This window comes from Solanum lycopersicum, chromosome 2 (assembly GCF_036512215.1).
Source record: "Solanum lycopersicum chromosome 2, SLM_r2.1".
Lineage (NCBI taxonomy): Eukaryota > Viridiplantae > Streptophyta > Magnoliopsida > Solanales > Solanaceae > Solanum > Solanum lycopersicum.
This window is the reverse complement of record NC_090801.1, coordinates 48,671,088-48,743,176: the sequence shown is the minus strand read 5'-3', so window position 1 is coordinate 48,743,176 and position 72,089 is coordinate 48,671,088. Positions and strand designations below refer to the sequence as shown.

Below are 72,089 nucleotides of genomic sequence, written 5' to 3'. Positions count from 1 at the left end.
GATTGATTAAAGTTTGATAATCAGTGTCTGGCGATCTGGGGATCATTACATTCCCCTTATCCTTGTATATATATGTGTGCGCACGGATTTGTATGTACGTATATGTTTCCAAATAACTAGGATTTCAGGACCTTAGCATCGAAAGCCAACAAAAGGAGCTGGGTAAATATAAATAATGTGTGTGAGTTTGTTTGTGCGTGTAATTCTTGCTTGTTTCCGGCATCAAAAAGTTTGCTAGAACACAGAAACTATATGCTAAGAGGAAATTTTATTGGGAACCAAGATGATGGGGCATCCATTTGTGGTTCATGTACAATCTATCAATCAACTATATCTCGGTCACAAGTTAGTTGGTTTCCCATCTGTGAGTTCTGAATCATTTTGGGACAATTTTATTAAATCTGGTAAAGAGATTTTCTTCCAACGCAAATTTTAGGCTCTCTTGAAACTAAAGGTTTTCTGAATCACCCTTACCCCTGCCAGGACATAATGTTAAGTGTAATAAGAGCAACTAAATCTTAATCTTAATTTGTTGTTATTGCTTATACAGATCCATTACTATGTTCTTATTTGTTAAGTTCAAACTGGTCGTACAGATTGTAGGTCATTTGGAGACAACTTCACTCCATGTAGTTCTAGGTATACCTTGTCCTTCTTAGCACCTTCAAGCAACATAGTGTCACACCTATGGACAAGTGCATTTTGAGGTTGACGTAAGACATGCCTAAACTATCTCAAACAATATTCTTTCGTTTTATACTATATTTGTGCATTTGTGGTCTGTTTGTAATCATTTCTGGCTTTATCTTATATGGCCCCACATCTATCTAGAAATCGTTATTTCCACCATGACTATTCTAGTGGATATGTTTGGCCTTGCTGCCCAATATATCACCCCAATGTCACATTGCTGGTCTCATAGTTTTTTACAAAACTTGCCTTTTACTTTGTAGGAATATTCATATCACGTTGTATTTCATGTACCATACCTTCTTAAGTCTTAACTCCACAGAAGTATCAAACTAACGATGGTCACTTAAGATAATTCTCAAATATTTTGTGGATGCTTTATTGATTTAGCTTCTTCCCTTATAAAAGATAGTATAATGAATACGCTAGTATCATTTGGTTCTGGGATGTATTCACCAACTTATATTTCATTCTGTATCTTGTGTTTGCTTATGACAGAGTCTATTCTAATTCTGCCAGCTTTTGGAGTTCAACTTGAGACTCAGTATGGAAGGTACTTACTGCTCCTGTGTAGAGGTGAATGTTTTGCTATTTGCTTAAAGTGAATTGTAAAATAATTTTCAACACTGTGATGCTTTTAAAAACCCTTTGGGGTGGCCCAATGGTTTGAGCTTGGGACTTTCATGTTGGAGGTCTCAACTTCAAAACCCCTTGCTAGCGAAAGCAAGGGGTTTGCCTTCTGGGTCGAGCTCGTCGCAATAGGCTTGGCTAGTGCGGGTTACCTCTCCTACGTGGTTTGCGAGCTATTGCATAGGAGCGGGGGTTTTGTTTATGTTTCCTTAAAGATTGCTGTGCATACGGCAACTTGTTTCTTAGTCTCTTTTCTGAGATGTTTAACTATGTTACATAAACAAGTAGAAGTGTTTAGTGTATTACTTTTGTTCTGTGCCTAGATTCTCTGTGTGCACTGCTCAAGTTATTTTCCTATATGAAATTGGACAGATGAAGTTCTTATTGGATCCAAGTTGAAAATGATTAATTTCTTAGAATCACTTGAATATATTTTGATGATACCGTTTACATGGAACCATGAGGGTACCATTTTACAATTCTTGTATCTGATCTGAGAAACTCCTACCTGTTGTTTTCAGTTTTATGTTTATCAAAATAAAATTCTAATTCAGCCCTTTGTATTTAGTGGGAAAACAGTTCGCCAGTTTGTCCCCATCAGCAGGATTTTGAAACCAGTGCTGACAGAATGTGTCACACCAATCACCTGTTATTGGAGTCTGTCTTTGATTATTCGAGGAGAGGAAGAACTTATGCTAGTATTCAAGGTGAAATTTCTATCCCTGCTATATTTATCTAGCAAATCCTTAGCAATCTTCATACTCGTATCTTTGTAGTTGAAAAATAGCCCTTCAAAATGAGATGTCCAGTTTCTAGCTTCGAATTTTGTTTGCTTTTTGGTTGGAATTTAAGATAGAACAAACAAAGGAAAGGACTTTTAATCAACACAAAGGACTTGGTAGAGAATATAACTCCAGTTTTTTTTTTCTCTTACTTACACAATTTAATATCCAGGAATTACGTCCACCAGTGAAGATGTTAGCGCCCATCTGGAAGGCTTTATGTGCTGCCATTGAATGTGGAGAATGCACGGAGACGATTACATAGATTGTAATAGTATAATCTCAACCAATTCAATTCTAGTATAAATTTTTTTTCCAGCATTTGTATTCTTTACATTTGAAGTTGTAAATGGCATTGATATAGTCCTCCATATTATCATCACACATGCTTCCTGCAAAATGGCTAAATCATATGAGCCCTGTTACTGCACTGAAACCACTTCTCATACAGGATACTTTCTTTCTAGAAATTTTAGTTATGCTTTTCGATTACCTTGTAATTAAACCAGGTGCAGGTACCACAAAGCTCTAGTTCCATTTCTTTTTCAGATCTAACATGAATGTGAATTTATAGGAAGATGTTATTAATTTCATCAGTATGTTGTCAACCATAAACAACAGCACAACAGGAAATTACTAACAAACCTTATCTAGTATACATAGTTGCCAAAAATAGTACAGAGTATGGTTCTGCAGAGGTAATTTCTATTGACTGAGGAGTAAGCTGACCAAATATTTGCATCTTTCAACTGCTTCAACAATTGTTCAAAGTATAGTTATGACAAGTGTAATTTATGTTAACAATCCCCAAGCTTTGGTTCAGTGATAAGATTATCCAATGTGAGTTAGAACCTGCTGAGAAAAACCCTCTAATATTTGATTAAGACAAATGAATCTATTATTCATCGAGCAACGAATCATCGGAAGCTGGTCCTGTGAGATTTCTTAGTTATAGAACAAATTTATGTTTACCAATAGATTATAAAATTATTCCTACTTTTAGGCAGTTTTGATTTTGCAGAAGAGCAGCTGGAGCCATAATGTGTGGTAGGTGTAAGGAGTAATAAAATAGTTAATGTGTGTTGTATCATGTATGTAGGTTGACATGTAAATTGTTGAGGAATAAATAGGAGACATATATTTTGTTTCACCGTAGAAAATTACTTGATGGTCTAATGAAATGAATTAAGAATCAGGGAAAGAATATGCTTGTGTTGTAGAAGATAACAAATATAAAAGTAAGACAAACAATTCACAAATGATTTTGAGTTGAATGAGTTAAGTTTTACTAATTGACCTAAACTAGTTCAACTATCTTAATTTAAATAAACTGAGGTTAGAATTATAGCTCAGTTCATTTATAATTCAACACATTTGAATTGTCACCCAATATTTTGCATTTATTTTAGGATCCCAACTAATAAAGTCAATTAAAGAGGCAATTTTTTCATTTACGAAATTTTTTATTTCACTATTGAATGTCAATTATCATGATGTATAAAGTTAAACTACACAAGTAATTTGTGGCACCAGCGGATACGATTGTAGTTGAATATAACTGGGAAATCTGAGTAGCTCATTTGATTAATTACCTAAACTTTCATCCTATTAATCTCTTCCTCATTTTTCCATACCCGACCCTCATTATTTGTAAAAGAAAAAAAAAAGTTGGTTGCAGCTTGCGAAGCTTGTACCTTAAAGCTTAAAGAGGGAAAACATAAGGTAATTTAGTTGAAGTTGATAATAATTTGGGTGATAGTGTCACTTAAGTCTACATTTAGTGTGTGGTTGGTATATGAAGGGAACATTTTCTCGGAAATGTATTTTAATTTTCTCATGTTTGATTGGTTTATATGTTTTGTTTCAAATAAATTTATTTTCTCCAATTTTTAGAAAATGACTTTTCTATGATAAAATAAGAAAAATACTTTTAAAAGCCCCTCTTTCAACCTTGCCACCGAACTCCAACAAGGGTTCTTACTCTGACCAAGAGCCTGACTTCTGACCCTCACCACGATTTGGGACCGAACTCTCGATTCCCGGCCTGGATCCTAATTTGGGACTAGACTCACGACTCTAACATGAGTTCCAAATCCTGATCCTGATTCGAGATCAAACTCCTAACATGGGATCCAACTCTTGACCCCAATCTAAGAGACGACTCTTGATCCCAATCCAAAACCAGTCCCCGATTCTGGACCTGAGATTCGACTCCCAATTTTATGTTTCAAATTTAAAATTATATGATAAAATAAATTTTGATATTGAATTATAAAAAATTCACGAATAAATTAAATTCAGCCACACATGATTGAAAGCTAATGTTTATTCACTTCATACATGTGCTAAAAGCCCAGAAGTCTTGCAACAAAATTGGGTCGGCATGTGGTCCCTGTAGCGGTATTTGGTGACATTGGGTCTCTTTCACGTTAGATCCCATCAATTTCTATTATTCCTTAAGGCCAGGTAGGTGCATCTTCTTCTCCATCACTTTCACCAATTGTACATTTTGCATTTCTTTTTTGTTCTTGCACAAAATTAAAGAGTTCAGGTCACTAGGATTTGAACTGGTGACAGTGTAATTGACAATATCACCATTCACCTCTTAGCAACAAAAATTGTCCCTTATAGAGACAGACACCTTATAATATAACAGTGGTTGAATATGTAGACAAAAAGAAAGAACCAATACAATCCATTAAGACACAACAAGACAAAAAGGGAACGGCGTTCTCTGTAAAAAAATAAGTGGCAACTAATATACTTCAGAGTGATGTATACAAAAAAAATTATATATCAGTTGTTACAAAGACTTCAACCTGAGTTAAAATCAAAAAAGAAAAGAATTCTTTCCTACCTGCGGAAATGGAGAATAAACTTCCTCCACAGAATCCAAATCTTTTGATGTTTAAATGTACATAACACACTCCATAAATCAAGAGGCTCCCATTAATGTAATGTTCTCTACAGGCTGCTAAAGATCCTTTCCTAGATTGATAATGTTGAGTCCAGATGAAGCCATAGACTACTAACGCTGTAGAGCTTGCTTTGTTCCTCCAGGCCTTCAATAGAACACAGGCCAACTTATTTGTTAGCGGAATGAAGGATAGTTTCTTTTGTAAATGTCAACATCATTAAATCAAGTGGAAGCTTCACCTAGGGATATTTCAGGGACTAATGCCAATTTCTCCTTTTGGAGGTCGTTTCCTCGTGATAATCAATCAAAATAATACATCTAAGTCTACCAATGACTTGAATCTAATTAAATCTTAAACACAATCCAAAATTAATTCACAAGTAATCTGATACGGGGGAGAGAGGGCAATGGAGCGGTGCTGCAGTGAGAAGACCAACCATTCATTCATACATCACTTACCGGCCTTCACTTGTAGGTTTCTCATCCCAACATTAACCTTTTCCATACCAGATTCACTCTTCACCTCTGTTTGGTTTTGACCTTTAATGTTGAGCCATGGGTGTTGCAAGCACTGCTGTGCAGTTGGTCGATTCTCAGGCTCAAAATCAAGAAGGGGACAAAGAAATTTGGCAAATTCAAGAGCATCAATTTCAGAAAACCTGAACTTGTCGATAAGTAATTTTTCTAAAGACCCATACTTCAGCCTCCGGATCCTCTTCAAATCTCCATATCTGTCAAAGTAATCTTTAGATCGAGCCCCACCATTGGCTATCTGCTTCACATCATTTTTTATAAGATATAATGTAAAGAATTACTTCTAAATAATTTCTTAAAGGCTCAGGCAAGTCAAAAAAAGCTGCTCACCTTCCGAGGTATCTTTCCTAGAAGCTCCATCATCATAGCAAGGTGATCCTGGAACAAAAAAAGACATTAAGAAATGCATTCAAGTGCAGTTTTTAAGAATCTTCTGATGGTGCAATAAGATCCATCTGATAGAAAACTTTTAATGGCTAATTTGGACAACTCCACTTCACATGTGCAAAAATAGCTGATTGCAAATCAGCAAAATGAAATTCCAAAACATCTCTAGACATAAATGAGAACCTTCCCCACACTGCGAACATCCAGTGGCCCCCAGAGTGTAAGTTGCAAGAAAAAGGATGATATTCAAATGAAAGGCACTGAGCACAACAGTTACGTAGTGCATATCAAAAGAACTGGATCAAAAAGCATAGATGAAATTATTTACCTCATCTTCACTGAAACCTTGTCCACCTTTGGGTGTGAACATCATCTCACCAGTGGCAAGCTCAAACGCAATACAAGCAAAAGACCACATGTCAGCAGAGAATGAATATCCAGACTGAAGTATAACTTCTGGAGATCTATACTGTCGTGTCTGAATTTCTTGTGCAAACTGCTTGTCAGCCCAGCATGCACTTCCAAAATCCACAACCTTGCACTTCAAGTCAATACCATCGAGACTTCTATTTGTTTTCGCACCTCCTCCTACCCCACCCATTGAAGACCGTCTACCGGATATCCTGGCTGCTGCCCTCCTTGCCCTTTGTTTTAGCTTTTTCTCAATAATATTCATAGTTGCTCCTCCATTTGGGATCCCTTCAGGCCTTTCAAGTATGGGCGGTGTTCCCGATCTAATTGGATCCTTTGTGGCATTTATCGTGGAAAGTAAAAGAACATTTTCCAGTTTTAGGTCTGTATGAATAATTCCAAGTTCCCTGTGCAAATAATCTAGACCAATTAGAATGCACTTGCATATTTCCCTAACTTTGTCCAGCTCAAGGCCTTTATAACGATTATATTTGACGAGACGCAATAAGCTGTCACCAAGAAATTCAAGGACCATGCATGAATGCTGTCCATTTGGTCCTGTATGCTTAAAATGGTCAATAAGTCTAACAACATATTTACTATTAGAGGTATCACCGTCGGCAATAGCAGAAAGGACTTCAATTTCGTGAAGAGCAGCTTGAGCAAATTGTGGTGCACTTTTCTGGATCTTCAAAGCTACAAATTCCTACCCAAACAAAGTTAAGCACAATAAGCTCTAGAGTCCAAGAAAACAATTCAAAAAATTCTATAAATTTCAAAACCATCCACAATGAGAATACAGAACAAGAAATCTAATGTGCATGCTTGTTGGAAATTGGAATTAGTTTTGAACCAAGATCTTATTGAATCTTTTCAGTGCTAGGTGACTTACAACCAGTTACATATTTAATAAACATTCTCCAAAGAGGAGCAATTCCATGTGCTTATTCTTTTTTGAGAATTGGTAAACAATTCCATGTGCTTATTCTGCATAACAAGAAAGTATCCTTGAATTTCCTGATGATGCGAGCTAATTAATGCATTGATATTTTAATCATTCTAGTATCACCAGTTGACTCCAAACCAGGTCAAATTTCCCCCTAGATAAATGCTTTGACATGGAAACTTTCAAATCCTAATTCTCTATGGAGCTTAGAATTTATCCTAAGGCATTTGGAGATGAAAGGCATCCCAAACATTTTTTACACTTTGTGATGGCTCATGGGTCTTCAAACAATGTTTCAACAGCATACATAAAGTTATCCTCAGCACCAAGGACTTAAAACTGTTTTTTGGGTCACGGATCTCACAATTTGACCTCGTATATGCATATTATTCATAACAAACATAAGCAATATATGTCAAGTCTAAAACCATAAAGAAATGGTTCGAATGGTAATGACTAAAACTAAATGGAGATTATTTCAGTCTGTAAGCAGTAAGAAACATATTTTACTTGCTCGAGATGGTCGGATATAGACAAGAAGAGTGAACTAAAAAAGAAGAAAAGAAAAGGAACCCTCACTTCAGATTGTGTTAGGGAAGTTTTTGGAAGGGTGTGAACTATCAAGCAAAATCAGTTTATAACTGCCATCAAACATATAGATATGAAGAAACATAAAGTATCATTCAGATACAGAAGGAGATAGGTAAGGCTGAACCTCATCAGTGGGAGAAAAAACAAAAATAGATGTCCCAATATGTTCAAGTGCAGCATAAGGTATCAGAGAAGAATCTATTTCCATTATTAGACAAGTCTATAAGATTTCTCTTAAGTGTCATTTTTAATGGGGAAATATTGCCCTCAGAGATCCTGACAAAAAGTGGTGCAACAACTTAGTAGCCAGAATGCTACAAATTCAATCTGAACCGTCCAACTTCAAAATCCCTGGCTGCTACCGATAAATCAATAGATCAATGAACTATTTTGGGATTTTCTATACGAAACCCGTACATCCACTCCACTCTATTTCAGGATCCTAAATCAGTATTCATCATATTTAGACTAATTTAACCTGGCTATCAATCTACACGACACTCCTTTATATAGGTCTAAGACTAAGCTGAGTTTCCCTCAATATTAACAACATACTCATTCAACTTAGTCAAATAGAATCCTCCGTGACAGAAAAAAATAAAGTTGATTAGTATCCACCAATTGGACAGTATAGTTACTTGATGAAGGTGTGATCTAATCTAAACAATCACCGACAAGTTAGCCACAAACAAAGATGATATTCATCAATTAAGTCTAAACTTTTCACAAATCGTGAAAATAACGATCTCAAATAAGCATCAACAACAAAATGAAAAGGAAATGAAGGAAGTTATTGATGAATAAAGAGAAAAGTTACGGATGATCGAGTATCATAAGCGAGCCAAACGGTAGAGAATTCTCCCCAGCCAAGTTTTCTCTGAGCGATATATCGTCCACCGGAAAATGAATCACCGATTCTGACGGCATGATATCCTCCTTTTCTGTACGAATCGATTCCTTCATCTTCATCTTCGGATGCCGACGATGAGGACGGTGAACCTGACATGATCGATCAGAGGTGATTCGCAGAGTGTGATCTACAAAAGAAATTGGATTAGAGAAGAAGCAAAGTGGAAAATGTCGAGGAAAAAGCTTTATGGAAGCAAAGAATGAATGAGACAGTGCGTTATTGCGGGGTTATATGTGGCCTTGTATACCATGTTTTCTCCACTTTTTCCTCTTTTCCTCTTTTTTCCCATGCCTATAATTTTCCCCTGCTTATTTCCTTTCCCATTTTATTCAATCAAATTATTCTTTTTTCAATTGACTTACAAAATCATTTCAAGCTATTCATTCACTTAAGGTTAGGTCCTTTTTTAGCAACAATAAATTAGGATATAGTAGTTAGTAATTTACTTCATGGATCCATTTTTATTTATTCATTATCTTAAAAAAAACAATTCAATTTTACTTAATTAGTTTTTAAGAAATTATAGATAATTTTTAATTTAAACTATAGTTATTTTTCAATACATTTTTTCCTTAATAAATTATTATTAACGATAATTTATTAAAGGAGATTTTTTTTCCCTTCTACTTTTTGATTTACCTTATTTTTCTTTTAACATTTTCAATTATCATGATTTTATACGTACAAGTCTCTTCTTCTTAGAGATTTTACGTAACTAGACCATCTAAGATAATCTTGTTTTATTTATTATAAATGGAATATTTTTGGCTTCCTTGTAATGGTTCTGTCTATGAATTTTGAATCATCATCCATTTTGCTTATTGAATTCTAAATAGATTATTTATTTATATTAAGCAATTTATTTATATTTACATAAATAGAAAATTGAAGTCAAGAGTAAAAAAAATTCAATTCTATTGCATTTAGGAATTAAAATAGTAATTTCGTCTTGAGGTGAAATTCGTACATGATAAATTTTCGCTTTGTTTTTATTTTTCTAGTTCTATTTGTGAATTAGATATTTGGGTTAAAATTAGTTGAGTTAGAGTTGTCATTTGTTTGGTGGGGAAGTTTAGATTTGAGAACTAAGCCAACTACCAAATTGGGCATTAATATAATGTGAGGAAAATGATGTTCATCATCTCAGTAATCCCATGCGAGACTTGGTACACTTTATAATTTGCTCCACGCAACATCCAAAACCATATGAATTGATTATTGTTTATATGTATTAGTGCCCTTACTTTTTGTTTTATCATATCATTTACAGTTGCGTTGACACTTTTATAATGTCATCATTTTATAAAAAAAACATAACCTTCTTTATATTGAAGAAAAAATAAAATTCAATTGCAACTTTTTAAATCACTTTATATATATATATATATGATGTGTCAATTCTTGTCTTGATACACTAATAAAATATTAGGGATTAAAAATTGATAATGAGAAAATTCTTTATTGGCTTTTATTTTTGAATGTTAATTTATTATATCGATTAACAACACATATTTGTTGTGAATTTATTAGTTAAGACTATTAAATCTATTCTATCGTCAAATATAGTTTAAATTTCAAAGACACTTCTAAATATATTTTAAATACTAATTTGTTTGTTCAATTATCCTATTATTGTTTTTTTAATAAAAAAAAACACTAATTTCACTTGAGGGCTGAGTATAGGATTGCGTATCGGTCGGTTTGATTCGGTTCAATTTTGAAGTTTATTGGGTTGTCTTATTGGTTATGGGTTTGTAGAGATGCTAAATCGTTATAGAACCATTAAGATATTGACTTATCGATTTTTCATTGTTATTGGTTCGGTTATCGGTTTAACCGTTAAGATTTGACACACACACAATAAAAACATTGAAAATCACTTAGAAACAAGGTGACAAACCAAATTAACCATGCACTTGAGTTCACATGTTACATCTTGGTCAAAAGCAAACACTTTTACATTGTTGAATAACCAAGTGTTTGAGACAACCAAAAATAAAAATACGGATCAAACTCTAAGTTGAGGACTTTCTATACAAAATGGTATAAATATAATTATTTAATTTAGTATCGGGTTATCGGTTAATCCGTTAAGAAAAAACTTCAAACCGTTAAGAACCGATAACCCGATAACAAAAAAAATCAAAACCGTTATCAAAATCACTAAACCAATAACCCACTACTATAAATCAATAAATTTTTTATCGATTTCGGTTCGATTTTGAACACCCCTAGTGAGTATATAGGAATCATTGTAATTAGTACCATTAAATTATTTTAAATATCTAAATATTACAAAAAGTTCTCTCGTATATGATAATTACGTAAAGTTAATTATATGATATCTAGACAATTTATAATACTTTCGTTACCTTAAATAGTTTAGTAATTTTTTTCTTTAGATCATACTTAGGATCGTCTGATTATAGATTAGTGACCATAATTTCAAAATAAAAATATAGGATTTTTTATTTGCATTTAATTTGAAGTATTAATTAGATATGAAATTATCTTTATATACTGTCATTTGTACTAAAACAATGAGATTAGTTACTGTCACGACCCAAACCGGGTTGCGACTGGCACCCACACTTACCCTCCTATGTGAGCGAACCAACCAATCTAACCTTAACATTTCAATATAATATCAACAGAAAGTAATGCGGAAGACTTAAACTCATTAAATAAAGACCAATTCATTAACTTCTAAAATTCAACATCTATTATTCCCCAAAATCTGGAAGTCATCATCACAAGAACATCTACGATCAAATGACTAAACTAAGAGTATTCTAAAAGCTAAAAATACATAAGAAGCTAGTCCATGCCGGAAGTTCAAGGCGTCAAGACATGAAGGAGAAGATCCAGTCCAAGCTAGAAGCGTTAGCTCACCCTGAAGATCCGGTGTGACGAAGACTGGCTAGAATTACTGTTGAGTTGAAGACGACGGCACGTTTGCTGCACTCCACAAATAACAAGAAGAAAAACATAAAAGTAGGGGTCAGTACAAAACACGGGTACTGAGTAGATATCATCGGCCAACTCAAAATAGAAAACAGTATATACCAAGTAATATCATAAACTCAACTATGATACTCAACATGTAGCAACAACAAGTACTATATCATTAACTATTACCATCAAGTTCACACATGAGGACTCAAGCCTCAATACCATACTCATTTGGGAATTATGTTCTTTAGATTGAGTATATTAACATCTTTCAAGATTCATTATCTTTATTTCTCTTGTGTCGGCACGTGACACTCCTCTCCCTCATATTCATTAATCCTCTTGTGTCGGTACGTGACACTCCGATCCCCTAAATCTACGTGTCGGTTCGTGACACCCGATCCCCTAATTCTACGTGTCGATTCGTGACACCCGATCCCCTAAATCTACGTGTCGGTTCGTGACACCCGATTCCCTAAATCTACGTGTCGGTTCGTGACACCCGATCCCCTAATACTACGTGTCGGTTCGTGACACCCGATCCCCTAATCTCTTTCTATCAATTCATCAAGCCTTCTTTCTCACCAAGGCATCATCAATCTCATTGCTTTAGTTCATCAAGCCTTCTTTCATATCAAGGCATCATCATTAACAAGAGATTAGGTTTTTATCAAGATTTGGGATTCAATAGCTTCATCATGCTTAATATAATCACAATTATATAATCACGTTCATGCATGCATACAATTAAGCACATAGCAGGGTTTTACAATACTACCAATACATATCATTCTCTATTAAGAGTTTACTATGAAAGCATGAAAACCATAACCTACCTCCGCCGAAGAATTGAAATCAAGCAAGTTAATCCTCAAAGCTTGGTGCTTTCCTCTTCTCTCGATCGTTTCTCTCTCTCCCTTCTTGTTCTTTCTGTTTTCTTATTCAAACCCTCTTTCTTTTACCCTAATTAGTATATAATTAAGAATAAAAGATGGCAATAATACCCCACTAATTAACTTAAGGTTACCTCTTTTAACCCCCAAGAATTTGAGTTATTAATATAAACCCACGAAATATATAATTATAGCAGGAATAGTCCAAAATGCCCCTTTAAAACTTAACCAGAAATCCGACTCCAACTGGGATTACGCAAGCTGTGAAGGGCCGTCGCGCCTGCGACGGTCCGTCCAGCTGTCCGTCGCATAGTTCAGAAACTTGATTTTGGGTGAATGGCCTGTGACGGTCCGTCACACCTGTGACGGTCCGTCCTGCCACTCCGTTACGAAGTTCAGAGAGTCGATTTTCAGTACCCAATTTTAGATTTTCTAAGTGTTTTGAAACGAGACCCTGCGACGGTCCGTCGTGCCCATGACGGTCCGTCGTTGGGTCCGTCGCCTCAGCCTGTTTTTCCAGAATAAAATCTGCTGCTCAAAACGACTAAACAGGTCGTTACAATAGATACCAATTTACCCATCGTTCGTCCCCGAACGATCAAAAGAAGGAAAACAAGGGCGTAAAGGAGTACCTGAATCTGTAAACAGATGTGGGTATTTTTCTCGCATATCCGCCTCCTTCTCCCAAGTGGCTTCTTCAACGGGTCGATTCTTCCATTGCACCTTGATGGATGCAATCTCTCTTGACCTCAACTTGCGAACTTCTCTATCTAAAATAGCAACAGGCTCCTCCTCATAAGACAAGTTCTTATCAAGCAAAACTGAATCCCAACGGATAATGTAGTTTCCATCCCCATGGTATCTTTTCAACATCGACACATGGAATACCGGATGTACTCCAGACAGCCCTGGAGGCAAGGCTAACTCATAAGCCACCTCTCCTACTCGCTTAAGTACTTCAAATGGTCCAATGTACCTTGGACTTAGTTTACCCCTTTTACCAAACCGCATCACCCCTTTCATTGGTGAAACTTTCAACAAGACTTGTTCACCCTCCATGAACTCTAAGTCTCTAACCTTTCGATCTGCATATTCTTTTTGTCTACTTTGCGCCGCTAGAAGCTTTTCTTGAATAGACTTCACTTTCTCTATCGAATCCCTCAAAAGGTCAGTACCCCAAGGCCTAACCTCAAATGCATCAAACCAACCAATGGGAGACCTACATCTCCTACCATACAATGCTTCAAATGGAGCCATATCAATGCTTGAGTGATAGCTATTATTGTATGAAAACTCCGCTAAGGGTAAGAAGCTATCCCAATGGCCACCAAACTCTATCACACATGCACGAAGCATATCTTCCAACACTTGAATCGTTCTCTCAGACTGACCATCGGTCTGAGGATGGAACGCAGTACTAAGGTCCAACCTAGTACCCAATTCCGCATGTAATGTTTTCCAAAACTTAGAAGTAAACTGCGTACCTCTATCTGATATGATGGATAGTGGAACCCCATGCAATCGCACCACTTCCGAGATGTAAAGTTTGGCTAACTTCTCTGCATTGTAAGTCACCTTGACCGGAATGAAGTGAGCAGACTTAGTTAACCTATCAACAATTACCCAAATAGAATCAAACTTTCCCAATGTCTTGGGAAGACCAACCACAAAGTCCATTGCAATTCTCTCCCACTTCCATTCAGGAATGGGCATTCTCTGAAGTGTTCCTCCGGGCCTCTGGTGTTCATACTTTACTTGTTGACAGTTTGGACACTTGGCAATAAAGTCAACAATATCACGCTTCATTCTACTCCACCAAAAGTGTTGCTTTAGGTCACGATACATCTTGGTTGCACCCGGATGTATAGAATACCTTGAACTATGAGCCTCTGTCAGAATAGTGTTGATCAAATCATAGACGCGGGGTACGCATACCCTTCCCTTGATCCTCAAAACACCTTCCTCATCGATTTGTGCTTCCTTAGCCTCTCCTCGCAATACCTTATCTTGAATTCTGCGCAGTTTCTCATCATCAGACTGTCTTCCCTTAATCTTGTCAAGAAAGGAAGATCTTGCCTCCACAGAAGCCAACAATCCTCCCTTCTCATTTACTTCTAATCTCATCAAGTCATTAGCTAGAGTCTGAACCTCTCTAGCCAATGGGCGTCTAGAAGCTTGCAAGTGAGCTAGACTTCCCATGCTTCCCGCTTTCTACTTAAAGCATCCGCTACAACATTCGCTTTTCTCGGATGATACAAGATAGTGATATCGTAGTCCTTTAGTAGCTCCATCCATCTCCGTTGCCTCAAGTTCAAATCCTTCTGAGTAAAGACATACTGAAGGCTACGATGATCCATGTAGACCTCACACTTAACCCCATATAAATAGTGTCTCCATTGCTTTAATGCAAACACTACCGCAGCCAATTCCAAATCATGAGTTGGATAGTTACGTTCATGCACTTATAATTGTCTTGAAGCATAAGCAATCACATTCTTCTCTTGCATTAGCACTGCACCCCAAACCCGAATAGGATGCATCACAATAAACAATGAAGTTCTTACCCTCTACTGGCAAGGTAAGGATAGATGCGGTAGTCAACAAAGTCTTGAGCTTCTGAAAGCTTTCCTCACATTCGTCCGACCATACAAATGGAACATTCTGCTTAGTCAAGTTCGTTAATTGGGAAGCAATAGAAGAGAATCCCTTGACAAATCGACGGTAGTAGCTAGCTAACCCAACAAAGCTCCTTATTTCTGACACATTAGTAGGTCTTACCCAATTCTTCACTGTCTCAATCTTAGAAGGATCCACCATCACTCCATCCTTAGAAACCACGTGCCCCAAGAAGGACACTGCATCTAGCCAAAACTCACACTTAGAGAACTTGGCATAAAGCTTTTTCTCCCTCAACATTTCCAATACCATTCTCAAATGCTCTTCATGTTCCTTCTTGCTCTTTGAGTATACCAATATATCATCAATAAATACAATCATGAAGAGGTCCAAATATGGCTTAAAAATCCCGTTCATCAAGCTCATGAACGCAGCAGGGGCATTCGTAAGACCAAAAGACATCACTACAAATTCGTAATGCCCATACCTCGTTCGAAAAGCAGTCTTTGGCACATTCGTTGCCCGTATTTTCAATTGATGATAACCGGATCTCAAGTCAATCTTAGAGAAGACACAAGCACCTTGTAACTGATCGAACAAGTCATCAATGCGGGGAAGAGGATACTTGTTCTTTATGGTTACTTTGTTTAGTTGTCTGTAGTCTATACACATTCAAAAACTCCCATCCTTCTTCTTTACAAACAAAACCGGAGCACCCCAAGGAGATGCACTTGGTCTAATAAAGCCTTTGTTTAACAACTCTTGAAGTTGGGCTTTTAAATCTCTTAACTCCGCGGGAGCCATTCTATAAGGGGGTATCGAAATGGGGCGAGTACCCGGTTCAAGGTCAATACAGAAATCAATATCCCTATCTGGTGGCATACCAGGAAGATCTGTAGGGAACACATCCAAAAACTCGCGGACTACCGAAACCGACTCAATCGAAGGTACTTGGGTAGTGTCATCCTTGAGATGTGCCAAGAAAGCTAAACACTCTTTACTAACCATTTTCTTAGCACGAAGAAAGGAGATGATACGCACCGGATTGGAAGTGTAGTCACCCTCCCACACTAACGGATCTGTCCCAGGCTTGGCTAACGTCACCGTTTTAGCATTACAATCCAAGATCGCAAATTGCGGAGAAAGCCAAGTCATACCCAGAATTACATCAAAATCGACCATTTCTAAGATAACCAAGTCTACATAAGTATTGCTCCCCACAAAAGTTACAAGACAAGACCTATACACCCTTTCAACTATCACAGACTCACCCACCGGAGTAGAAACACGAATAGGTATGTCAAGCAATTCACAATGTAAATTAAGACCATTAGCAAATGCGGAAGATACATAAGAAAATGTGGATCCGGGATCAAATAATACAGAAGCCATGCAATCACAAACCAAAAGATTACCTGTGATGACAGCATCAGATGCCTCCGCTTCAGACCGCCCAGGGAAAGCGTAACAATGGGCCCTATCGTTCGTCTGTCCGTTGCCCCTACCATGTTGTGATGTAGTGGCTCCAGTTTGCCCATCACCTCAGCCGTTTTGGTGACCACCATTTCCTCGACCACCACGCCCTCCAGAAAAACGGCCTCTACCATGACCACCTCTACCTCTAGCTATTGGGGGTCTGTAACTCTGTTTTGGACAATTTCTCCTAATATGTCCAGTCTCCCCACATCCGTAACACTCTCTGGAGTCAAGCATAGGTCTCTCGGAGAAGTGTTGACCGGTCTGAGGTGGTCCCCCAACTACAGTCTGTAGTGAAGACTGAATTGGTCGGACTGAGTAACTTCCCGAACCCTGTCCTCTAGTGTAAGCACCATTAAACTCACCTCCCTTTCGAAACCTTTTTGATGTCGATGTCGTGGTGAAGTCGTCTGGCTTTACTCCTTCCACTTCTATCACAAAGTCTACCACCTCTTGGAAGGATTTTGCCGTTGCCGCTATCTGTAAGGCCGAAATCCGCAATTCTGACCTCAACCCCTTCACAAACCGGCGAATTCGCTCTTGTGGACTGAAACACAGTTGGGTGGCATACCGGGATAATGCACGAAACTTAGCCTCATATGCATTGACCGACATCCTACCTTGCTCTAGGCTCAAGAACTCATCCCTTTTCCTATCCCTCAAAGTTCGGGGGATATACTTCTCCATAAACAAGCTAGAGAATGAGGCCCAAGTCATAGGTGGTGCCTCTGTTGGTTGACACTCAATATGTGACCGCCACCACATTTTGGCGTTCCCTTGAAACTGATAAGTCACAAACTCCACACCAAACCGTTCTACTATACCCATCTTGTGTAGTAGCTCGTGACAGTCAACCAGAAAATCATAAGCATCCTCCGATTCAGCACCCTTGAAGACCGGAGGTTTCAATTTCAAGAACTTACTGAAAAGTTCATGCTGATCATTTGTCATTATAGGCCCAGTAGTCAGACGTGGAAATGTGCCTATGTCCAATGAGGCCTCCATACGAGGAGCCATAGTGGCTGCATGTTGTACTTCTGAAACCGGAGGTGTTGGCGCAGAAAACACGGGAGGTGCCTGACCTTGATCAGACAACCCACTGAGATAGGCGAGAACCTGATTGATCATCTCTGGGGTAGGTTGGGGTGGCAATCCCTCATTCTGCACTTGTTCAGTTTCCCCATCCTCCCCTTCTCTTATTACTTCCTCAGTCGGTGGAGGAGTCACTGCCCTAGTATCAGATGGGCTAGGTGCTCGTCCTCTTCCCCTAGAGGACGTCCTCCCACGACCTCTACCACGGCCTCTTGCCGCTGCTCTTCCTCGAGCTACAGCCCCAGTGGCTGGCTCAGATGCACCCTGTCCCGCTGGTGCTGGTGTTGGTGTTGGCGTAGTCGTTGCTCTAGTTCTAACCATCTGCGAAATAGAGTGAAGATGGTCAGATACCAATTTGTATCACCTAGATACCAATTGGACCCAAGTAATAGCACGAAAGAAGAAAGAAAGAATGGAATTTTCCTAAAGTCTTATAGCCTCTCAAGGAAAAGTAAAGGCGTCCCCCTACCGTTCCTTAAGACTCTACTAGACTCGTTCTTGTGTGATGAGACCAACGAACCTAAGGCTCTGATACCAAGTTTGTCACGACCCAAACCGGGTTGCGACTGGCACCCACACTTACCCTCCTATGTGAGCGAACCAACCAATCTAACCTTAACATTTCAATATAATATCAACAGAAAGTAATGCGGAAGACTTAAACTCATTAAATAAAGACCAATTCATTAACTTCTAAAATTCAACATCTATTATTCCCCAAAATCTGGAAGTCATCATCACAAGAACATCTACGATCAAATGACTAAACTAAGAGTATTCTAAAAGCTAAAAATACATAAGAAGCTAGTTCATGCCGGAAGTTCAAGGCGTCAAGACATGAAGGAGAAGATCCAGTCCAAGCTAGAAGCGTTAGCTCACCCTGAAGATCCGGTGTGACGAAGACTGGCTAGAATTACTGTTGAGTTGAAGACGACGGCACGTTTGCTGCACTCCACAAATAACAAGAAGAAAAACATAAAAGTAGGGGTCAGTACAAAACACGGGTACTGAGTAGATATCATCGGCCAACTCAAAATAGAAAACAGTATATACCAAGTAATATCATAAACTCAACTATGATACTCAACATGTAGCAACAACAAGTACTATATCATTAACTATTACCATCAAGTTCACACATGAGGACTCAAGCCTCAATACCATACTCATTTGGGAATTATGTTCTTTAGATTGAGTATATTAACATCTTTCAAGATTCATTATCTTTATTTCTCTTGTGTCGGCACGTGACACTCCTCTCCCTCATATTCATTAATCCTCTTGTGTCGGTACGTGACACTCCGATCCCCTAAATCTACGTGTCGGTTCGTGACACCCGATCCCCTAATTCTACGTGTCGGTTCGTGACACCCGATCCCCTAAATCTACGTGTCGGTTCGTGACACCCGATCCCCTAAATCTACGTGTCGATTCGTGACACCCGATCCCCTAATACTACGTGTCGGTTCGTGACACCCGATCCCCTAATCTCTTTCTATCAATTCATCAAGCCTTCTTTCTCACCAAGGCATCATCAATCTCATTGCTTTAGTTCATCAAGCCTTCTTTCATATCAAGGCATCATCATTAACAAGAGATTAGGTTTTTATCAAGATTTGGGATTCAATAGCTTCATCATGCTTAATATAATCACAATTATATAATCACGTTCATGCATGCATACAATTAAGCACATAGCAGGGTTTTACAATACTACCAATACATATCATTCTCTATTAAGAGTTTACTATGAAAGCATGAAAACCATAACCTACCTCCACCGAAGAATTGAAATCAAGCAAGTTAATCCTCAAAGCTTGGTGCTTTCCTCTTCTCTCGATCGTTTCTCTCTCTCCCTTCTTGTTCTTTCTGTTTTCTTATTCAAACCCTCTTTCTTTTACCCTAATTAGTATATAATTAAGAATAAAAGATGGCAATAATACCCCACTAATTAACTTAAGGTTACCTCTTTTAACCCCCAAGAATTTGAGTTATTAATATAAACCCACGAAATATATAATTATAGCAGGAATAGTCCAAAATGCCCCTTTAAAACTTAACCAGAAATTCGACTCCAACTGGGATTACGGAAGCTGTGAAGGGCCGTCGCGCCTGCGACGGTCCGTCCTGCTGTCCGTCGCATAGTTCAGAAACTTGATTTTGGGTGAATGGCCTGTGACGGTCCGTCACACCTGTGACGGTCCGTCCTGCCACTCCGTTACGAAGTTCAGAGAGTCGATTTTCAGTACCCAATTTCAGATTTTCTAAGTGTTTTGAAACGAGACCCTGCGACGGTCCGTCGTGCCCATGACGGTCCGTCGTTGGGTCCGTCGCCTCAGCCTGTTTTTCCAGAATAAAATCTGCTGCTCAAAACGACTAAACAGGTCGTTACAGTTACCTCATGAAAAAATGAAATATACTAATCTAATAAGATATCTCAATTTACAGGATAACTTTGTTTATCTCATCTTCATATCAAACAATCTTTAGTGATGGGTTAAAACAGTTACAAAAATATTCATAACATAATTTATTTTTTTCGCTTTTAAGTTAAGCATATATAATTTTTCAAAATTTCACACTATTGAGTGGATCAAACACTTCATAATTATCATTTGTCTAACTATACTACGAAACTTTGTTCAAACATACTTCCATTAAGTTTTTCTTGACCTATCAATTGAGTGTTTGAGATCATCATGACCCACTAATTTCTTTGCGTATGCATGTTCAAAGCTAAAGTTAATTGTATACGAGTAAATGCATTTAATTAATGATTTTTATTATTTTTATACTTATCTAGCTGATTCATTAACTCTAATAGTAATTGTTGGATAAGAAAGTTAAAAAATATTCTTAATATATGATACTAAACCTACATGATCTTTTTCAAAGACCTTATATCATAAAAAATATCCTAATACCTTATATATATATATATATATATATATATATATATATATATATATATTTTTATAACTATCTATATGAGATTTTTATTTATACTTATCCAATACTTAAATGAAAAATTGAGTGATTTTTATTATAAAAATAATTTAATACATAATTTATGTTTGATATGATAAAAAAAAAATTGACTAACCAAGCACCCGTGAAAAAACATATTACCCAATAGCAAAGGAAAGGTAAGAAGAGGGTTGAGACTGTGGCGAGAGTTGATACCACCATCGAAGTAGTATAGTAAATGAGGTTGTTCAATGTTTCTCTCTTAATCAAAAATCTCAAATTTGACCTTTGCAGATGAAAAAGATGTTGATAAGAAATGTGTCTTCTCCAATGAGGACTTACATGACGGAAATCCAATTCGAATTCAATATCGATATCGAATATTGAATAAAATAAAATAAGCTTAACACCAAACATACCACACATCGATAGAAAAAGAAGGAAGAGATGAATCCTTTTTAACATAAACACAATGTTTTATTATAAATAATACTATGACATTTGCAAGTTTATTTTAAAATTTTAAAATTCAATTTCCAAACTTCAATAGTAGCAAATTAAATCTGGCTTTTGATATGGTTCTAAATCATTGATTTTTTTTTTTTAAAAAAGATTTACCCGCCAGCTCCCTCTAAACTATAGTTGTTCATAATAAATGATAATTATATCTTAATAATCTAAAATATAACGTTATTTATTAATTTGATAAATCTAAATTTGTTTCACGTAAGATTTATCCAAAGAAAAATTCTATTTATTAAGAAATTTTTACTTTAAAAATTGGGGTTCAAAATTTTCAATCAGTGATGAATAAGTCAATTTCAATATTAGGGGAGACAAATTAATTAGTCTATGCTATAGCCGATATATATTAGGGGAGACAAATTAATTAGTCTATGCTATAGCCGATATATATTAGGGGAGACAAATTAATTAGTCTATGCTATAGCCGATATATATTAGGGGAGACAAATTAATTAGTCTATGCTATAGCCGATATATTACTAATTGTATGGATTAATAAGTTTGATGACTCTTTAGTAGTATCTTTTATTTTTCAACTGTTTAATTCTGTTTGCTTACCCAGAAACTATCCAATTTTGACTTTTTGTCCATTAAGAATCATTTAATTTTCATAATAAATCATATCATATCAACCTTAAAACATTACCAGGTATAGTTTTGCTACTCCCATAGCAGCAATAGGCATGTTCTTATGTCTTTAATTTGAGGGCTTTTTATTACTAAACACTATTATTAGTAGACGTTGATTATAAATAACAAATATTTTATATTGTTCTGTTTAAAATTATGGAATTAAAAATAAAAATGTGTTTGATTGAAATAACTTCATGCTTAAATGTGTTTAAATACGATTGTAGAAGTAAAATAATTAGAAAATAAGTTATAATTTTTTGTTTTCAAATTTGAAATAACTTCAAGTAAAATAAAACTAACAAATCTTAAAAGTAATTGAATATTAAGAGTAAAATAAAATAATTAATTTCATGTTAATATTTTTGAAATATAACAATTTACAACTTTACAAAAGCTTCGGAAGGAGAAAATAAATAATAATTTGAGAAAAAAAATGAAACATTTATGGCAAAAAGGAGAAAAATGAATAAATTTGAGCAATAATTTAATTGATGAAGAACAACATTCATTGAAATGAAAACCATGCTTTGATCACAACACATAAAACTACCACGGCGAATGCACTCTGTTTTTTCACTTTACCCCATTCATTCTCTCTAGCCTCCGGCACCGGCAAGTCGCCGTCGGCTGACATTCTAAAACCCTTTGAGTTTTTAGATCAAACTTTGCTATAAATGATTCGATAACGATTGCTTTACCCACAGATCTAATTCAGAACCGCAATCAATCGGGGGAAGATATCTCAATTGACTAATGGCTGCACAGAATCAGAGTCCGAATATGGATCAATTTGACGCCTATTTTCGGCGAGCTGATTTGGATCAGGATGGTCGGATCAGTGGCCCTGAGGCCGTTGCATTTCTCAAAGGCTCAAATTTGCCCCAACCAGTCCTCGCTCAGGTTATTTGATTTCTGCATTTCTTTCTTTTTCCCTCTCTATTACCTGCAGGTTATTCCTTAGCGCCAATGAGAAGAAATAGTATCCATTTGCTTTTCGTCATGCTACTAAGTTTTCATTTTTCTACAAAACTGGTCCTGTTTCAATATTCGCTTAATTTTTGTACTGTTTACATATCGATGTAGCATGAAGTTCATGTGATTGCAATGTACATCAATTCATTTTTCTTGCTCTATTTTTTTTGTAGTCCATTAGGTGTATTGGTTGGATTAGGAATTTGAGTTACGTGGGCTTAGTAGGAACTATGAAGATTTGGAATATTGAGTATCAGTTGATGTTCTAAACTTCAATCCCAAACTAGTGGTGTCAGCTGTATGAATTTTCTATGCCAATTCCGCTATGTTCGGGCACAATTCAGTCTCAGTTGAAATTTTTGTAAGGGAACTTAGAAATCATCCATAGTCTGTTTAATACTGTCTTCACTTAAACCAAGTGATGGATTCAATCTTAACCAGTAGCAGATTGCCCATGAATCTAGTTTTCCTCTCTATCTTTCAGAGAGGAGCCTATTTGCTGTCCATTTCTCTCTTTACCATGTGTTTCTCCTTCCCGGTTGTTCCAGTAACTGCAAGTTTTGGTTCTATGGTCGTTGTTGGCAATGATCATCATCACGAACACCTATACAGGAATTGAACAACCGGATTCAATCTTTTGAGATTTGTGCTTCAGATGTTGGTTCCCCATACATGATGTTGGATGCTTCGTTTTGTCGTTGCAATGCTAGCTGTTACTTTTTAAGATCATTTTAGCTGCAAATTTTGTTGCACTATTATAGTATATGTATTATGGGGTGGGTTGGGATGTCCCGTTATGGAATACATGGTTGTTTAGAAATAAGTAAGTTGGCAGTTATTATACTGAACCCCAGTTTTCAGGAGCTTCAGAATTAAAACATTATGAATGTGGGGTAATAGATACTGAAAAGTTTCCTGAAGTGGTGAGATGAAAATGTTTACATGAACTGACACAACCATATGCCCTAAGTTGCTCAGTCTCAGGTGCGGTTCTCCGATATCGGTGCACATTTGGAGGTCGGATCCTTCATGATCTAAATTTTAAAATTCGGGGGTATGAATCCAGGTAAGGATACGGAGCTGGATTCGATTAAAGATAATTCAAATATCTAAAATTAGAGTTATAAATGTGCGTAAATTTGGTGGACCATTTGGAAGGAAACAAATGCGCAAATTTTTTGGATCAAGTTTGAGTATTTTTTTTGGCAAGTAAACATTCTATTTACCAAGTAAGAGTTACAGATCATAAAAAATAGCAGCCTTGGACGATCAGCTGCAACACTTAAACGTCTAAATCCCTATATGGTATGCCTTTACTCAGGGATACATATTCAACTACTCTAGTCGTTTTTCTAGTTGCAGATACAAGGATCCTCGCCCATGAACATCCTGAATGATTTTCCTGATAATCTCTTTTGCATTCCATGTTTGTCCTTGGAACACTCAACAACTCCTCTCCTGCCACCCATGGTATACATTCCCAACAAGAGTCATATGATATATTTGAGCATTGATATTGTTACCTCTCATGTGTGCTATTGCCCAGTTCACCTCCTCCTGCCATTTCATACCGTGTTTCCTGATGCCCTGCCACACCAAGATTTTCATCCAAATAGCAGATTCGTAAGGGCACACAGAAACAGATGATCAATATTTCCCACAGCAGCTTGATCAATCAATGGACAAGTATTAGATTCAACACTTCCCCAATTTACTAGCCCGGCTTTGGTAAGTAGTCTTCCAGAGCCAAAACAAGATATATTTCCTCTTTGGAGCTCCATAATTAGACCATACGAGCTTCCTCCAGTCCACATTATTTGATTCTCCTCTCATTTTCTTGTATGTTGAACTAATAGAATAAGACCTCATGCTCAATACTTCATCTTCTTGTATGCCAGCCTCTGTGAAGTATACTTGTGCCTTTTAGATCCTTTGCACCATCCAAGAGGCTTGTTTAGGCTGCGTCCCCATTTATTGCACTGTTGCCCATAGTACGTGTGAATCCATACTACCCAGATTTTATCTTTTTTCTGGCAAACAGCCCATAAAAGATTGCACAATGCAGCTTATTCCATGTATAAACATCTAGGAAATCCAAACCCCCTGCTAATTTAGGATAACACGATATATCCCAAGCAATCAAAGTTTTTTTTTGAGACATCAACACTGCCGGTCCACAAAAATCTTCTACTTAAGGACTCTATCACTTATATAATCTTTTTGGGAAGGGCAAAATTTGAGACCAATAGATTTGTATAGCAAGTAAGACACTCTTGATGAGTTGAGTCCTTCCAGTGTATTATAAGAATCTAGAGGACCAATTAGTGATCCTTCCTGGCATTTTATCAATGAGAGGTTTACATTGGACAACAGAGGGTCTTAGTACTGAGAGTTACCCCAAGATATCTGAAAGGTAGCTCTCCTTTAAGTAAATTAAGTTCAGCCTATATCTGAACCTGTATATCACCAGGTACTCCACCAAAATATATGAAGATTTTGTTCATATTAGCTATCAATTTTGATTATTTGGAGAACTCCTGGAAGCAGGCAAATAATTGCATTATAGAGTCTTTATCACCCATACAGAAAAGTAGTAAATCATCGGCAAAACTAAGCTGCACAATTTTTTTTTTCATTTGGGATGAAACTGGAATCCTACTTGACTTTGTACAGTCTTCATATGTTTAGTGAGATACTCCATAACAAGCACAAATAGGAAAGGAGATCGCTGATGTATTGAACCCAGGAACTAGTTAGTAAAATATATTGGAGCTACTTTTTGATGAAGAGGAAAAAGAGAAGAAAATAGTTTTATGGTTCAGCCTGTGCTTGATGAACCATGCCTTTATATTCCAGCAGGTGATGTATTAATTAGCTTTATAATAAATATGCTGCTTGCCAAAAGTCAGGTATAGATATGAAGTTCAACACAGTCAAGATGGGGAAGAAGTAGTTTATGTAGTCTCCGTGACTTCTGTTAGATAACTGGAGCTATTGATCTCCTATTATTTTCTTAATAGTTAATACTAAAATTCACATTTCTTTTCCATTATGTAGATTTGGACATATGCTGATCAAAGTCGTACTGGCTACCTTAGTCGCCAAGAATTTTACAATGCTCTCAAGCTTGTTACGGTAGCACAAAAACGAGAGTTGACTCCAGAAATAGTGAAGGCTGCACTATTCACTCCAGCTTCAGCCAAAATTCCTGCTCCCCAAATAAACCTTGCAGTCATACCAGGTCCTCAACCAACTAATAAGGTTGGTTCTACAGTTCCTCCAGTTGGTGGTGCTACTCCAACAGCAACTCAAACTTTCGGCGTTAGGGGTCCACAAGGCTTACCAGCTCAGCAAAGTTATGTGGGGCCTCCTAGGCCCTCAAATCCTAGCCCTGGTTTCCAATCTCAACCAAATGTTTCCGGACAAGGAATGCTAGTTGGAAGTACTATTGCAGCTTCTCGCCCTCCCAGTTCCACTGATTTGTTTGCTGGTCAGAATGGTCGCTCACAAGCAGGTGCCAATTCCCAAGCTCCTAATTCAAGTGGCAGTTCTAGAAGTCAGGATGCATTTGGTCTGGCTGTATCAACACCTTCTGCACAACAAACACAACAAGCAACCATGTCATCAGTGCAACCAAATCTATCAAAATCAAATAATGCAACTTTGTCGCATGGCAACCTGCTTGAAGCCAAGATGCCTAAAGCTGTTTCAGTCGCAGGAAATGGATTTCCATCCGATTCACTCTTTGGAGATGTTTTTTCAGTTGCCTCAGTTCAACCAAATCAAAGCTCCACACCAACTATATCTTCAGCTAGCAGCTTAGCAGTTTCATCAGCCACAGACCGAGCATCTACAGGTGCCCAACCTACTGTGAAGGCTAACTCAGTTAATTTGCAGACTACACTTCCTCAGCAGCTGGTACACCAGCATCAGCAAGCTCATTTGACTGTGAGGCCGAACCAACAGGTCCCAGTGCAGAGTTCTGCTGGAAATCCTAGTGCAGGTAGAAATTCTCTTCCTGGTCAACCTCAGCTTCCGTGGCCAAGGATTACACAGTCTGATTATCAGAAGTATAGCAAAGTATTTATGGCAGTGGACACAGATAGGGATGGAAAAATTACTGGCGCAGAGGCACGGAGCTTGTTTCTAAGTTGGAAGCTGCCCCGAGGTGCGATTTTTTCTGTTTCTGATTTAGCTTTGAGATTCCATGTACCTTCTGTTAGCACCTTCTTGTTACTAAGAGTAAGCACTTAGGCTTGCTATACACATCTTGAACTTGTTTCTTGAATTCAAAATGCCAGCTTAAATGAATACAAGATACACTTATTAGGTGTCAAAAATATTACTCAAAAAATGTTTAAGCTGAAAGAATACACTAGTTATTAACTTAACTCTTTGAGTATTCTTTTTAAAAAAAATGTTTGTTTATCTATTTTATATTTCTTACAGTAACACTATACTTCTAACACATCTCTCAAAGTCAAGGTTATGGAAATTAACTTGAGTTTGCTTGTTTAGATGAAGTTATTGATTCCATTCATGGCATCAAGAAGATGCAAAGTGGTTACAAAAGAGTGAGCACTTAGTATGTTATCTCTAGTACGCTAGCAAAATCTAAAAATCTATTAGGGGAATCCATTGGGGACAAAAAGCCAAACTATATAAAATACAAAAGACTTTTAGCTTTGAGCATACATTGTCTAGCTGAGAGGCCATCAAAACATATATATATTTTTTGAATAAGTAACATTTGTGTTATAACTCAGCACTTAGGTAGTGCTAAACCCCTTTACAACAAGTCAAAGTATATCAATATATCAAAGGACTCCCAATCCTAGCATGAGTCTAACACATCTAGGATATTTTCTGCATCTACAGGGGAGTTCCTTGTACACCAAAAACACAAAAGCAAAATACAATCTGTTTTGATTTTCTGTACTGTTCTGCTCCTGTCTTCGAAACACCTAGCATTTCTCTCCTTCCAGATGGTCCACCATATACAAGATGGTATGGTTCTCTAGAAGCTCCTGTTTTTTGCTCCCTTCCCAGCTTCTTCCCACCTAGATAGAGTGTCAACAATCTTGCTAGGCATTGTCCATTGTATGCCTCTGAGTAATGAAAATATTCCATAGTTGGTCAGTGATTCTACAATGCAAAAACAAATGAACCACTGTCTCAGCTGCCTCACCACATAAACAACAGTGTGTGACTAAGATAATGTTCCTCTTTCTTAGGTTTTCATGTGTCAAGACAGCTTCTTTTGCTAGCATCCATGAGAAACATGCCACCTCCAAAGGTGCTTTGGTTCTCCAAATTTGTTTCCATGGCCATATGGAGTTCTGTGCCACTGTAGAGTTGAGAAGTTTGTACCCTGAACTTACTTTGTATACCCCTTTGTTGTGCCCATTCCACCATAGTCTGTCCACCCTATTCTTCAGACCTTGAAAAGCTTCAAGGATTTTGAAGAACTCGATCACTTTAGGAATTTCCCAATCATTCAAGTTTCTTCTAAAATTTAAGTCCCAGCCTTGGAACGCCCACATGTCAGCTATTGTTCTGTCCTGATGGATAGCTAAATCAAACGGATCAGGTGACTTCTCTGCAAGACTCCAATTACCTAACCACCTATCTTTCCAGAAGATGGTTTTGTTACCATCACCTACACTAATGGTAGTGTGGATACGTAAAATAGTCCACCAGTTTCTGATAGATCTCTAAACAGTGACACCATAAGGACTGTTTGCTTCTTCAGTCATCCACCCATCCAATTCTCCATACTTTGCTGTAATCACCTTTTTCAATAGAGAGTGTGTCTCATGGGCATATCTCCATAACCACTTCAATTTCAAAGCTTTACTTTGGTTCTTCAGATTTTTGATACCAAGGCCCCCCTGTTTCTTGTTTGAAATTAGTTCTTTCCACTTGACTAAGTGATAACCTTTCTTGTTATTATTTCCTTGCCAAAAGAAGCTTCTCATGATTGCACTACCCCTGCTGTGATGGGGAAAAGGGTAAGCATCTGTCCTTCCAAAACATCTTCTACATCTTCCATTCAGATGGTCCATAAGATGGAAGCTGTATCTTCTTTCAAATCTTTTTGATGGTGCTGTCAATTTTCTAGTGGCTATAGCATTCAAAAACTTTCCTGATACTGTTTGGCATTACCCATCTTAGCTCAAAAAGGGTGAGGAACATGTACATATGTCTGTGGCAGCCAGGGCACTGCAGAAACAGATGGCTATGAGTTTTTGCTTCTCTGTTACACATCTGGCAAAGACGTCCTGTGTTAGACAGGCTTCATGCATTGCTGTCCAGCTAAAACAAAAAAATTTGGGTGGAAGTTTGACCTTCCAGATTAGCTTCCAAGGCCAGGTGCAGTGATAACATTCAGGTCCATTACAATCTAGTAGGCTGCCTTCAATCTGTACTTTCGTCCATCAGTGCCCCACCTAAACTGGTCTGGTGCAATGTCATTTCCTATGAACCCATTGAGAGGTTGTAAGAGTTCGAGAAAATCCTCTATTTCCCAATCTTGCAAGTTCCTTCTGTAAGTTAGATAAACTAATTTCCATTTCTACATATGTTGCACTGTTGCATCTGACTCCCAAGCTATTTGAAACAAAGCAGGGAAATCACCCTTTTTGAGTGGTGTTTCCGAGCCATCTGTCCTTCCAAAACTTGATATGCTGACCATTTCCAACAATGAGATGATGATTCCGTGAGAATTTATCCAAAGCCTGCTTATGCACTTTGAAACTACTACTCCACGTGGGCAAATTGCTTGTTTAGTACTCCAGTGTCTGGCCTTCGTGCTTTTCCCTAACCACTTCCTTCCAAAGACTTTGGTCCTGTTGTGTATATCTCCACAACCATTTCGTTAGAAGATATCTATTGTGCTTGGCCTGATGCTTGATGCCCAGCCACCTTGGTGTACTTTGGCAGTATCATATTATCTCATTTGACTAAATGGAATTTGTGCTCAGTGCAAGAAGTTCCTCTTGATTTGATCCAGTTTCTCCAAAGTCTTGCTTGACAGGGGAAATACTGACATGGAGTTGGTTGGAATGCTGCCAAGCACACTGATTATTAAGGTTAATTTACTATCCATTGAGAGATATTGCATTTGCCAGGATGCAAGCTTCTTCTCAAACTCTTCTAACACTCCACTCCATGTGGATGATGATTTAAGTTTATCCTCAAGTGGGAGGCCTTGGTAGGTGGTGGAAAGATCCAATACTACAGCCTAGGATCTCTTTAGTTCCTCCATATTGTTCACCGCATTAATAGGATACATAACACTTTTGAACATGTTAATGTGAAGACCTGATAGAGCTTCAAAATAAACAGAGCTAGATTCAAAAAGAGTACTTGATTCCTGTCTGCCCCACAGAAAATCAGAGTGTCAATTGCATAAAGCAGTTGAGAGATGTTCACTGGATTAACTCTTCCCACATCAAAACCACTTATCCATTGGATATGCTTGGCCTTGTCTGGCATTCTGCTCCCGTCCATTGCTAAAATAAAGAGCAAAGGAGAGTGGATCTTTCTGCCTTAATCTTCTTTGAGGTGAGGAAAAATCAATTGGACTTCTATTGATGAGAATGGTATATTTCACAGTTGAAATATTGAACTTGATCCATTTAATCCATCTATGACCAAGTTCCATTTGTCTGTGTATGGAAATGAGATAGGACTAGTTCAATTGGTCAAAAGCTTTCTCTACATCCAATATGCATAATATACCAGTACCCCCTTGTTTTAACTGCCAGTCTAGTACTTTATTTGCAATAGAGATGCATCTGTGATTTGTCTTCCTTTAATAAAGGCGTTCTGGTTATATGACACTAGCTTCTCCATAACTTCTTCTATCTTTCTGGCAAAACCTTCGCTATAATTTTGTAAACACTTCCAATAGTCTGCTTGGATTCTTAGAAAATGTAGGTTCTGGGAGACACTTTCTTTCATGTGACTTTAGGTCTAACTTATCCTCCTTTTAACATCTTCATTTACCATAATTTCACACCTACCAACCGGTCTATCTGAAGGTCGGTGCATGATATGACCAAACCATCTCAAGTGACCTTCTCTCTTTTTGTCCTGAATGTATACTACTTGCACCTTCTAGAAATGTACTTTTAATCTCATCTAATCTTGCATGATCGTACATCCATTTTAACATCCACATCTCTACGGCACTCATTTTGTGAATGTGTTGGACAACACCAAAAATAGGCATGTTGCAGTCTCAACAACAACAACATACCCAGTGTAATCCCATGAGTGGGGTTTGGGGAGGGTAGAGTGTACGTAGACCTTACCCCTACCTTGGAAGGCAGAGAGGCTGTTCCATAGATCCCGCATTGCAGTATCAACGTTTAATGCAATTAGGCTTCTTGTCACTTGGTTGACCATTGAATGTGAGATTGGTGCCACTAGAACGGTCACTGAAAGGAGAAATAAAATGTAAAACAGAGAAACCTTTGGCGGGGGCCACAACACATGGTTGCCTCGCTTGTTCGTGCAAGTCACTTAAGTCTGCCAAAATCGTAGAGGTATTAGTATGTGAGAAAATAAGAGAAGATGATATATATCTATATATGTGTGTGTGTGAGTCTCTCTCTCTCTCTCTATATATATATATATATATCAGTTATCTCCTAAAGTACTGGACACTTCCTGTGAACTTTTTATTATCTTATTGAATAACTTAAACCAACTATGTTGTCAGTTAATCGTAATTCTTTATTTTTGTTATAAAAAATATTGGACATCCCCTAGCTTTCAGTATTCGAATTCAAAAATTCTAACACTGGCAACTTACTTCTATTAGAAGTGATCTTATGCCGAAAAATATCACTATCTAAAAAAAGGGGCAACCCCGTGCGCTAAGCATCGCAATTCATGCAGGATACGAGGAAGAGATATACCCCTAAGCGGTGTGATTTAGGCAGCCAACCTGATGCAAAGTAGGATATTTAGTTGATCATAGTTACACTCTATGAATGGCGATATTCAAATATACGGGAGACTTTTTACAACCAATGATCAACACTTCACACAACTGGATCTCAACAAATCTTGATACTCATAAATCATAATGAAGAGGATTACTCACTATTTTACTTGTGATGAGATCAAAATTATGTATACTTAATACTTTATTAGTTGAAATAATGTACTTGAATAATTCGTATAGAAAAAAAGTTTATGTACTTGAAGAGTGTTACGAACACTTTTTAAGGGGTTGAAAGCACTTTTGTGTATACAAGAGAATCACCTATGGCATTTGAGGTAGCATGGATGTTTTTTGATGTTATTTGTGGAGAATCATGCATGCCTTTGTCTAGAATGCATATATATAATGTACTATTATAATACAGATTCCCCATTATGTTTAAAGATTGTAGTAAAAAGACATTCTACTGTGGTAAATGTAATGTCCTCTTATAGGACATGTCTTCTCTGGGGGATTGAGTCTGTTGTCATCTGCAAATTGGTTTTGCAAGAAGTTGGCTTGCTATAAAGAATTTTAAGATCATAATAGTAGTACTCTGATCAGATTTTACATATTGGACACGGGGAAGAGTTCCTAATCATATTTTTCTAGAACAAAAGAAAACAATTGTTTTACTTTGTATATAGAGTTGGTTCTGTAGACACTGCATAGTTACTTGTTATAAGTTTGAAGCAACTACAAGTTGTTGACTTATCACTGGTTTATTTATAGACAACCTGGCGTAATTCACACGGTTGAGCACCTTACCGTGGGCGATTTGAAAATAAGCTGGAAATGAATTGCGAATAAATGTGGGGCTTGAGGATAACAACCTTGATAAAGAACCTTGATCTTAAGTTACTACAGATTCGGACCTTGTATGCAATTCAAGTGACTAACAATCTGAAACTTACTGCAACTACCGTAATTACTTCTATTACCATAAAAAACACGTATGAAATATAATTTATGATAATAAGATAGCTGTCCAGAGAGTATAAACGGGCACATTATGGAATTCACCAACCACATTTCTTCTTTGAACAGAGACGTTTCATAGTTAGAGTTATGACTTTAGGCTTCTAAAGACAACAGTTTTCATTCAACAGCTTGTAGCTTTTGTAACAAATACTGACAATGATGGTTAATAGTAGTCATAGAGCATACAGTATCGATAAAGAAAGAGAATAGAGTTAGTGGTAGAGAATATCATTCTCACTTCTCTGAGAATTGTGGCTACAATTGATCTGAAGCATCGTATCTGCTTTGGCATAATGCTAAGCTCTTGGTCACTTGGTGCTTTGAGACATTGTTTGTACAACTGACTTAAGAGTGTGATAGCATATCTCTTACTCTTTTGAGAATCTTCCCTATAATTATCTTAGATTATCTTGTTTTCTATCTTAAAGTCAAGCTGGTATTTATTTGGACCTATGAGACATTAATGCAGTTTGTTTTTGGTTTCCCAGAGGTCTTAAAACAGGTGTGGGATTTATCAGATCAAGATAATGACAGCATGCTTTCTTTGAGGGAATTCTGCATTGCACTCTACCTGATGGAGCGACACAGGGAAGGTCGCTCTCTCCCTTCAGTCCTTCCAGCTAATCTTATCTTTGACGAGTCACCGGTGCCTGCTTCTGGCCAGCCTACAGGATCTCATGGTGCGACAACTTGGAGAGAGTCACCAGGTATGTTTCACCCTTTTTATACTAAGCACGTACATGCCTTGGACATGGCTTGTGAGCCAGTCATGTACACATGCATATGCAAGATTTATTCATTAACTAACATATTACTTTGGCCTTCTCACTTTATATATAGTTACAGATGATATATTCATTTTGGTTTAGATTATTATTAATTTACTAAAATTTGAATAACTAATATGAGTAAATATACTGTGATCTTTATCATTATTACTAGGAGAGAAACTAGTTTGGGGCTAAAATTCCTGATTGAATGGGGAGTTTGTTCTCAGTTTTGTGGCAGTGTAGTTATATTTATCTTTTTTCTCTACCATTAGTTTTAGGCCTCATCTAGTGCTGGGAAAATGGATAAAAAATGCAAGTATCCTGTCCAACTTGCCCAATTAAAAATGAGTGGAATTTGGATAAGTGATTATGAAAACACGGATAAAAAATGTTTTCAATTTTCTCATGTTTGGAAACATTTTCTTTTGGAAAATAAGTTCTTTAAAAATGAGGAAAATGACTTCCCTAATGGAACTAAGGAAAAGAAGTTCCACAAATGGCATTACACATTAATTATCTCTTCCCCATCCTCCAGCACACTCCAGCCCACCCACCCCCCACCTTACCCCCCCCCCTACCCCCTACCTACAACACCTATAGTGTTTGTCTAAACTAGATACAAATGTTTTTGGAACAATATTTTTAGCTTATATACCAAACACTAGATATTAAATAAGAAAATTACTTATTTTCCAAAATAACATTTTCCGTGAGAACATTTTCCGTCATACACACCCTCTATCTGTATGACCCCCTAGTAAAATGGATAAACCATGGTTGACAAATGGATAACAAGCAGTGGAAATTGATGATCCAGGATGCTGCAGTTGCAGTTCCCATGATTCAGGAATGAATAAGAATTGAGGACCTCTCTTCTTAGAAAATTGCTGTAGTATTAGGGAAGCTTCTAACTGGAGCGTGCATCATAGGCATAATATATATGAAGGTGCTATTAAAATCTAGCACGACAGTTATTGCCTTTGGTTGTTCATGAGAGACTGTTAACCCCGACTTGTCAATTGGAGCCTAATACAAAATGATACCTCATCAGATCTTTTCCTGTTGTACATAGGAGTCAAATATATGTGTATGCATCCTCAAGAGAAGGAACCTTGCCCTGATATAATTGTACTCTTAGTTCAAACCAGCCAGAAAATCATAGATTTTTTTTTTATTCGATCAATTGTTCAAAGGGAATTGCATCATCAATATGATTACGTTATGTGGCTGAGAAACATTTCATTAACGGTAAAAGGGGAATTTAAAGTTAAATTGTTTCTAATTATAGTAAGGGGACATTCTTTTTGGGACGGACTAAAAAGGAAAGAGTGCCACATAAAATGACGGATGGAGTATATCTTTATATCCCATGAAAAGAAGTATCTGTACAAGTGACTGCTAACTAATTAAGGGAAGACGACGAATTACAATAAAATGAAATATTAAAGTCCTATAATTACGTTAGGAAATGGAATGGTAAAGTTTCGTAAAATCATGCTAATTAATTAACACAATTAGGGGTCGTTTGGTAGAGTGTATAAGAATAATGCAAAATAGAGTGCATTAGTAGTGTTTGCATTAGTTATGTAAGCATTATTTCTTATACATTGTTTGGTTTGATGTATTAGAAATAACAAATCTTGCATGATTTCTATTAAAAAATATATGTTTATAAATATACCCTTCACACTTTAATTTATTTGTACATTCCCTTTGCAATAAAGTTTTTGCTAAAACATCAAAAAAATAATGATTTGCTAAAATATCATTAACTCTTCTTTCTTTTTTTTCCCCAAAAATAATATTAGATAGTTGTACTATTGTGTCAAATATTTTTGTGAAAAGTTGATTTGATGAAATAATATTGAAATTAGATTTTTTTTAAAAAAAAATACTTAAGAGGTCATTAAGCCTATAAAACACCAAATAATTAAAAGACACGGAAAAGCAAATTTAAAATAAAAACAGAAACTTTGACAACAAAGAAAATGAGTAGTTTTTTTTAATCTAATGCAAGTGTTAAAATGTTGTGTATTATTAATACCTAGAATTCCTTGGTATTAGTAATACACAACTTAATACACAATAGAGTGTATAACTAATGCTTGCCTTAGTTATACATGGCATGGAAAAATGTGCCAAACAAGGTACTATTAATACACACACCTAATACATGCATATATAATCTAATACACTCTACCAAACGACCCCTTAGAGATAAAAGGATAGAAGTTCACCAAAGGAAGGAGGATTTGAAGGGATTTTAATGCGCATTTAGGAGTTGCCATAGTCTTAGAGTTTGTAGGAGCAAGATAATTCTATGTTTTCATTTTTTATTAACAAAATTGATCCTAAAAGGTACAAGTACCCGATATGGAATGCTAATTTTTTTTTTTTGGGAGTTTGACTAATAAACTCTCTTCTTTGATCTAATGTGGTTTAAACTTATGCAAGAAATATTATTTTTGTGATTTTGAATTTTACATTTTGTTAATATAAACCTTCCATTGAGCACATGATGAGCACATTATGAGATTTTATATTCCTTACATTTTTTGTTCATATCAACTTATTTAAGTATATTATGAGCACACATGTATTCGTGTTTGCTGTTAGTGTACTATATCATGTGGATGGAATCAAGCAAAAAGTTTATGGTGACAATTTTGTTTGTACTAGAGAAATGCTCTGTCATTTGTTAAAGAGAACTTAGTAGATGAATATCTAAAGAGAAAGCAGTAGGTGAATGTGGTAGATGACTTTTTTTAAAATAGAAACTGGCCATATTCTTTAAGTGAGGTAAGAATTTCAGATCAATCTCTATGTTATTAAGTTTGAGAAGGAAGGTAAACATTAAATAATATTTTCAGATTCCCTTTGCATGGTGAAAAATTGATATTACAATTAAAAGGCATCAAAAGAGTGAGCTAACTAATATGTCAATCACCAAGGCCTTCGGTATTTCTTATGCAGTATCTATATCAAGAATCTCACTTGCGACTTCCAACTTTTCACTGATGTGTTAGTCTCATCATTTTTTGCTCCCCAGGTTTCCAGCAAACACAGGGGCCAAGTGGTGCACGACAAGCTGCTTTTGGTGCTCCAAGGAGGCCTCCACGTCCAGTACCCATTCCCCAACTCGATGAAGCTGTGCAGCCTAGTAAAGAGAAACCTAAAGTTCCAGTATTGGAGAAGCATCTGATTGACCAACTTAGCACAGAGGAACAGGATTCATTGAACACGAAATTCCAGGAAGCTACTGATGCAGAAAAGAAGGTCGACTATACATGTTCTTTCAAATTCAGTTACCAGTTTTAAAAAAAGTTCTTTCAAATGTTTTCTTTCCCAAGAATACTCACCTTTATTTGTCTGAAACCCACTTTCTTCTCTTCTTTCCCAAGAATACTGCCTGAATTATGAATAGAACCAGTGAGAGAAACAATATTTAGGATGGATGTTTTTCACTAGGTAATAGAGTCGTGGTCATTTTGTCGAATCTTGTATCAAATGTCTACTTATTGACATGTATAACTGTAATGTACACAGATGTGGTATGATGTAGTTTTTGCCTTGAAATAAATATATAGCGGACATGATTCACATATGAACATCATATTTGGGTAAATCTTCCAAGAGATTGTCTGGTGTCTTCCATTCTTTTGTTTCGAGATTTGTTTGTATTTACCTTTTATTTTTGCATCTGATGTATCGGAAGGCCATCAAGTAATTCTGATTAGAAACTTAAGAATAGAAAGATTGTTTATTGGTGGAGCAACACTGTGACTTTGCTGAGCAAAGCATTTATACTTGCTTCAGATTGTGAAAAATATATATGCTACTGGCATGGTGTATGGTCCATCATAATTTCATAAGCAGAACTTTTTAGATACTTCTCACATGGTCATGATACATGGACTTTGTGGAATTGCAAATCTACTTTGATGCTATGAAGACATTGGTTATAATCTTTACCAGTTATTATCTTCTCTGCTATTAAGGATTAATGATGATCTTCATTTTTGACTTATAAGTAGTTGATTTTATTTGATGCTTAAGATTCCAATTTTATTTGTCAGTTAGAGCTTGATTTATTGGTGAGTACTTGTAAAAGCCATTAATAATTGACATTTTTTCCTTCTATCTGATATGCTATAATGTTAATCGCAGGTCATGGAACTGGAGAAGGAAATTTTAGAGGCCAAAGAAAAGAATCAGTTCTACCATGCAAAGATGCAGGAAATAGTGAGTACTTTGATCATTACATACCTAAAGTCCTCTTGTTTTATTTAGATATCTCTCAATCTCTTGAACCTGGAATATAAATCCAGTAATTAGCCCCTCTACTCCATGCTTTGGGGGATAGATTAGGTGTTTTTCCCATGGTTGAATTTCCTGCTTATGTACTACAGATTGTGTAACTTGTTATCTCATTACTGACCAAAATAAGCGACAGACAAGAAGCTACATAGCAACCAATTTTTGTCTGTTTTAGCAATAATTCGGTTCCTATCTTTTGATGACTTTGCATGTAAGCTTGGGTTCTTGGTAAAGTTTGCGCTAAACTTAGCTCAAACATAGATCACTGCTTGTATCTTTTGTCTCTCTTGTGCAATGTTCTTAGGACGTGAATAAAACATGATCTGAGAGTTGGAGCTTTTCACCATTCTGTTTTTCATGTCAAGATGTTTTTTCGCTGTGTTATGGCATCATCTTCAAAAATCAAGTACATGTTACTAGTCTAGTTGTTTGTGAAATTTTTAAGGTAATTTTTTGTTATATTGATTGATAGTGGCATCTATGCCTGATTCAGAACCAGCAGCAATTATTATTATAGACTTGTTTTGGCATTGGTCTTGCTGCTCTTGCATAATTTTATCGATAAATTTAACTATGCTTTTTGAATAAGGTTCTTGATACTTGTTCTGCGCAAAAAGGAAAAAAAATGGAATTGTTAGGAGGGGGAGAAGTAGAGGGAAAAGGAAGGAATCAGAGAAATGGACCGAAATTTCAGTGGCTGAAATGATCGTCATGTGTCGGAATCCCATACGTGGTTTGATCTGGTCTACTTATGTGATAAAATATTTCATAAGTCTGTCTAACCATATTTTTGCTGGGTATATTATAGTCAACATTGAGATGGAGGAAACTAGGAATACTTTACACATTTCTTCTATGATGGTACGAGGCCTTTTAGTGCTTAAGCGCCTAGCATTTATAGTACTTTAAAGCTGGGATTGCATGTTCTGAGTTTGCATTTTCCTCATTTTTGCTAGGAGAGCAATATCATCCAATAGATGGAGATGGTTGTGTTTACTGGGTGTATAGTGTTGCTAAGCATTGAAACTGTAGTGATTGTAATGCTCCCTCATATTTTTATTAATTTACTTTATTTTAAAGTTGTGTTAGAACTTTCATACTTCTCAAGTTAAGATATGCGAGTCCAATGCTCAATCAGTGAATCACTTATTGAACACGAAACAGAATTTGAGGTTAGGAAATGAATTTGAAAGTGCATGGAAAATAACTTTACATACCTTTTTTATGCGAATGAATGAACTAATTCATGGTGAACCCAAGGAAAGTGTAATGAAGTTCCAATACAATACATTATACATTTAAACGAAAAATAAACAAAAAATTTAGAAAATGCAGTCTTAAAAGAGGGGGAGAGGCAGAGACAAAATATCCAAGTAAGAAGTCATTTGGCACATAACTCAGAAGCATAGCATCAGGCTAGTGGACAGCAAAACGACGGATGGACTGGCAGTATCTGTTACTTTTTTTTCTTTGAACTTATCACTGGTGAAATATAATGGCATGCTGTTCTAGCAACAGGAACCTTCAAATACTAAATAGTTGTGGGTGATGAGCGGGCCCTTTCCTAGTTGTCTAGTGCTAGATTGAGATGAATTTTGCAAAGAAAAATGGAAACAGCAAGAGAAGCTGGGTCAAATGTGACTAGACTAGATCTGGCCAAATATAGAATTATGACCCATAAGATGCAGCGTGATCTTGGATTAAGAGTGCAGGTCACAGTTTGATAAGAAATGAACATAGGGCCTAAATCAATCCCAAATGCTAGCTCATGAGGTGAGGATTGCCAAAAACTTCAAGGGAACAAATCACTACATCCCATGCTGATGTGGGACTCTAACACTCCCCTAACACGCAAAGCTGAACATTTGGAGCGTGGACAATATAATAGCATGAGGGTGTAGCATAGGGTAAACCAAATTTAGGATGAAATGTGACTCTGATACCATGATAAGAAATGGACTTAGGGAATAACTCAATCCCAAATGCTAACTTATAAGATGAGGATTGATCAAGACCATTTAAGTACCACATCCTACACCGATGTAGGACTCTAACACCACTATTTCTACTTGTCTCCTTAACTATTCTTGAATTTTGAGTCTGAAATTCACTTACCATGTGGATCTTTTATCATTCATTTCATACAACAGCTTGATGTGGTTCCATGTCATTCAGGTGGCGTGACTTAACAGATTTTGTCCTGTGGCCTACTGAGTTCTGAGTAATTAGTGATTGTATATTTATATGCTCTAGGGTATCATGTCATACATTCATTCATAGCCTTGGTCTAGAGTTATTCTTCCTGAAGCTGTGAATTTCTGTTCAGTAACTGGTTGGTGGGTTTCCTTGCTGGCATGTTCAGTAATGGATATCTGAAGTGGAAGCACATCACTAAAACTGTCATTTTGTGTTGGTCTTTTTCACCAGATTCTATACAAAAGCCGATGCGATAATAGACTAAATGAGATAAGTGCAAGAACTTCTGCTGATAAAAGAGAGGTAAAACTTATTTTAGCATAACAAATTTTAATATGTCCATTGATTTTGTGGTGTAATAAAATTGACAATTTTACAGGTCGAATTACTGGCTAAAAAATATGAAGAGAAATACAAGCAGGCTGGAGATGTTGCTTCTGAATTGACAATTGAGGAGGCCACGTTTCGGGATATTCAAGTACTACTGTGGCTCTTTCTAGCCCACTGCATTGATACTAACTCTTATGTTCTACTAGCGTCTAATAAATGTTGCAAATCTAGTAGAGCTTTTGTTGTGATAGTGTTCTGCTGAAACCTTTGCAGGAGAAAAAAATGGAGCTGTATAGAACAATTGTCAAAATGGATCAAGATGGTAAAACTGATGGTATCCAGGTAGTATGTTTTTTCCACTATTAGATTCGCTGAAGATATCTAGAATTTATCTAAATCCAGTCTCTGGTTTTTGTAGGACCGCGCTAATCAGATTCAGGGCGACCTCGAGGGGCTAGTGAAAACTTTGAATGAACGCTGCAAGACTTATGGGCTACGGGCCAAACCAACTACTCTGCTTGAGCTTCCATTTGGTACTGGCGCTTGTATTTTTGTTGTTTTGCAATTATATGTGCTTTTATTGTTATTTGTCTGTACTTTATCCTTGATATCATAAAATCCAGATCAAAAGCATTGGTGTATATTTATTTCTATCATTTCCTGTTATTTTTGGTTCTGAGTTGACCCCATATGAATCATTGTTATTACCGACAATTTTTTTGTTCTACTGGGCTGTTTTTTTTCTCTTTAAAGTGTCATTTATGTTTGTTAATGTTGGCCTTTCTTTTGGCACCTTAGTTCAGTGTAGTACTTAAGTAGAGTTATCTTGCTGGCTGCATTAGCATCTGTTCCAGTTCTGTAGTTTTCTAATCTTGTTGTTATATAGATAAAATAGCACCAATTGATCATATGAGGATGTAATCTGTGGCACGTATACTAAAGAGGAGTATATGCGTATTATAATTTTTCTAATGAGAGTTGCGACCTATTCCTTTATATTTATATCTTGTGTATCTGGTCATGAGTTGGGACTAATTCTGATGTTCAAGAGATGTGTGTGTTCATCTAATGGTCAGGACGTCGGTGAAAAAAAGGGGATAGCATGCCATTTTGATGACTCTTGTATTTCTTACCTGAGCTCTTTGGTTTGTAATTGCTTTACTTTTTTGATGTTTCTGACATTAGTAATAATTTCAAAGGTTGGCAACCTGGCATCCAAGAGGGGGCAGCAGACTGGGATGGAGAGTGGGATAAATTTGATGATGAAGGTATGTTGTAAGATATATATTTAATAAAAGACGGATATCTCCCTGAAAAGAAGGTGATCCAGCCCCACCTTCCAGTACAGCTACTTTGTTACGATCAAAGTTCCTCCAGAGACCACCTGATCACTTCTGTCATTTTTAGATAAAAAAACTTAACCTTCATGGTGTCTTCAGAGATGAGTAGATGACCGAATCAACTTTTTCTCCTCCCTAAACTTTGAGCAATTCTATTATTAACTTTTTTCAAGTTTTTAATAAATTTTAACTCATTGCATTGTTGAATAATCTCCGCAGAATTCACATTTGTGAAAGAGCTCAATCTTGACGTACAAAATGTCATTGCCCCTCCTAAACCAAAATCTTCACTGGTTCGGGAGAAAGCATCTTCTTTGAATGACCATGATACTGGAAAATCATCTGCTGATGCTGGCACTGATGCAAAGTCAGAGAAGTTGCCAAGCCCTGTAAAAACCAGAGTGATGAGTGATGTGGAGACTACCCATACAGCAAGAAGTTCAACTAATAGTCCAACCAGGAGTAATGCAGTTGAGAGTCCAACAAAGGAATTTGAAGAATCACTGAATAGGAAGGACGGTACTTTTGATGGTTCTCCCCATGCTGCCCAAAGGTAATGTGGTTGTTTTCGTCCTTTTTTGGTGTTAATCTACAGTGGTGTTATGCCTTTAAATAATGAAAGATATTTTCTGTTATACAATTGTATTCTTTGATGAATTCAGTTTCTCTCAAGTGTTAAAGTTTCTAGAAATCTGAACTTCTGTATTACTAGTGCAGTGAACACTGGGGAGCTGAATCTGCGTTCTCTGGGGACAAAAGTTTTGATGAATCTGGTTGGGGTACATTTGATACAGACCTTGATGCAGATGCTGCATGGAATATCAATTCTGCTGCTAAGGTAAATGGATACATCTTCATTTTAGTTACCAAAAAAAAAAAAAAGGAAGAAGAAGAGGCAATTGGATACATTTACATGTTCATTTATTCACTTTTTCGATTACTATGCTATAGGAAAAGAATTGTCAGAGTCCAACATTAATGGCTCTTTGACCTATAACCTTAAGTGTCCCTTTGCCTGAATTTTTTTTTGAGGGGTGGGTGGTGGGGGGGTCACTGCATCTTCTGGTGCATTTTGGTCTAGGCAATGTGTACTCATCTGTGATATGTTTGGAATAATTTGTTTCTCATTGGCTCAGTGGAAGGAGTGCTTCATATTTGCTTCTTTTCTGTGGTTTTGCAGGAATCTCGTGATGAGAAGCACAAGGAAACTTCTCTATTTGACGATGACGACTGGGGCCTGAGGCCCATAAAAACGGGATCTGCAAATTCCAGCAACTCGCTCCCTAAGCAAGCCCCATTTTTTGATTCTGTTCCTAGCACCCCTAGTAATAATACTGGGTTTAGTTACTCCGAGAACCAGTTCCCAAAGCAAAGCCCATTCTTTGATTCTGTTCCAAGCACACCAAGTAACAACTCTGGATTCCCACAGGGGGACAGCTTGTTCTCTAGACCAAGTCCCTTCTTTGATTCTGTTCCCAGCACACCGGCCTATAACGCAGGTGGCTCGCCAGTTGCTGACAATATGTTCCAGAAAAGAAGTCCATTTTCCTTTGCGGACTCGGTTCCAGGCACACCTATGTTTAGCTCTACCAACTCACCTCGAAGATCTAATGAATTCTCTGAAGATCACTTGAGCAGCCTTTCCAGATATGATTCATTCAACATGCAAGATGGCGGCCTCTTCGGTAGTCGTGAATTTTCAAGATTTGATTCCATGCGCAGCACCAGAGACTCTGAGTATGATAATGGTTCATTCCAGCAACGTGACTCCTTTGCTCGGTTTGATTCATTCCGCAGCACAGCAGACTCTGATTATAATTTTGGAGCCTTTCCAGCTCGCGAGTCACTATCAAGGTTTGATTCCATCCGTAGCAGCAGGGACTCAAATTATGGTCATGGTTTCCCATCTTTTGATGATGCTGATCCATTTGGGTCTCATGATCCCTTTAAGACATCTGCGGAGAATCAGACACCGAAGAGAGATTCTGATAATTGGAAAGCATTTTAAGATGGTAATGGATTTCCTTACTCCGGATGCAATCTCTTTTTCTTTTCTTTTTTCCCTCCATTTAAATCTATTTTTGGCCAGGTTTTTAGGTTGTAGGGATAGTAAATTGGTTGTGATTAGATAGTTTTTCTGTGTGGCATGAGATAGCATTATGATAAGTTGTACTCCCTAATATTATTTCATTAGTTTTTTTTTTTTAAAGCCAGGGGGTTTATTTTGACCTTTTCCTTTCTTGCATTAATTCTTCGAACGTCCAGGTGAACAGATCTTATGTTGTGTTCACCCATACCCATATTCAATGTATAAAAACTTGTTCATTTTTGTTTTACTGCTATTTCAGAGATAATCTAGTCGAGAGTGATTTCTTCTCACTTGACTGCCAGAGTGCCAGTTATTATGATAATAGTTGATTGAGGAATGTAGTAGGATCAAATAAACCACATGTATTCATTTCACATAATTTGGCATTCAAATGGTTTTTGACTGTTGTAATATGATTATGTTAGCCGAGGGTCTTTTGAAAATAACCTTTCTAGCTGGTAAGGTTTGCGTACATTCTACCCTCTTCAAATTCGATTTTACTCTTAGTATGTTGTTATATGAGAATGTCGATTGCCTATCACAACCTTGTCTTTCATTCAAACTTGTAACTGGTTCAAGAAACTTACAGAGACTGATCTTATTATATATACACAATTTTAACTATTTTTTCCTGCATATGCAACGAGTTTTATTGAACCCACGATTTGTCTCTGCTGACCTAATGACATGACAAAAGTAAATATGTCCTTGGGAGTAAGTTGAACTCAACCTTAGCCAGAGAGTACGCGATATATGTCTAAGGATTCAATTATTGTAACGCGAAGCAAGTAGCCAACTTCATGCTTTGACTCCAAAAGTCTCCGACATGGAAGAGTAAGTTCCATAGACTGCAAGAACTGCACCCATTAAAACAAGTGCAGCATCAACAGCCAAACCATGCCAGCTTAGTTCTTTGTTGAACACAATTAAGTGAAACAGAGCAGGCAACACAATGCCAAGAACAATGCACACACTACTCCCAACTAGTGACAAGAAATCAGCAAAATTTGGCACCATCAATCCCACTAAAGTAACTGCCAAAACCATAATCCATCTCGGCCAAAAAGAGTATCTTCCTTCACAAAATCTTCTTTCCATCACTTCATAAACAGGGTTCATCATAAGTGGGAAAGATAAAAACAGATTTATGCATAGTCCAATCTGTACTACGGTGCTTAACAATCCTCTCCCAAGATTAGTAGTGATTATATCTTTTGTATCTTCACCAAAGGCAAAATAACCCAATACTCCAAAAGAAGCATACATCAAAGTAATGAAAACCATAGACAAACCCAAAATTTTCCCAAATTTGTCCTTGTCTTTCATCTCTGCTTCTAAAGGTAAAACCATTCCAACACCTTCAAAAGCATAGATAGATACACCAAGGCCATAGAAGAAAAAACTAAACCCACCAAATGCTTCAAGAACTGGTCTATTCTTGAGAAAAATCAACACATCCTCAACTATAACAACTCCCATAGCACCCAAATCAACAACATCAGCAAATATACTCAAAGGGGCTAAATGGGTGAGTGTAGGAATTGAATTCAACCCCAACTGAAATGGGAAACAACTCCAAATATACACCTTTTTAGGTGACAAACCCAAGATTTTGGGATTTGAATAATTGAACAAGTGTTCTAAAGTATTGGCTATAAAAATCAAGTAACTGATGCAAAATCCAGCTTGGGAAAGAACAATCATAGCATCAACAGTACATCTACCTATTGATCCACAAACAGCATATCCCAAATCACCAAAAGATGAAATCTTGATCACTTTGTAATGGGATTCAAGCTTACGCCTCGAATAGATCAGAAGCATCATACAATAGTAAGTAAGAAAGGATACTGATAAAAGCATTAAAGAACCCATAAACCATCCTGTTTTCTTGAAACTATAAGGAAGGCCAAGAACTCCAGCTCCAACTACTGCTATAAAAACATTAGCAAAAGTTTTGGAAGATGAAGAAAGGTGTTGGGTGTTTGCTAAAAGTGGTGTATCTTCTCTTGGGATTCGCAGAACATGGGAAGATGAACTTGCTCTATTTTTACCAAACCCCATTGAACCAAATGAAAATCAAGAATCCAATTTTAAGTGCCAAAAAACAGAAAAGATCAAAACTTTATTGATTTTAACTACTCAATAATCGATTTGCAGATGAAATGGTAGTGTTAGAAAATGTTTGACAGTTAGAAAATGGTGTGTAGTGGAGTTGAGAGGGAGTTTTAACGATGAGAAAATGGCTGCAGAGAGAAAATTGCAGAAGACCAGATTTGTTAACTGAAAAATCTGTACAAGTTTTTTTCTTGTCCAAAAGAAATCGTATCACTTTGATGAAAACAGGACAGATGGTCGGTTGTAAGAGGTTGTTTCAAGGGTTTAAGTGTTTTATAAAAAAAGGATTTAATTTTTTTTGTGTGCTAATAGAGTTTTAGTTAGTTGGGTTTAGGCGGAGTTGGAAACCAAAATAAGCCACAAAAATATAAAAGTAATCAAAATAAGTCACTATTTTAGTAAGTAACTAAAATAAGCTTAGTGGAAGAAAAAGTTCCACTATATCTTATAATTTAAACGTTTTTCGTTAGTTTCATAACGTTTATTTTTAATATATAACGAAACTTTTTCTTACACTTTATAAAGTGGAGTTTTTTCTTCCACTTTACAAAGTGGAACTTTTTATTCCATTTTATAAAGTGAAACTTTTTGTTCCACTTTATAAAGTGGAACTTTTTATTACACTTTACAAGAAAAATATTTTTCACGTCTTGAATAAACTTTTTCAGTGTTGTCATATAAATTATATTAATTTGATATGTCATTAAAACGGAAAAAAATATTTCATTATGTATTTTTATTATTTTATTCTGAAAAATCTATTTAAGGACGTTTATACAATGTCGATAGCACCTACAACATAAAGTCTTCAATATTTGTTCATTTCAATCTAAAAAAAATATCTTCTACACCAAAAGTTAAAGTTTCAATTTATTGGGATGGCGAAATTATACATGACGGAAATACCATTTATTATAATTGTCCTCACAAACACAATGTTAAATATCCAATAAATGTCCGCCTGAGAAGAGTAAGTTGAATCATGTAAATAGCATGATTCCTCAGCTGAAGCATTTTTTAAACACCCACAATGGCATAGCATCGAAAGAGTGACCGGAACTTGTCCCTGACCAACTCGTAAGTAGCATCCCGCTACTGGTCGAGCAAATTTCTTTCTGTTCGACGACACAATGCCTCACCTGCCCTCTGCTACACATCTCTTTCGTTCTCCCTAGACCCACGGAAAATGGAACAATTGGATTTTGGACTCGCCCCTGGCTACGTGTCCTTTGGACCCTTCGCCCGCCCGCCACCAGTGGAAGCAAGCTAGTGGTCTATCACCTCGGTTGGGGAGAAAAGCTTTTTTGTTGTCGGAAAATCCCTCTCCGCTTTATTAAACTCTTCTCTGAGGCGAGAGCTCACTCAATTCCTTTTAAAACTTTCGCAAAGCTCTCGCCTAAACCAGTGCAAGGTGGTATTCCCAAGGAAGCTAGCATAGCAATAGGGAATCCTTCTCGGGCAGGGAAGAGAACGAAAATGGACCGCAGAGGGTAGTCGTGGTTGATTTTGATTCGAGGATCTTACGCGGCGCAGCGAACTCTTCTATTGTGTTGCATTTTCTCTGGCGGACCCCCCCCCCCCCCCCCCGGGTCCATCGTACTGGAGCGATTCGAGAAGAACGATTAGGCGCATATTCTATCCTTTCTACATTCATAAATTTATTTCATCAATTTATAAATGAATGGGTATAAACAGTACGATTATAATTTGATTATAGCCGGAAAATACCCTACTTCATTTTTATCACATGGACAAGTAAAATTTTGGAGAGTGAATTATATATAATGACGAATCGTTGACCGACTTTTTAAGGGTTCCAAATTACTATATAGATCAAATCAAGTCAACAATACTTGGAATCTATGTTAGGAAGGAGCCTAAGATTAGTCAACAACGTTCTCCTTTATCAGTCGATGTTCATCCCTAATTAGAAAATCATAATAGCATTGATGAATTTCCGATAACTCAATCTACTGATTTTCCTAAAATGACTCATTATCAAAATACTCTTACCGGCCGATATGATTTTGATTTAAACAAAGGCGATACCGAAGAGAATAACTCAAGGGCACTGGCTACTCCATCAACTCCATTTCGTTGCGTAAGTGAGGATGCCAGTCATCATAGTCTGAACTTGAAATCTTTCGTAGTCTCATCTCGTCGATTGGCATTCCGATCCTGGTCATTCATAGATAGTCGGCGACTATCAATGTTAGTGATCGGTAATGCTCAATTATTATATTTCAATTATTGTTTGTTGATTTTGTCAATTATTTATTAATTTATATTATTTATTATTCTTATTATTATATATAGTTTGTAGCGGTTTACCTCAGCAAGATAGGGATATTGCTCCAAGTTATGGACTAAATAATTATTTTGGTTAATCCTCACACTTTGAAATGACGAAAAATGTTGGGACATCCTCAAATTTTCATGTCTCGCCTACTTTTGACGCAGATGATTATCGCTATGTCTAACACTTATTTTTTTAAGTGAATTTTTAATGCAGATGACCATTTTCAAAGTGATTTTTTTTTGGGAAGCCATGAAAAGAAAAAGGAGAAAAGGTGAAGTTGAAGATGAAAAGGTAACTTTTCATAAAGTAGAAGATTTTCTTCCACTTTATAAAGTGGAAGAAAAAGTTTCGTTATATATTAAAAATAAACGTTATGATAGTTACAGAAAACGTTTAGAAAATTGGATATAGTGAAACTTTTTATTCCACTAAGCTTATTTTAGTTACTGACTAAAATAGTGGCTTATTTTAGTTACTTTTATATTTTTGTGGCTTATTTTGGTTCCCAACTCATTTAGGCGTCTCATTCGTTAGTATTGAGAAAATATTACAAATAATAAAATAACTGTAAAGCATATGATTCATACTAAATATTTTTCTAAGAAGTTTACAACAACAAGAACAGAAATCAGAATATTGTTGCCACATCAATCCTTTTCATTATTTAGATAAATGAAAATTGTCATCTTTATTCTTCAGAATGGTTGCTATTTTTGCATTTGTTTTTGTCCTCTTCAATATCAGTCACTTAATTTCTGTGTTTGGACAAAATTGTCAGTCCATCTGTCTCAATTTATGTGATACTTTTTATTTTTTGAGAGTCAAACACATGAATTTACGCGTGGAGTCTACAAATTTATATATTTGTTACGTAAAAAGTAGTATAGTTAACAATTCAAAATGTTTAAAAGATGTATAAAAATCTTACAATTAGAAATAGATTTGTTTGAATTTTAAAAACTGAAAAGTGCCACCTAAAATGGGACGTAGAGAGTATTTCATTTTTTTTGGAGAGAGAGATGTAAGCGAAGGTATAACATATGAGTGATCTTTACCACACTCCCTTTTTTATTTTCCATCTTTAAATTAGTTCAAGTTTGTTGAGAATGAGTAGATATTTATGTATGTTTGGGAATTTATCTTGTAATATTTTCTTATCTATGAAATCCTCTCTTTCAACTGCTAATGTCATAGGCCAAAAGTTCAAGATTCCTAATACCTGATTAAAATAAGGAAATGTCATTGCTAATACCCCACTCCTAACTGCTATAAGCAGTATGTCAAAGCACCTATTAGTCTAGGCGCAGTGTTGATTAGTCTGTTATATGAGGAAACAGGTCCATATGTTGTTAAGACCTATTCCAATTTTGGTGATAAAGTTAAAGTTTACCAACAAAAACATTACTCAATAGGTCATCTATATACTAATATAAGTAAAAAAGAGATGAGCTATATATATTCATGTTTTGCATAAAGAGTAAACTGACCTCGATATACAAGGATGGGATGATTAGCTCATTAGCACATGCTACACTTTTCAAATGATCTTTCACTATGCTTTTGTCAATTACATCATCGAAGTCATACCAGTGGTAAGTAAGATGAGCGTGGATCAAAGACGAGAGGTCCCCAAGCCTAATTCCCACACCATCAAAACTCCCTGAAAATCCTAAAATGTTGAACATATGGAGCAACAATTTCCAAGTGACACTCATCTCCCTTATAGTCAAAAGGATGTGTGTGGTTACTCAATTCAAGTCTGGTACATTTTGGGGAGGTTAAATGCTGACGATGAAAATCACAAAAATCACACAGCTTCAAAGATTCAAACTGATGACAAATTTGATGTTTTTTGTTTCCTGTGTTTGTCACTGAGAAGCACAAATGTTAATGTTAAACTCTTTAGGGATGTCCAATTCAGTATACGATCAAAACTTGAATTTAAGTTTTACAAGTGATGAACTGCGGCAATGTTCCTGAGGCAAGCTATAGTGATCACAATGCAAATAATAGTCGGAACCCCATAAATCTAGGTCAAGATTCTCCACTTTTTTCGTCAATACAATTTGTGGAGTTTGGACTGATAATTTGATGGAGCAATGTTAGGTGTGAAATTTAGAGTGAAGCTTTTAATTTTATAGGAGGTAAGAAGTAGTGTATTATTGCCATGTAAAAAAAATAAGCCTATCATTGGACCAACGAGCGGTAATAATGGTGGTTATGGATCCAAGTCCACAGATATTGCCAACGTTTAGAGAGAATAACTGATGTGCAGGCATCTGTAATTGGGATTTACAAAGAATTTCAACAATTAGAGAGTCCGGCAACGCACTGATCCAATCAATTCCAGTTTCAACCTTAATCTTGTCTGATTTTGCCCAATTGCGAGGGGATCAGTCCATCCTCCTGCCTAGTGTCAAAATCAGCAGCTGTTTCAATATACTAGTGGTTGGTAACATTTATGGATGTGATAACATTGAAATTTTGTGGGATTCGAGCTAGAACTTTATAAAGTGGGTTCAATTCCAGAGAGGAACGTATTGAAGAAGTTAAGAAACAAAAGGTGCTAAATGGTAGAGTGTTTGATCCTGCTATTCTCACTGAACCAGGGATGTGCCACCTAGTGGACTGTGTGGCCTTACAAGATTGGGAGCATCTTTTTGGAAGTCCAATGCTAGTCCTGCATGAACCTGAAGTGAGGGAATTCTATTACAAGATGGTTCCGAAATTCATGAGATTGAGATTAATCTAACCGAAGAGATCTTGGGGATTATCTTGGATGTACCATGCCAAGGGATCAGGCCTGTGGAAAGCTGCAAACCATCTATGGACTATATTCAGAGGGCTTCCAAGTATGAGGACATGAAGTGTACAGGAGTTCCAAAGAAATTTTTCAAAGGGGAGCATCAGTTATACTTTGAATTTGTAAATAAGGTCTTGCTGCCTCGATTGGAGAAACGAACGGTTGCATCTACTGTTGATCTCTTCCTCATGGAACAGTTGGAAACGTTCGAGGCCATCAATCTTCTTGGTATGAGCATCTACATCGGATCATGACGGTGAAAAATGGTATGCACGGAATAGCCTATGGATATTTGCACAATCACTTCAGTGTGGCTTTGGGAAGGGGAGTACCAGGTACCATCAAGCAAACCTTCTCAATGGTCACCCTCATCGAATGTGAATGTGTAGAGGGCAAAATCAAGGCTAAGTCTCAGGTGTCTGAACTTCTTGAAAAATAAGAAGCACTTAAACAGGAAATGGAGGATTTTGCAGTTATTTTAGGTGACACGAAGGTAGAAATTGCACGTTTAAATGTCTCACTTCAACAGGCTCAACCTTAAGGATCAAGTACCAGTATGAAAAGGAGGAACTTACTAGGCAGAGGGATGAAAATGCTAGACTGACTGAGTCGAATCCTCGTTGAACGAGGAAATAAAGTCTCTTACCACACACCTCCTTCAGGATCATGATGATGCAAATAGGCGCATCAACATTCTTCTGGAGTCGTTTGCTCCTTGTCCCCCTCCGTCCTAAAGTGTCCTTTTAGTACTTATATTGTTACTTCTTATCGAACTAACAGTGGCAGTCCGTCTGTTTATTATTGCTTAACAGTTAGAATTGTGGTACTTTGACTTTTGCTAATGCATTATACTGCCTTCACAGTGACTTTCTCTTTCTTTTAAGCCTTTTTGCTTGTGTACTGTGTTGCCTATGGCACTGAATTTTCTACTGTCTTGCGGAACACTTGTGTATGTTTACTGCCTCCCTTTTCAATGATGTCAAAAGGGGAAATGTTGTTATGTTGTTATTATTCTTGCTGAACACTTGTTGGCTTCCGGACAGGGGGAATGATTTCGAATGAATACTCTGTATTATATGTTTGTTTGTCATCATCAAAAATGGGAAATTGTTAGATAGCATGTTTTTGATGATACTCACAAACGCAGGACCAAGTCCAGTGAGACTGTTCTCGTCCAAGTCTGTACTGCTATACAACTGTAAAGTTGTTATATCAGGTGGTTGGTGAAAATGCCAACGAACTGCACCATTAGGAGCGGATGAGGTTGTTTGTCCAGTGGTCAACAATTCTTCTTTATTGATATATTCCAAGAGACAAACAACTTGATGATTCATTCATTCAAAGAGAACAAAAATCTTTCCGGAAGAACCAAGCTTCAAACACAAAATACAATAAGGATCTTGATCAATTATGGAAGTGTTATCAGTGTGTGTCGTTGTTTTGAATGCTTGTAATGTGCCATACTTGTAGGGTTTGTTTCACTCTTATAAGAAACTTTTCAAACCTTTGTGTGAGTCAGTGTAAGAACATCGATAGAGTTAACTTTGTGTCTTAGTGTTTGAAGTCTATATTAATTAGTGATAGTTAATATAGTGGGCAATGGATGCATTGCCTTGGCTCAGTAAGTAATATGTTATTACTTAGTGTGAGATTAAGAGTTTAGTCTCATTGATGTAGTTGAGATCTGTATTCGCTTTTGCTTGGATATTAGTGAAGGCAGTTAAAAATCTTATGTGACCTAAGTCGTGTTTTTACTCCTTTGAACAAGGAAGTTACCACGTTAAATCTCGTGTGCCTATTATTCACTTTCTGCACTTTCACTGTATCAAAGGACCTGGTCCTGTGACCACTGGTGGACGCATTTAGTGAAACTTGTATAATAGTTGCATATCACAAAAAAACAACAAAGTTACTCATGATATTGAATTTCGAAATAATTTATGCTTGCATGTGGCACAAGATGTCAAGTGGAGTAACAGAGCCATATTAATCTTAAAAGGGTATTTGTATGAAGAATTTCCAAAAAAATTATGTGTCACTTTAGTCTTTTCACAGTTTGGAATAAAATGCATGCCTGAGGAGAAAGAAGCCAATGTGTTTGCAAAGATCATTGATACAGATATGTTCATCTTTGGTTTTGGCCCAATCTGAGAATAACTTCCATGGGAACATATCCAGAATCGTGACTTGATGATGATTTTAGAGGAATAATTTAAAGTTATTAGCTCAATGCTAACATCTTTACTGAATGATTCCACTACAAGGGTTAATGTGCAACCCCATCAACCTAGTACTGCTTTGTTGCCAAATCTAGCTTCTATGTCTTAATAAAATAAACTCCATTTTCTGATATGAATCAATACACTGAATTATAACTAACTTAACATCTTCTGATCACTTATGTCACAACTCCTTTCTCATTAAAACATGATTCCCTCTCACACATATAAAAGGAAAATGATAAATGAGTGGAAACAAAATAAAAGTATCTCCATCAATTGAAGACATACATACATATATACAGCTAGGTATATTTGTTAATCCTGGAATTTATCGTCAATCGTTTGCACTCCAACAACGGTAAATGAAACATCTTCTTTTTGCAACAACAACATACAAATCATCTATCTATACAGGAGAGAGTATCAGAATATCAAATTTATAGGGCTTTATTAAAACATACCAAACTATATAATATTACTACCTCCCCTCTCTACTTTTTCTCTCATGCAATTTAATGTGTGATTTACTACTTTGCATCTTACCGGAAATGGCTAAAGGCAGAAGCCTTCGTGCCGAAGACTGTTAGGAAAATCGAGCTACCTCTGTAAATCATTTTTGAACCCCCATAACAGCAGCAAATGCGATAGATATGTGGAAAGAACTGTTGACGATTTCCCCAAATTGAAGTCGCCCCCGAAGAGCTTCATAATACTATAAACATAAAAGCTTTATATAATCTATCAAATAAATGTAAAGAGATTCATAAGAATCGATCTAAATAAGTACTCAGTACTCAGCACCAACAATCGATTCTGAGGAGACAAGTATAATACTATTAGGAACTCTAGGAAGAGCTAACAAACTTTGTATCAGCTTTGACCAATCGCTGGTCTCAACCAGTTTCTCCAGATATTTTGCTTACTCAAGCAGACACTTCATCAGTTCAGTAAACCCTGTTGTCGTGCCATCCTCTACAAAGGGACTCCACTCTAAAATAACCTTTTAAGATTTTCAAATTCTGCAACGAACCTATGATGAATATGTTCACACCAGTAATTTACGAAAGTGCAGTCCTAAGGATGCAGAAGAACAACAAAACAGAATAGAATTACATGAGAGGCAAAGTTTAACAACATATATCAACAATAGACAAGCAAGTGAAACACTTGACAGAAATAAATATTGATAGACGAGATCTTTCATTAAGAAGATTTAGTACATTTTTCTGAGTAAGATTTTGCAGTTGTAGGAGATGAATGGGCGTGTAATAGTAACACTTTAATGCCAAACAAACCAGGAACTACTTAAGTACTCATTGTAAAAAAGAGTCATGAGTGCAGGTCACACATAAAAATCAAAACCCTATTCTCTCAAATTAAATAGAACAGACACATGAAGAATAAGTATAACATGAGTGGAGACGAAAAAAAAGTATTTCGAAGCATTAAATTAGTTGAAAACATCCATGCGTACCACCTTGAGATGTATTGTGAAATTCTCTAGACGAGGAGTTGAACATAAGAGTCTCTCGATGTCAATGGAGGTATATTTGCTAAACCAAGAATTATATTGACAATCGTTTGCACTCCAACAACGGTAATGAAACATCTTCTTTCTGCAATATCAACATGGAAATCATCTATACAGGAGATAGAAGTAGATTCATCAAAGTGTAACACAATATCAAATTTATAAGGCTTAAAAATACACCAAACTGTACATATAATACTACTCCCTCCGACCTCTCTTGTACAATTTAGTGTGTGAGTGATTTACTACTTTGCACCTTGCCGACTGAGTATTGTTAAGAAAATTGAGCTACCAGAGAAAGGAATATTTGTAAGTCATTTTAAATCCCAGTAACATCAGCAAATGAGATAGGTGTGTTGTTGACAACTTTTTACCATTGAAGTCCACCGAAGAGGTACCTATTAGCAATATATACTAAGAATCCACCCCCACTCCTACTGCTATAACCACTATGTCAAGGCACCTGACCGCAGGCATCCTAATACTGTTTACTCGTAACAGTATTAGCATCGCGAGGAACGAATTTGGAGTAATGCATTGTCCATGAATGAATTGAATATTAGCATCGGGAGGAATGAATTTGAAGTAATGCATTGTCCATGAATGAATTGAATAAGCCTTCAATCAGAGTGGTAACAATGGGATGGATGCAAGTCCACAGGTTTAGAGAGAATGCATGGTTGTTGTGATGGGGATTTTACAAAGAACATAATCTGGCAACCCACTGATCCAATCAATTCCAGGGGTTTCTGCCTCAATCTTAGATCATTTTTGCACAATTGCGATGGCATCAGTCCATCCTCTTTTGTCACTCTGTTTTCCCCTTTCAAACTTTAGTAGACACTTCAGTAGTAGTGGCCTCACTTTCACTTTTAGACACTATGTATAGTATAACTTTGTCTTATCAATATTTTGGGTTAACCTAATATATATTATTTATTCATTCATTCATTATTATTATTATTTTTGAAAAATTTGAAATATATAAAAATTAAAAATAAATCACATAGATATACTATTTGTCCAAGTAAAAAGTAAAGTAAAGAACAATTAAAAGGTATTTTCAGTTTGCTAATTATAATTAATACTCCCTCCGTCCGGAATTGTTTGTCATGTTGCGCTTATCGAAAGTCAATTTGACTAATTTTCAAAGGTAAAATAGATTACATTAATTCGATATTTTAAACAAAAAAAATTAGATATTCTACTATATGAAAAGTACTATAAATTACAATTTTTTTGCATATTAATATGATAAAATATATCAAAAGTCAATTTGACTAAAAATAGAAAACATGACAAACAATACCGGATGAAGGAAATATTAGGTAAAGCACGGGTATAGAAAATTTTTTTTTCTATGTTTTGGACAACCTTTCTAATAATTGATTATTATAAGAAAACAAAAAAAAAAAAGACTAAATTTTAGTAGGTTTTAAGAGTATTTCCAAAAAAAAAAAAGATTTGACATTATCACATATCTGAAGAATTATAAATATATAATAAATCATTAAAAATATCTTGATGTCTAATTATTTTATCTTCTTTACATAATTTATCATAATATACGTTTGAGAATATAATTGTTTAGGCAAAATTGAGTGATATTTTTATATAACGACGAAGCTTCACTTTTTCTATATTTTTGTACATGAAAAAATAAAGAACCTGATAATTTTATGGTTAGAATAACTCCTTGTGAAAAAAAATATGATACTTGAAAGTTTTTTATAATTGATATTAGTTATAGATAAGTTAAGATTGTTATAAAATGTACACCACAACAACATATATTAATTTTCAAAGACAATATATTTGGTTGAGGTCAAACGTTTACTACTTTTTGTTATTGTTACTTTAAGAAAATTTATAGAAAGAGAAAAATAAATTTGAAACAAATAAAAATAATATTTTGACCCTTTTAGAAATTTATTCTTCATTAAACTATTGCTCTCAAGGGCCTTCTAGATTCTTAATCAATGCAATTTTACGACTTTTTAGAACTATGTATGTGTAAGTATTGCATTATGAATGTACAAGTAAATCAAAATGTTGTATATGTATGAAAAAATTAAGAACGAGTCTAACCTAGATAACTCAAACGCTTAGCAATGATTTGGAGCATGAAGAACAACAAATCTATGTTAATAGACATATCTTTTGTAGCTTAAGATATTGTTTTTGATTAGAGTAGGTTTTATTTCATATTCTTCAAATTAATCTTGCCGAAAATAGTCAGAACTCACACCAAATATTTTTAGAAGAGCCGAATGAGAAGGAAAACAGAAAAAACATTAAAAGAACGAAAGTTTTGTCCATGCTAAGTGAGATCATATACATATACCAAACGAAAAATAATCAATACAATTTTAAGAAAACAACAAAAACAATACAAAAAAGCATACATTAAAGGGAGTAAATTACTACGAGATATCCAATGATGATAACAAATTATTCTAATCAGAAAAGTTCTTAAATTTTGAAATAACATACCTCAAAAAAATCCAACACTTCATTCAACTTTCAATCCTTAAAGTACTCATAATATCAACTCATAAAAATAGATAAAAACAATATAAAAAAAATATTTTGGCATGCAAAGTCATAAACTCTCAGAGAATTTTCTAAAGAACAAAAAATATCATTATTGTATGTGAAGGAATGACGTTTTGATGAATAAATAAGATCTTTAAGAGACTTTTTTTTTATTGTACCTTCAATAACTCTTGTAGAGAAATCTTTCATGAATATTCAATTAACGCATGTAATTTAATATTTATTAGCAAATACTTATAAAATTAACTTTGCAGAAGCATAAACAACAAAATTTAAAGCATGTGCTCTAAAATTACAATAAATAATAAAAGCATAAATTAATGACTGTAAAAAAAAATTTAAATTTTGTCTTCAAGAGATGGTGTATAGATCTTTAAGAAAATTTTTATTGTACCTTCAACAATTTTAGTAGAAAAAATTTGCATGGATACTTAATTAACGTTTATCTGAGGAAATTATTTCCCCTAGCACCCAAGGTTTGGAGGAATATAGTCTCTCAGGATAGAACGATTCTATTCACCGGTGTATTGATACAAAAAAATGGTGTTAGTAAACCACTCAACAGGATTGAAGTACACAAATATTAATATGTGCAGAAGAAGAATAAGAAGTTCAGATTTTTTGTTGTTTTAAAATGAGAAGAAATCCCTCTATTTATAGACAACAAAGGGTATTGTGAACAAATTCTTATTGTTCCTTATCGGAAATGTCACAACTCTTTTGAAATGTTGCAACCTTTCGGAAAGGTCACAAACTTTTATAAAAGCCACAACTTTTCATAAAAGTAGCAACTCTTCATAAAAGTTACAACTTTTCATAAATATTTCAACTTTTCATGAGAGAGGAAGGCTAGTCCTGAATTTTGAAAATAAATAAAATAAAGGAAATCCTGATTTGTGATGACGCCACATAAGCAGACCTATGATTCTCTTTTATATATATATATATATATATATATATATATAATACTTTTAATATAAGTTGAGTAGTAATTACCCTCAAACTACCCATAATAGTTAACTCGTGAAAAATCCTACACACTTATGTCTCAATTTTAAATAAATATAAAATAATATTTTTGTGCGCATATAATTTCTTTAAAATTACCTCTTCCTCCCTTCCTCCCTCCTGTTATTTTAATTTACCAATTTTCGTGTAAGGCCATAATTCTGGATAGTTTGAAGAACTTAAACATAATAAACATCAAATAAAAACTATATTTCAATCATTAAAATTTATATTCTTGCACAATCAATTATAAATTCTAAAACTTGATTAGTAGTTTGTAGACTTTAAAATATAATTAAGTTATTAATGTGAACAAATATAGTAGAATTTCAACCATAATTGAGATAAATTCATGAGAATATAATCTCTTTAGGATCTACTCCATTTTATAATACTAATTTAAATCAAAAGAAATTATATACTTACAAAAATCATAAATCATATAAATTAAACTTACGAGACATCATAATAATACATAAGAAAGGAAAGAAAAAAAGAACAAGATACACACATAATAACAACTTTAATCATTAAAAAAAAAGAAGGAAAATGAATTCTAACAGATTATTGTGTGAGCTCTTATCAATATTCACTTCAGAGGTCTATTAGTACTATTCGAGAGTAATTATTTTATTACATAATTGTATTAAATAAATTAAAAGAAAAATATATTAAAATTTGAGAAAAAAGATAAACACTATTGTTAGGCTACAAAATTTTTATAATTTGACATGTGAAAGAGTCTTAGTTGTAGGTGTTTCTTCATTATTAATATAGTAATTTATATTAAAATAAGAGATTTACTTTTATAATAACATAATTAATTTAAATAAAAATAAATCTAAAAAAAATATTAATACTTTATATGGTTTTAGTTGATAAGAGGCAATGAATTTTTAGTGTATCTTTCTTAGTATTGTAACTGAATTTTGTAAAAGCTGATTTTTCTTTTGTTAGGTTTGAGTTGGAGTGAGGACTTTGTTGCGGCATTTTATTAAGAGTAAAGGAAATCATGGTGTATTCATTTCATTGTTTCAGTCTTTTTTTTATGCAAAGAGGTTGCAAAAACTCTGTTAATATTTGATTTTTTTCCCTTGTCTTTTGAATTATAAGCTTGAGCTTGAAATATAATGTAACTAGACTTTTTTCTTCTTTTTTAAAAATAATTTTGACTGTTTTTATGTTGTCCAATCGCAGAAAATCACTATAATAAAAAGGCTTATTAAAGACCAAAATATAGCGACAAGTTATAAATATGGTCCCTATAATATTACTTATAAGGATGATATCATTTGCTAGTCTCTATTTTACTGTATTATTTCTAATAACAAATAAACTCGTCTCTAAATGAAACTTTCAGCGGGAAGAAAGAGCAGGAACTAAAAGTCTCTAAAAGATTTCTCTCTACAGTTTTAACCTAAACCCCCCAAATTCATTGATAAAGATATTACATTTTCTCTCTCTAGCAATATGCCAAAATATCTGAAGCTGAAGTAACTTTAATTTTTTTTTCTCTGTCAAAATCGTTGTACATAAAAGTCTTCTTACTCTTGAATCTTGAAGCTTGAAGGCATTATTGGAAAAAAAATCTCCTAAAGCTTGAAGCTTGAAGGCATTATGTTGACACCCAATTTTGGCCTAAAATTTTCAAAAATTCGTAATTTTGGACCACAATACTAAGCCCGTCATTTGAGCCCATTTTGTATTTATTTAAGTTATAAACTAGGTCAAAATATGGTGGAGGGGGAAAAAAAAATTTTCAAAATTTTTTTTAGAGAAAACCCTAAAAAAACTCCCTCCTCTTCTTCTCTCTCCCCTCCCCTTTCCCCCTTCCTCTCCCCTTCCTCCAGCCGTTCTTCTCTCTCCCCTCCCCTTTCCCCCTTCCTCCAGCCGCTCTTCTCTTCTCCCCTCCCCCTTCCTCTCCTTTTCCCTTTTCCCTTTTGTCCGCCCCCCTGCCAGTCCCTTCCCCTCTCCTCTCCCCTTTCACTGCTCCGAGCTCACGCCACCACTGACCGGAGAAGAACATTAAACAGCAAGCAAACAATCGCCTCAGCCGCCTCCCTTCCCTTCTCCCTCTTTCCGTCGCCCACCTTCCCTGCCCTCTCTACCACTCTCCCGTCGCCCCTTCCCCCCTCCTCTTCTTATCTTCTCTCCCTCCCTCCCTCTATGCTCCAGCTGAAACAACTTCAAACCTACCTCCACAAACTATCGACAACCGCCACTAACACCCACAATACTCCGGTGAAACCCAAACCCCAAACCCCTTCGTTTTTCTCCCTTTTCCGATGAAAAATCCACCGGAAGCAACACTGAAACAACCATTCCAAACAGCAGTGCCGGCAAGGAGCACGCCAGCCGACAGTCCGCTCGTCCTCTCCTCTTTACCGGCGAGTTTCAGGCAACAACAACTCTATAACAGCAGCCGAAGAAGCAGCTCAACGCCAACCCCATTTCTTTCGTTTTTTTCGTTTCCGACCAGCAGCTTCGGCAAAGCTCTAAGCTGAACCAAACGACCCCGTTTTTCCCGTCAACTTCACAACAGACCCACCAAATCCCGACCAAGACTCAGCTCAAACATCCACTCAAACAGAGAGCACCAAAAGCCAGCACAAACCTCACCCAAAAAGCTCTCTCCCTCTCTTCGCCAAACCCACAACAACCAGACCTAACCTCTCTTTGTTTTCTCCCCTTTTTCCGGTGAAGCAGTCATTGAAAATGACTCAAAAACAGCACCACCACCAGCGAGCAACAGCAGCGCGCTGCAAACAACAGCTCCAACGGACAGCAGTGAGGACAACAACAACCGGAGAGCAGTTTGGCGAGAAGCAATTCAGGCGGAGTTTCAAATCTGGCTGGAAAATACTTCAGTCCGGCAACCCACCTCTATAAATTGTTTGCTTGGTTCTTTCTTATGTTTTACTATTGATTCATTTATCTTTTGGTGATATTTTGCTTATTGTTAATTTCTATTTATTGTGATCATTTTTTTTAATAATGATTAAATATAGTTGTCCAGCTATTTGTTAGTTTTCAAATTTTTCAAATCTGCATATTCTTTAATTTTGTTTGGCTATTTTGCTTTTGAGTTGGGTTTTATCTGTTTTTTTGTTAAGTCTTAATCTTATTTATTAGGTTATTAACGTTTTGACTAGTGTATAATATTGTTGGGTATTATTGTTGATAAATGTTCTCACTGTTGCATTATTTTTCACTTTTAATTATTGAATTCTTGTATTGTCTTTTATCAATTGTTTTGGCTCTTTTGATTTAGCAAGTTTGTGTTCATTTATTATTGCCCCTCTGTTTTCACATTATTATTATTTTTTTAAAAATTTGTGAAGTATATATTGCAAGTCTACTGTTGCACTAGGTTGTAGTAGTATTGTTATTTTTTTTTTTTTTTTTTTGTTAAAGTAGTTTTGTTCTACATTTGGATTAATAATCTATTCTATTTTCATTTGTTGTTCTCGTCTTGTAGAGTAGTAGCTAGGTATATGAATTTAGTTTCGTTTATAGCATATTGGTACTTTCTGTTAATCTCATCTACTTTAATTGTATTTTATCTTAGTTTGTTTTATAGTTATTTTGATACGTTAATTTATTGGGATTGTCTTTAAATCATATTGATCTGTTGTGACAGTAATTAGGACATTGTTCTATCATCGGTTGCCTTCATTCTCATTTTATGTTTGTAAATTTATTATCTTTTTCATTTCTTGTTCGAATGACATTGAACATTACAAGTTAAAATGGTCCGATGAAAAATCTATCCGTCGGGTTTAGAGGCCTCCCCAATATTAAAAGACGGAATTTTAATTTAAGTTTATATATTTTAGTTGTTGAAATTGGCCGATGAAGAAATAATCGTCGATTTCCAAGGCCTCCCATGTTAATAAGACGGATTTTTATTTTAGTTATTATTTGAGTTATTTATTTTTATTTATATTATTTTGACACTAACTCTTTTACTAAGTGTCTTTACAGGTACCCGGAGGTGCTTTTCCTTGAAATTATTCGAAAAGTTCGAATTGTATTTCATTCTTTATTTTGTGAATATTGACGTTAGGCAAATTTTAGGCCGATAATTATTGCTTTATTGTGTATATTGTGTGTTTATTATATGTGTTTATTTTATATCTTTCCTCAATTTGAAAAAAAAAATGAATTCATTCGGGAACCACATTTGTGGATTCCGAAGGGTGCCTAACCTCTTCCCTTCGGAATAATTTAAACCCTTACCTAGAATCGAATTGGTTTCGTAAATCATTTAATGGTTTCCTAGTTTTTTCCTAAAATTAGGTGGCGACTCTTTTTAAAACTCGTTTATTTTTAAACTTTGTTAAAATTGAATTAATTAATTATTTTTTGAGTTGCCGCGACATTTCGCCCTATTTCGGCAGAGTAGGGATGTAAACAGAATGACGACTCTGCTGGGGAGTTTTAGTGGTTTTAACCAATATGAATCTATTTATTTTGTCAAATTGAGGAAATTTTTGCTTTATTATTATGTTATACCTTGTATTTTTATATTTCGCTGATTATTTGTATATTGTATTTATTCATTATTTATCTTGTTGTGTGTATATTATCATTGCATTTATGGCATAATATTTTCCGTCAAACGACGTTTATTTTCATTTCCACGTAAGGACGATTATGCGGGTTCGCAGTCATTCATTAACCAAAGATTTTCTCGGGGCACCTTGACGAGTGTAGTTGGCTACTTAATAGTCAACGATCGTTAACTGTCCCAGCCCAAGTAGTCCGCTTGGGTTACCTTTTCCACTATAAATACAACCCACTCCTAGTAAACTAGCGTAGCGCCGAGCAAAATCCCAAAAATAGCGCATTTGAACTAAGAATTTCTTTGAATTGTCTAAGTCTTTAAATTCTTATATGCCTTATCTGGTCGAACTATGCGTACCTGATTCTCATTTTAACGAGATACGTAGGCAACTCTTTTTGGGTTCGGTATTATCTTTTTTCAAAAAAAAAAACAAAGAGTAAAAGTAAAATAGTTTGTGCATATTTTCAAAGTCATATCGGCCGAACTACGCGTACCTGATTATCATTTTAACGAGATACGTAGGCAACCCTTTTTGGGTTCGGTATTATCTTTTTTCGAAAAAAAAAGAAGAGTAAAAGTAAAATAATTTGTGCATATTTTCAAAGTCATATCGATCGAACTACGCGTACCTGATTCTCATTTTAACGAGATACGTAGGCAACACTTTTTGGGTTCGGTATTATCTTTTTTCAAAAAAAAAACGAAGAGTAAAAGTAAAATAGTTTGTGCATATTTTCAAGTCATATCGACCGAACTACGCTTACCTGATTCTCATTTTAACGAGATACGTAGGCAACCCTTTTTGGGTTCGGTATTATCTTTTTTCAAAAAAAAAAGAGTAAAAGTAAAATAGTTTGTGCATATTTTCAAAGTCATATCGGCCGAACTACGCATACCCGATTCTCATTTTAACGAGATACGTAAGCAACCCTTTTTGGGTTCGGTATTATCTTTTTTCAAAAAATAAAAAAAGAGTAAAAGTAAAATAGTTTGTGCATATTTTCAAAGTCATATCGGCCGAACTACGCGTACCAGATTCTCATTTTAACGAGATACTTAGGCAACCCTTCTCGGGTTCGGTATAATCTTTTTCAAAAAAAAAGGTTTGTGCATAATTTTCAAGTCATATTTGCATGAACTGCGCACACCTGATTCTCATGTTAATGAGATACGTAGGCAGCCCTTCTCGGGTTCGGTAATCATTCTTTCAAAAATAAAATTACTTGCACATACCGTAAGAGTCATGTCTTCAGCTCGGTTGGGACCATGTAGTTAAGAGCAGGTAAATATATTCGTTATTATTAAAAAAAATTGACTTTGCGGTAAACTACAGATTCTCGTGGTACCTCTTATCTGTACTTTTGTGATGCTTGAAAATTCTCTTGCATTCAATCAAGATAAGAATAAAACTAACCTTATGTTTCATGTGCATTGTGTGGTGAGATTTTGATCAAAGTTCAATTGTGTTACACTGTTAATCTAGAACTTGACCTGAATGTTTTTCGAGGCGAAATCGTGAGTAATGTTTGGTTTGAGAAAGGATTGTAGGCCTTTTTACAAGCACTATCCTCTCTTGACCCAACCTTCTTGAGTGCACCAAGAATGTGCAAATCATAAGAGTAGATCCATGTTTGAAATTTCAAAAAGCAAAGATATTGAGTCTCCCAAAGTCAAGGAAGCAAAGACTCTAGAGAAAAAGAAAAAAAAAGAGGTGGAAGAAATAAAGAAAGGTAAAGAAATTCCTTTACAAGATCAGTGAAAGGTGGGAAGGAAAATACTCCGACAAAAAAAGGGAAAGATTATTATAATAAAGAAGGGAATAAAAGAAAAGCTCCAAGGAATAAGGACTCAAAAGAAGAAAAAAGAGAAGAAGAGAAAAACTCAAAAAATGAGAAATGAATAAAAAAAAGGGGAAAGCGTTCAAAATGAGAATTCAAAAGAATTTGAAAGCTGGGAGAACAATGAAGAGGATCTAACGCCAAAGGCGTACCAATCATTAAGAGCACAAAATCTGTGTAACACTCAAGGAGGAATTAAGTCACTTTTATCTCAAATAAATATTCTAACCATCCCTAACCTACATTACAAGCCAATGACAAGCCCTACATGATCTCATTCCAAATGTTCTCATATTAGTGGAGATTTACATAAGGGTCAAGCATATGGTATCACAGTTGTGTACATTGAACATTCTTGTGAGTGTGAGTGCACTTTGAAAATTTCCTATAATCAAATGTTTCAAATATGTGTGAAATAGGACTAGCCTTTGTCGTGAGGGCACTTGAAACATGAGGATTGATACAATTCGAAATCTTTGATTGAAACAAGATGAACGGATCTTGTTGATCCTTAAGTATATTTGAGGAACCACTTGAAACTGTAGGAATTACCTTAGTTAAATCTAAAAAAAAAAGAGATTTACCTGCAATCCTAACTATTGGTACCAATCGTGGTGAAGATTTGACTATCTCCTCACATTTTTTTATTTTTGAAAAAAAAAAGAAAAGAAAAAAAAATTGTCTTTTGAGTTGTTCATTATAAAAGGTGTTGTTAAATTAATCTTATATGTGTGAGACGCCAATTTTATTTCATGGGATTGTCCATTCCCAAAATGTGATATGTCTTGTTTTAGGTTTTGAATATAGCAAAGGATACCATTTGCATATTCCATCATTGTTCATATTGTGCATTTTCTATTGATAATCTTTCAGATTCTTTGCAGCACTCATCATCCACAAGAGGGGAACTACGTTTGACCTGATTCCTGCTCCAATGGGATACGTAGGCGCCACAACGGCTCGGTCATATACCCAGTAAGATTTTCATTTCTTTTCATAATGAAAACTGGGACAGAATTTTTGAGAGGATCTCAAAAATTCATTTGAAGTTGGAATATTATCGAGCATCCACCTCGTCACAGTTGGAATATTATCGAGCATCCACCTCGTTACAGTTGGACCATTATCGAGCATCCACCTCGTTACAGTTGGAATATTATCGAGCCATCCACCTCGTTATAGTTGGAATATTATCGAGCCATCCACCTCGTTACAGTTGGACTATTTTCGAGCATCCACCTCGTTATAGTTGGAACATTATCGAGCCGTCCACCTCGTTACAGTTGGAACATTATCGAGACATCCACCTCGTTACAGTGGAATACTATCGAGTCGTCCACCTCGTTACAGTTGGAACATTATCGAGCCATCCACCTCGTTAAAGTTGGAACATTATCGAGCCGTCCACCTCGTTACAGTTGGAACATTATCGAGTCATCCACCTCGTTACAGTTGGAACATTATCGAGACATCTACATCGTTACAGTTGGAACATTATCGAGCCGTCCACCTCGTTACAGTTGGAACATTATCGAGCCGTCCAACTCATTACAGTTGGAACATTATCGAGCCATCCACCTCGTTACAGTTGAAACATTATCGAGACATCCACCTCGTTACAGTTGGAACATTATCGAGCCATCCACCTCGTTACAGTTGGAACATTATCGAGCCATCCACCTCGTTACAGTTGTAACATTATCGAGCCATCCAGGCCTCGTTAAAAATCATGCATCACGAAAAATCATGCATCGCGGGAAGATATGCATGCCCTGCAGAAGATCATGCATCGAGAGTTATATTCATGCATTGAGAGTCAATTCATGCATCGAGAGTTAATATTCATGCATTGCGAGTCAATATTCCTGCATCGCGAGAAGATTTCATACCTCGCAGAAAATTCATGCATCGCGAGAAGATTTCATGCCTCGCAGAAAATTCATGCATTGCGAGTTCATATTCATGCATCAAGAGTCAATTCATGCATCGAGAGTTAATTCATGCATTGCGAGTTAATATTCGTGCACCACAAATTAATATTCATGCATTGCGAGAAGATTTCATACATCGCAGAAAATTCATGCATCGCGAGAAGATTTCATACCTCGCAGAAAATTCATGCATCACAAGAAGATTTCATACCTCGCAGAAAATTCCATGCATCGCGAGAAGATTTCATACCTCGCAGAAAATTCATGCATCACTAGTTAATTAATGCATCGAGAGTTAATATTCATGCATCGAGAGTTAATAAATGCATCGAGAGTTAATATTCATGCATCGAGAGTCAATTCATGCATCACTAGTTAATATTCAAGCATCGAGAGTCAATTCATGCATCGAGAGTCGATTCATGCATCGCGAGTTAATTCATGCATCACTAGTTAATATTCATGCATTGCGAGTTAATATTCATGCATCGCAAGTTAAATTTTTTATGCATCGCGAGAAGATTCAATTCCTCGCAAAAGTTTACATATCGCAAGAAGATTTCATATCTTGCGGAATTTATGCATCGCGAGAAGATTTCATCCCTTGCAAAATTTTATGCATTGCGAGAAGATCCCATCCCTCGCAAAATTTTATGCATCGCGAGAAGATTCCATCCCCTCGCAAAATTGGCGCATCGCGGGAAGATATTCACGCCCTGCAAGCAATCATGCACTGCCAGAAAAAGAATCGTGCATCTCAAAGGAAATATTTATCCCTCAACGTCAACTGACGTAAAATGTGAGGAGAGAGATTAAGTGTCGACACGGTGAAAGACACTGTCTCCCATTTAAATTGCATTTTAAGCTGACAAGTTTTATCTCAGTCTTTGTCAAGAGCATTTGAAAGGATGAATTTCTTAAAAAAAAATCAAAAAATCAAAAAAAAAAAGAGAAGGAAAAAATAAAAAAAATAAAAAAAAAGAGAAGGAAAAAAAAACAAGTGCAAACTACTTCAACAAGGACAACACATCATGGAACCTTTTGGAGACAAGTCTGGGATTGACTTCCACCACATGTAACCGCACTTCTCTACAAAGGTCATGTGTTCGATCAAAATTGGGTTTGTCAATTTTCGTTGTCCACCATTTCTTTCATCAATCATACACAATGAAAGGGACAGCTGTTGATACCCAATTTTGGCCTAAGATTTTCAAAAATTCGTAATTTTGGGCCACAATACTAAGCCCGTCATTTGAGCCCATTTTGTGTTTATTTAAGTTATAAACTAGGTCAAAATATGATGGAGGGGGAAAAAAAATTTTCAAAATTTTTTTTAGAGAAAAACCCTAAAAAAACTCCCTCCTCTTCTTCTCTCTCCCCTCCCCTTTCCCCCTTCCTCTCCCCTTCCTCCAGCCGTTCTTCTCTCTCCCCTCCCCTTTCCCCCTTCCTCCAGCCGCTCTTCTCTTCTCCCCTCCCCCTTCCTCTCCTTTTCCCTTTTCCCTTTTGTCCGCCCCCCTGCCAGTCCCTTCCCCTCTCCTCTCCCCTTTCACTGCTCCGAGCTCACGCCACCACTGACCGGAGAAGAACATTAAACAGCAAGCAAACAATCGCCTCAGCCGCCTTCCTTCCCTTCTCCCTCTTTCCGTCGCCCACCTTCCCTGCCCTCTCTACCACTCTCCCGTCGCCCCTTCCCCCCCCCCTCTTCTTATCTTCTCTCCCTCCCTCCCTCTATGCTCCAGCTGAAACAACTTCAAACCTACCTCCACAAACCATCGACAACCGCCACTAACACCCACCAAACTCCGGTGAAACCCAAACCCCAAACCCCTTCGTTTTTCTCCCTTTTCCGGTGAAAAATCCACCGGAAGCAACACTGAAACAACCATTCCAAACAGCAGTGCCGGCAAGGAGCACGCCAGCCGACAGTCCGCTCGTCCTCTCCTCTTTACCGGCGAGTTTCAGGCAACAACAACTCTATAACAGCATCCGAAGAAGCAGCTCAACGCCAACCCCATTTCTTTTGTTTTTTTCGTTTCCGACCAGCAGCTTCGGCAAAGCTCTAAGCTGAACCAAACGACCCCGTTTTTCCCGTCAACTTCACAACAGACCCACCAAATCCCGACCAAGACTCTGCTCAAACATCCGCTCAAACAGAGAGCACCAAAAGCCAGCACAAACCTCACCCAAAAAGCTCTCTCACTCTCTTCGCCAAACCCACAACAACCAGACCTAACCTCTCTTTATTTTCTCCCTTTTTTCCGGTGAAGCAGTCATTGAAAATGACTCAAAAACAGCACCACCACCAGCGAGTAATAGCAGCGCGCTGCAAACAACAGCTCCAACGGACAGCAGTGAGGACAACAACAACCGGAGAGCAGTTTGGCGAGAAGCAATTCAGGCGGAGTTTCAAATCTGGCTGGAAAATACTTCAGTCCGGCAACCCACCTCTATAAATTGTTTGCTTGGTTCTTTCTTATGTTTTACTATTGATTCATTTATCTTTTGGTGATATTTTGCTTATTGTTAATTTCTATTTATTGTGATCATTTTTTTAATAATGATTAAATATAGTTGTCCAGCTATTTGTTAGTTTTCAAAATTTTCAAATCTGCATATTCTTTAATTTTGTTTGGCTATTTTGCTTTTGAGTTAGGTTTTATCTGTTTTTTTTTGTTAAGTCTTAATCTTATTTATTAGGTTATTAAGGTTTTGACTAGTGTATAATATTGTTGGGTATTTTTGTTGATAAATGTTCTCACTGTTGCATTATTTTTCACTTTTAATTATTGAATTCTTGTATTGTCTTTTATCAATTGTTTTGGCTCTTTTGATTTAGCAAGTTTGTGTTCATTTATTATTGCCCCTCTGTTTTCACATTATTATTTTTTTTAAAAATTTGTGAAGTATATATTGCAAGTCTACTGTTGCACTAAGTTGTAGTAGTATTGTTATTTATTTATTTTTTATTTTTTGTTAAAGTAGTTTTGTTCTACATTTGGATTAATAATCTATTCTATTTTCATTTGTTGTTCTCGTCTTGTAGAGTAGTAGCTAGGTATATGAATTTAGTTTCGTTTATAGTATATTGGTACTTTCTGTTAATCTCATCTACTTTAATTGTATTTTATCTTAGTTTGTTTTATAGTTATTTTGATACGTTAATTTATTGGGATTGTCTTTAAATCATATTGATCTGTTGTGACAGTAATTAGGACATTGTTCTATCATCGGTTGCCTTCATTCTCATTTTATGTTTGTAAATTTATTATCTTTTTCATTTCTTGTTCGAATGACATTGAACATTACAAGTTAAAATGGTCCGATGAAAAATCTATCCGTCGGGTTTAGAGGCCTCCCCAATATTAAAAGACGGAATTTTAATTTAAGTTTATATATTTTAGTTGTTGAAATTGGCCGATGAAGAAATAATCGTCGATTTCCAAGGCCTCCCATGTTAATAAGACGGATTTTTATTTTAGTTATTATTTGAGTTATTTATTTTTATTTATATTATTTTGACACTAACTCTTTTACTAAGTGTCTTTACAGGTACCCGGAGGTGCTTTTCCTTGAAATTATTCGAAAAGTTCGAATTGTATTTCATTCTTTATTTTGTGAATATTGACGTTAGGCAAATTTTAGGCCGATAATTATTGCTTTATTGTGTATATTGTGTGTTTATTATATGTGTTTATTTTATATCTTTCCTCAATTTGAAAAAAAAAATGAATTCATTCGGGAACCACATTTGTGGATTCCGAAGGGTGCCTAACCCCTTCCCTTCGGAATAATTTAAACTCCTTACCTAGAATCGAATTGGTTTCGTAAATCATTTAATGGTTTCCTAGTTTTTCCTAAAATTAGGTGGCGACTCTTTTTAAAACTCGTTTATTTTTAAACTTTGTTAAAATTGAATCAATTAATTATTTTTTGAGTTGCCAGACGTTTCGCCCTATTTCGGCAGAGTAGGGATGTAAACACATTGTAGGGAGAAAAATGTTTCTCCTACAAATTGTATCTACATCTAAAGTAAGTTTATTCCTCCCAATTTATCTCCCACTTCTTTTTCTGAAAATCTTCCATTTTTCTTTTGGCTGATAGACTTTTATGTGATAGGGCTATTATAGATACTCATTGTTATTGTGTAAGGTCTGAACATGATGGTTTTATAGGTAAGGCTTGGGGTTGAGGTTTAAAGAGGAGATATTTGAGAGTTAATTTAAGATTTTCTTTATTAGGGTTGTGTAATTGCTTGGGCTACCAATAATTTTTGGTAAGGCTGTCATTGCAAAAAAAATAAAAATTCTATCAGGTGATGAATATGTGGAATATTTTTACCATTAGTGTCTTCAAGCTTCGGGTTGAGGAGTGGAGAGCATGACTTAAGCTTTCTTGTACTATTTTGTTAAAAAGCTGAATGCTACTTATTTTACAATAATCACGAGTTTGATAATACCATTTTGGTAAAGCTGTAATGCTCTGCTTAATAAGTGCCTTCATATCCAAACTTTGCTCGAGTAAAGTTTTCTATTTAGTACACAAAATTGTATTGACTACACTGTCTCTAGGGGTTAGTAGATTACCTGCTTAAATGTCCAGTTTATGTGGTTTGAATTTGAATGTTTTTTATACTTTATAACTATTGTATTCTATTTATAAGTATAATTACACCAAACAAATTAAACGAGAAAGAAACAAAATTGTGAATGAGCATTGATAAAGCATCTGATTGTAGTTTTTTTTTTGGTGTTTCACATGTCGTTTTTATTGTTATTTTCTAATAAAACTAGTGCTGCATATTGGGTTCTGAAGTTACTACTTGTGGCGCAGTTTTTAAATCTTAAGCTACTAGGAAATTTATGGTTGTTTGTCTTTGTTGTTTTGGTGGTTGCTTTCAATTAGATGCCAGATGTATTACTGAAATTGTTTGGATCCTTGTGTAGTTTGATAAAAATAATTGTTGGAGAAGTGTTTGATAAGTTTAGCTTTGTGAAACATGAAAAAGGGCACTAGTTCACGTGGATGAAAAATGAAAATTTAGATCTGTTAAGTTTAACTGGCACTGTGTGTTGGGTTATGGGCCTTTTTCCCTTCCTATGTGGATAAATAAAAGTCCAATTTGGACCAACCCATTTTTGCCCATAGGCCCATTCTTATGAGGCAAATATAAGCCTATTTAGGTCTTATTTTCATACACACAGAGAGTTTTTTCAGCAGCCAAAAAGAGAGAAAGAGAGCAGTTTTCGCAGTGAAAATTCAGAACTAACAACCAAC

General features: G+C 36.0%; 4 protein-coding genes across 6 annotated transcripts in view; 2 read left to right on the top strand and 2 right to left on the bottom strand.

Moving 5' to 3' along the window:
* LOC101252969 (uncharacterized) overlaps nucleotides 1-2,538 on the top strand; it is a 4,077-nt gene extending 1,539 nt beyond the window's left edge. Inside the window, exons 3-5 of one of the 3 annotated variants that reach the window (XM_069293340.1) lie at nucleotides 1,189-1,243; nucleotides 1,900-2,027; nucleotides 2,275-2,538. In XM_069293340.1, the coding sequence (XP_069149441.1) occupies nucleotides 1,189-1,243; nucleotides 1,900-2,027; nucleotides 2,275-2,336 (245 nt within the window). In that variant the 3' untranslated portion in view covers nucleotides 2,337-2,538. Of the gene's footprint in view, nucleotides 1-1,188; nucleotides 1,267-1,888; nucleotides 2,028-2,274 lie in introns of all 3 variants that reach the window. The other 2 variants (XM_004253192.5, XM_010316592.4) reach the window with 2 other exon arrangements.
* A 2,294-nt stretch (nucleotides 2,539-4,832) lies between these two features.
* On the bottom strand, nucleotides 4,833-9,158 carry LOC101253269 (uncharacterized). The gene is made up of 5 exons (XM_026029218.2): nucleotides 9,046-9,158; nucleotides 8,706-8,925; nucleotides 6,269-7,057; nucleotides 5,884-5,931; nucleotides 4,833-5,791 (listed from the first exon to the last, which is right to left on the bottom strand). Exons 2-5 carry the CDS (start codon nucleotides 8,892-8,894, stop codon nucleotides 5,471-5,473), a joined length of 1,347 nt encoding a protein of 448 aa, XP_025885003.2. The 5' UTR covers nucleotides 8,895-8,925; nucleotides 9,046-9,158; the 3' UTR covers nucleotides 4,833-5,470.
* Nucleotides 9,159-22,345: 13,187 nt separating this feature from the next.
* Nucleotides 22,346-44,189, top strand: LOC101253573 (uncharacterized calcium-binding protein C800.10c-like). The gene is made up of 13 exons (XM_010316594.4): nucleotides 22,346-22,852; nucleotides 25,982-27,092; nucleotides 33,389-33,607; nucleotides 36,720-36,946; nucleotides 37,838-37,912; nucleotides 40,415-40,486; nucleotides 40,563-40,661; nucleotides 40,787-40,855; nucleotides 40,932-41,046; nucleotides 41,713-41,781; nucleotides 42,073-42,406; nucleotides 42,571-42,691; nucleotides 43,034-44,189. The coding sequence occupies exons 1-13, from the start codon at nucleotides 22,706-22,708 to the stop codon at nucleotides 43,859-43,861; spliced, it is 3,486 nt and encodes a 1,161-aa protein (XP_010314896.2). The 5' UTR covers nucleotides 22,346-22,705; the 3' UTR covers nucleotides 43,862-44,189.
* On the bottom strand, nucleotides 44,048-46,290 carry LOC101253878 (amino acid transporter AVT3C). The gene has a single exon (XM_004253195.5). It carries the CDS (start codon nucleotides 46,004-46,006, stop codon nucleotides 44,741-44,743), a length of 1,266 nt encoding a protein of 421 aa, XP_004253243.2. The 5' UTR covers nucleotides 46,007-46,290; the 3' UTR covers nucleotides 44,048-44,740.
* Between the last annotated feature and the right edge of the window lie 25,799 nt (nucleotides 46,291-72,089).

Bases quoted from the DNA above. Each gene is read 5' to 3' on its own strand.
- LOC101253269 (XM_026029218.2), bottom strand. From the start codon at position 8,894: ATGTCAGGTTCACCGTCCTCATCGTCGGCATCCGAAGATGAAGATGAA. The intron at 7,058-8,705 runs GTAACTTTTCTC...TTGTTTGGGTAG, and splicing joins CTTATGATACTCGATCATCC to GAATTTGTAGCTTTGAAGAT. The intron at 5,932-6,268 runs GTAAATAATTTC...TTTTTGTTCCAG, and splicing joins AAGGTTTCAGTGAAGATGAG to GATCACCTTGCTATGATGAT.
- LOC101253573 (XM_010316594.4), top strand. From the start codon at position 22,706: ATGGCTGCACAGAATCAGAGTCCGAATATGGATCAATTTGACGCCTAT. The intron at 36,947-37,837 runs GTCGACTATACA...TGTTAATCGCAG, and splicing joins CTACTGATGCAGAAAAGAAG to GTCATGGAACTGGAGAAGGA. The intron at 41,782-42,072 runs GTATGTTGTAAG...TAATCTCCGCAG, and splicing joins GGATAAATTTGATGATGAAG to AATTCACATTTGTGAAAGAG.
- LOC101253878 (XM_004253195.5), bottom strand. From the start codon at position 46,006: ATGGGGTTTGGTAAAAATAGAGCAAGTTCATCTTCCCATGTTCTGCGA.